This window comes from Hordeum vulgare, chromosome 5H, assembly GCF_904849725.1.
Source record: "Hordeum vulgare subsp. vulgare chromosome 5H, MorexV3_pseudomolecules_assembly, whole genome shotgun sequence".
Taxonomy (NCBI): domain Eukaryota; kingdom Viridiplantae; phylum Streptophyta; class Magnoliopsida; order Poales; family Poaceae; genus Hordeum; species Hordeum vulgare.
In genome coordinates, this window is record NC_058522.1 from 567,832,196 (window position 1) to 567,904,284 (window position 72,089).

The following is a 72,089-nucleotide window of genomic DNA, read 5'->3' on the forward strand; positions in this document are numbered from 1 at the left end:
GAAGAGGAGAAGAAATAGGCAAAATGAAAAGAAAGAAGAAGAAGAAGAAGAAGAGAAGAAGGAGAAGGAGGAGGAGGAGGAGGAGGAGAAGACCTCCTCCTCCTCCTCCTCCTTCTTCTTGATTTCTTCTTCTTCTCCTCCTCCTCCTCTTTCTTCTCCTCTTTCATATTATCCTTGCTTTTATTAACCCAACAATGACATAATTATCCCATTTAGCTCCAAAATACCATAATAAGCTCAAAATGGCATAAGAACCTTGGTTAGCTCATTAATATTATATACTTAGCTTGTTTTCCTCTAAAATGGGATAATTAGCCCATTTAGCTCAAAAAAGACATAATTAGGTAATTTAGCTCCAACAAGAGGAGAAGAGGACAAGAAATAGGCAAAATGAAAAGAAAGAAGAAGAAGAAGAAGAAGAAGAAGAAGAAGAAGAGAAGAAGGAGAAGGAGGAGGAGGAGGAGGAGGAGGAGGAGAAGGCCAAGGACCTTCTAGTCCTTCTCCTCCTCCTCCTTCTCCTCCTTCTCCTCCTTTTTCTTGATTTCTTCTTCTTCTCCTCCTCCTCCTCTTTCTTCTCCTCTTTCATATTATCCTTGCTTTAATTTCCGCAACAATGACATAATTAGCCCATTTAGCTCCAAAATACTATAATAAGCTCAAAATGGCATAAGAACCTTGGTTAGCTCAGTAATATTATATACTTAGCTTGTTTTCCTCTAAAATGACATAATTGGAATATTTGTGTTGATCGGGTGGATTTACATGTGATAGTTGTCTCGTCGCTGTGAGGTCTGCTGTGCGAAGACCTGCCCGTGCGTTGTACGAGCTCCGCCCCTGCATTCGTGGGTCAGTACAAATTTCATCTCCTACCCGCCCCTTCATTTACTGTGGCTCGGTTTCCGGATGAAACTTTCTAGATTTAGGTAATTCAATTAATTTATCAGTATGCGTGACCAGTATGCGTCTCCCGTTCGAAAGGGCGACATCTATAAATATGCATGTCTTTGCATATTTATAACCGCCATCCTTTCGAATTGTCCAACATTATCCATGGACAGCCCGAGTATGTGTAGATTGGGTTCATTTTCCCGTATGCTGTGCTCTGGATCCGATGCGGAATTTCGTCAGTGCCTCCCTGTTGTTCTCCGTATGCACATCCTCTCTGTTTATTGCGGAGACGTGTATCAGGAGAACAGCGGGGAGGTGCTGCCGAAATTTTGTGTTGGATCCGGAGCAGAGCATGGGAAAACAAACCCAATCTACACATACTCGGGTGGGATTAGGACCTATCTTTACCTATTAGCGTGTAGGTTGCCTGGACGTAATAAAAATGGCGAACCTGATTAACCGATGAATATAAATGCTAAATTATGTATAAATATATTTCTTCTGTCTTTAGTAGCTACGCAAGATGAGTGATCGTGCGTGGATGTATACCGGTCACCCTAGTCAGAAAGAGATGACGAAAGAATGGTTTTTAAAAACAAAGGAATTTGTGAAAGCCGCATTCGCAAATGGCCAGGAAAGAAACTATTGCCCCTGTCCTGGATGCGACAACTATAAAAAGACGACAGAGGCTGTAATGATTAAACACCTGCAGAGGAGGGGTTTTAAGCCTAATTATACGGTGTGGACATTTCATGGTGAGTCTATACAACGCACAAGAGCTGAGGTGGTCCGTCGTCTCACGAACGAGCATGGTACCGGGATCGAAGACATGGTGCAAGACTTTGATGATGCTCGGGATTCGGAAGATGAGATGGAGGAATCTGCAAAGGCCTTTTATGAAATGTTGGAGTCTTCAAAACGTCCTCTCCATGAGCACACTGAGCTCTGTCAGCTGGATGCAATTGCACAAGTAATGGCTCTGAAGGCTCAGTTCAACTTGGGAAGAGAATGCTACGACGCGATGATGACACTATTTGGACGTTTCCTACCCAAAGGCCATGTCATGCCTGCAAACCTGTACCAGTCGGACAAAATACTTCGTGTACTTAAGATGCCCTATGAGAAGATAGATGCATGTGAGAAAGGATGTGTCTTATTTAGGAAGGAGTATGTACACTTGGACTATTGTCCCAACTGCGAGTCTTGCAGGTATCTTGTGGTAGACAACGGTATGGGTGAGAAGAGGCAGACCAAAATCGCAGTTAGTGTTCTTCGGTATATGCCAATCGTACCAAGACTTCAACGTCTTTTCATGGTCAAAGAGACAACCAGACAGATGACATGGCACAAATTGGGCAAGAGAACCGAACTAGATGCGGATGGGAATAAGATGATGTTACACACATCGGATGGGTAAGCGTGGAAACATTTCGATGGATTGCATCAGGATAAAGCGGCAGATCCAAGGAATCCTCGAGTCTGCGCCGCCACGGATGGTTTTAATCCCTTCGGCATGACGGCAACCCAATACAGTTGTTGGCCTGTATTTGTCATTCCACTCAATCTCCCCCCCCCCCCCCCCGGGCAGATTATGCAAAGAAATAACATATTTCTGACGTTGATAATTCCAGGGCCCAATTATCCGGGGAAGAATATGAATGTGTACCTCCAACCGCTTAAGGATGAATTGGAAGAAGCTTGGGAAAATGGGGTCAAGACATACGATGCCGCTAGAAAAGAAAACTTCAAAATGCATGTGTGGTACATGTACTCTATGCATGACTTGCCAGCGTATGCGCTATTCTCTGGATGGTGTGTGCATGGAAGGTTCCCATGCCCCCAATGCAAGGCAGCTCTTCAGTTTCATTGGTTGCAGGAGGGTTGGAAGTATTCTTCCTTTGACTTGCATAGACAGTTCCTGGATCCTGACCATCAGTTCAGGAAAGACAAGAAGAACTTTACCAAAGGTAAAGTTGTCAAAAACTTGGCACCACCTGCGTTCACAGGCCAACAGATCCTGGATCAGTTAAACGCCCTCGAGCCTGATGCAGAGCATCCAGGGTATTTCAAGGGGTATAATTCAAAACACGCTTGGACTCACAAGCCATGCTTCTGGGATCTGCCTTACTTCAAAGACCTCCTTCTTCCACACAATATCGACATGATGCACACTGAAAAGAATATCGGAGAGGCCATTTTTGGTACATTGTTCGACATAGATGGGAAGACAAAGGATAATATTAAGGCTAGAGTCGATCAAGAGACACTATGTCATAGACCGTTACAAAACATGCTAGAAGGCAAAGGAAAGCAGAAGTGGTCGAAGCCAAAGGCCTGGTTCAATCTTGGAAGGCCAGCTATGAGGGAAATTATCTTGTGGGTCAAAATGCACTTGATGTTCCCCGATGGTATGCAGCGAAACTAAAGAGGGGAGCGAGTCTTGAAAAATTAAAAATCTTTGGTCTCAAGAGTCATGATTGGCACATATGGCTAGAGCGGGTAATGCCGGTGATGTTACGTGGCTTTATTCCTGAGGATGAATGGCTAGTACTGGCGGAGCTAAGCTATTTCTTCCGTGTTCTTTGTGCGAAAGAATTGTCGCCTGGCGTGGTAGAAGACATGGAGGAGTTTGCACCGGAGTTGTTGTGCAAGTTAGAGAAGATCTTTCCACCGGGCTTCTTTAATCCAATGCAGCATTTGATTTTACATCTACCGACCGAGGCAAGATTGGATGGGCCCGTGCAAGATCGTTGGTGCTATGCAACTGAGAGGATGCAGAAGACCCTTCGAGCTAAATGTAAAAATAAGCGTAGAATTAAAGCATCGATGGCTGAGGCATTCATTACTCAGGAGGTGGCAAACTTTGTGACAGCACACTACGAAGCCAAAAATCATCATTTGCATAATCCAAAGTCTCGGCGCAATGATGGAGACCCTAAAAAAGGTGGGTCCAACCTCAGCCTATTCAAAGGGAAGCTCGCACCAGCCGGTGCTTTGAAACCAATAACGTTGGATATCGAAGAATGGCGGAACATTTCGTTGTATATCTTCAACAACCTAACAGAAGTGCAGCCGTACATCGAGTGAGTTCTCGGCACATTTTCCCGTAACTTTTAATTCATTTGAACTACTCTTATTCCCGGATATTTCAAACAGCCGTTACGTCGTTAAATTCTCGGATGGAGCGGTGATCGAAAATGATTACGTCGAAGAGTATGAGCTTTTGTCAAAGACAGGAGGCGGCTATCCCGGTTTCATCTCTTGGTTCAAACAAATGGTAATTATCAATAATGGACCATTTCATTCTTGGTCTAACTTGCGGCTAATGCAACAATCGTTTCGTATTAAACTTGTAGGCTAATTCAGAGTCTATGGACGCCGAATTGAGACAAGTCGCTAATGGTTTTGACTATAAGGTCCGTTCATTTGAGAAATACAACATCAACGGGTATCTCTTTCGTACATTTGGCAAAGAGCTATCTATGCCCGACCGGAAATCTACAAATTGTGGTGTCTCTGCTATCGGCGAAGGTGTTATCGAGTATTATGGAAGAGTTGAAGCAATTTATGAACTTCAATTCTATGGTGAAAACCCACCGAACGTCGTAGTCTTCAAATGTTATTGGTTCCAGCCGAAAAAGACTAGAAGGACTCATGAACATATAGGACTAGTCGAAATCAATCCAAACACCCATTTAGATGTTCCCGATGTCTATATTACGGCTCAACAGGCGACCCAAGTTTTCTATCTACCGTGGGCATGCCAAACGGATAAGAATCTGGAAGGTTGGTATGTTGTTTATGAAGTGCCGCCACATGTCAGACCACCTCTCCCAAATGAACAGGATTATGAACCTCACATTAACCCAGACACATATGATGGAGAATTCTTCCAAGAAACACGTCTTTCCAAGAAACGTTTCAAGAACCGCCGTGCTTCATCCAAGAACATGGAAGTAGACAGCGACAATGAATCCGACTCCAGCCCTGAGCCAGAACCAGAAGACCTGGAACTCGTAGAGGTTACTGATGCGGATAACCTGTCAATGCTTCAACGATTAAAGGAAGGCCTTTCACAACTTCACGCCGTTGAACCCGATGAGCACGTCATTCATGAAGACATGCGTGATAGTGATGATGATGATGCATTTATTGATGATGATTATTAGTTTGTAAGATTCACAACTTAAATTATATATATTTTAATCTTTATTATTCATGTACATATTATTATTCATGTCAGTCATTCAATTTTTTTATGTTGTACTAATTTATTTTAATCTTTATCATGGCAGGTATTGAAAGATGGTGGGCGCGGGTCCAGAGCGCTCGACGGGTTCTTCCCAGGTGCCCCGCACGAGGGGTGGTACTTCCCTTCCACCCCTATCTCTCCGTAGAGCCTTGGCAGACAGTCTTTCGACACCAGCCGGGGGATCTTCTTCGTCGGCGGCATTGCCCACTGGGAGAGGTGCTGGTCGGGTAGGGAGGAAGGGGAAGGGTACAGGGAGAGGTGGTGGCCGCGGAAGATCCAGGAGGACTGTTGAGCCGTCCTCGCCACCACCACCAGCTCATTCACCCGAGCATAGGACTAGTATGGTCGACGTGTTTGCGGAGGAGGCTACGGGGACTCCGGTCCAGGAGCCTGGTGTTCACGGGCATTCGTCCCATGAGACTCCGGTCCAGGAGCAGCCTCGGGTCGAGGTGCATTCGGCCCAGGAGCAGCCGGAGGAGACTACTGTTCCAGAGGCTTCACCCGACGTGGAGAGATCCGGATGGGAGCCTTGGCCGGATCGTACTGAGTTGCCGGATTGGACCAGGGTCCGGGTGGCTTAGGGGGCAGGAATGGCGGGAATGAGCTTACGGATAGTGAGGGCGATGTGTAGGTGGACGGGGCCACCGTGTACAAGCGTGGTAGTACACGTCTCCCGGTCGCCCCGGCTACCCGCGAGCAGAGGCCGGTGATTAAACCTGAAGGAGATAGGTAAGTACATTTACCCTTTTTTTAGCTTTTGCCTTCAAGTTTGTTCAAATATCTAATGCGCTGACCATATCATACTGCAGGGGATGGGTACACCCTCTTGGAGTCCGCAGGCCGAACTCCGTCCTTGGTGTGCTTTGCCAGACAAATTTCCCGAGGTTTGTCACGTTGCCTGGTGAGGGTCAGGTTCCTACACTAGGATTTACCTGGGAGCACTACCAGGCTGCGCAGGCCCCGCCAGAGGAGATTATAGATGGTGTCTTGTGCCACACGAGGGCCGAGATGGTGATCAAGAGCTTTTGGGTAAATTATCCTTTTACAGAATCTAAAATTAACAATATAGCTAATTATTGTACTAATCGGTGTTTTCACGTTTGATTGCAGACCTTCTATAGGTGTGAGGATGGATATGAGGAGGAGGCAGCCAGGGTTCTCGAGGTCGAGTGTAGGCGGTTACTACAGAACTTGTGCCACGAGGCTCGGCCGCAGGCTATTCGAGATTACTACGCCACGCGTGGTATTAAGAAGGAGAAGAAGGATTGCCACGCAAAGTTTCTAAAGAAGGAGCAATACATGAAGGTAATTACCTATTCTTAAGTCCTTCTACGTAGTTTTCTTGATTTCATTCATAGGCGTAGCGCTGAAAATTCTTTCTAATAACTTACAGGTGCCCCCGAGATGGTGTGCGGATAAGATGGATTGTTGGGAGGCGTTGGTTGATGAGTGGTGCACAGGCAGCTGGCGAGCCGTCCACGAGAATGCGAAGGATCAGCGTAGCCAAATGGTTGGTGTGCCACACCATCAAGGCAGCGCCAACTTACTTCAGTTTGGACGAAACTGGGTATGTGATTTGCTTCATGATTCATGCAATTCATTCTTGATGCTAATATTTTGTTCCTCTCTTTTAGGCGCATCACAATAAGACTGAGATGCCACACTTGTACGACCTTTATGGCATGGCCCATACTGCCTCGTACAAGAAGGCGAAGGCATTCTCTGAGTCTGACCTGGATGATCCCAATAACTTCACCAACATATCATCCCACCAGAAGCTCGTGGCATACAGGGACGCGGGGAAGGCTACGAAAGGGGATGACTTTAACCCTAGCCAGGAACCTTTGGATCCAGAGCTGGTGATGATATCTGGTGGCGGGAGGCCCCATGGCTCGATAGCCATTGGAGATGGGATAATACGTTGTCCACTCACTCTTCCGGAGATCAAGGCGCGCCAGTCGAGCAGATGTCCTGAGATAACGTCTCGTCCATGGCCAGTCGAACTTGCCATCGAGGTTAGTTGTACGGACTAAGAACACTTTCATCCATTTCATTATGTGTGTCACCATAGATTATTACTGTGGTATAGATCATTACTGTGGTAACAAGGAATGGTGTTTCAGGCTGCTCTTCAAAAAGAGAGAGCGGCAAACCAGGCTGCTCTTGAGAAAGAGAGATTGGCAAGCCAGGCTGCTCTTCAGGCTGCTCTTGATGAGAGGGACCAGACCATGACACGATTGCTTGAGGAGGAGAGGGCCCGGAATGAGGCGGGTCAACGGGCCCTGTACGAGCTTTTTGTGGTATGTGTTTTTTCACATTAGCCAAATCATGTGTGTAATGTCTGTTTCAATACTAACTAATATGACCCACTCTTCAAGGTCTGTGCGAGAAGAGCGGTCAAGTCCCTCCGCCGATGCCCGTCTTCTCTTCGATTGGCACGGTGAGTTTCATTATAAACTAGTATTAATAATTGAGTGTCATCATGCTAACTGAGACATTGCAAAATATCTTTTCTGCAGAATAACTCCCGAGCGGCATCGCACGACCCTTCTCCAGGGCAACCGTCTCCAAACGAAGCCGGCGCGAGCAACCGTGGTGTTTCTCCTCCTTGATGACCACTACGGTAAGTTTCTCCTCCAAACTTAGCTTGTTTTCCTCTAAAATGAGATAATTAGCCCATTTAGCTCCAAGAAGACATAATTAGGTAATTTAGCTCCAACAAGAGGAGAAGAAATAGGAAAAATGAAAAGAAAGAAGAAGAAGAAGAAGAGAAGAAGGAGAAGGAGGAGGAGGAGGAGGAGGAGGAGAAGGAGGAGAAGGCCAAGGACCTTCTAGTCCTTCTCCTCCTCCTCCTTCTCCTCCTTCTCCTCCTTGATTTCTTCTTCTTCTCCTCCTCCTCCTCTTTCTTCTCCTCTTTCATATTATCCTTGCTTTAATTTCCCCAACAATGACATAATTAGTCCATTTAGCTCCAAAATACCATAATAAGCTCAAAATGGCATAAGAACCTTGGTTAGCTCAAAAAAGACATAATTAGGTAATTTAGCTCCAACAAGAGGAGAAGAGGAGAAGAAATAGGCAAAATGAAAAGAAAGAAGAAGAAGAAGAATAAGAGAAGAAGGAGGAGGAGGAGGAGGAGGAGGAGGAGGAGAAGGCCAAGGACCTTCTATCCTTCTCCTCCTCCTCCTTCTTCTTGATTTCTTCTTCTTCTCCTCCTCCTCCTCATTCTTCTCCTATTTCATATTATCCTTGCTTTAATTAACCCAACAATGACATAATTAGCCCATTTAGCTCCAAAATACTATAATAAGCTCAAAATGGCATAAGAACCTTGGTTAGCTCAGTAATATTATATACTTAGCTAGTCTTCCTCTAAAATGAGATAATTAGCCCATTTAGCTCAAAAAAGACATAATTAGGTAATTTAGCTCCAACAAGAGGAGAAGAGGACAAGAAATAGGCAAAATGAAAAGAAAGAAGAAGAAGAAGAAGAAGAGAAGAAGGAGAAGGAGGAGGAGGAGGAGGAGAAGGCCAAGGACCTTCTATCCTTCTCCTCCTCCTCCTTCTCCTCCTTCTTCTTGATTTCTTCTTCTTCTCCTCCTCCTCCTCTTTCTTCTCCTCTTTCATATTATCCTTGCTTTAATTAATCCAACAATGACATAATTAGCCCATTTAGCTCCAAAATACCATAATAAGCTCAAAATGGCATAAGAACCTTGGTTAGCTCATTAATATTATATACTTAGCTTGTTTTCCTCTAAAATGGGATAATTAGCCCATTTAGCTCAAAAAAGACATAATTAGGTAATTTAGCTCCAACAAGAGGAGAAGAGGATAAGAAATAGGCAAAATGAAAAGAAAGAAAGAAGAAGAAGAAGAAGAAGAAGAAGAAGAGAAGAAGGAGAAGGAGGAGGAGGAAGAGAAGGCCAAGGACCTTCTATCCTTCTCCTCCTCCTCCTTCTCCTCCTCCTCCTCCTTCTTCTTGATTTCTTCTTCTTCTCCTCGTCCTCCTCTTTCTTCTCCTCTTTCATATTATCCTTGCTTTAATTAACCCAACAATGACATAATTAGCCCATTTAGCTCCAAAATACCATAATAAGCTCAAAATGGCATAAGAACCTTGGTTAGCTCATTAATATTATATACTTAGCTTGTTTTCCTCTAAAATGGGATAATTAGCCCATTTAGCTAAAAAAGACATAATTGGGTAATTTAGCTCCAACAAGAGGAGAAGAGGAGAAGAAATAGGCAAAATGAAAAGAAAGAAGAAGAAGAAGAAGAAGAAGAAGAAGAAGAAGAGAAGAAGGAGAAGGAGGAGGAGGAGGAGAAGGCCAAGGACCTTCTAGTCCTTCTCCTCCTCCTCCTTCTCCTCCTTCTTCTTGATTTCTTCTTCTTCTCCTCCTCCTCCTCTTTCTTCTCCTCTTTCATATTATCCTTGCTTTAATTTCCGCAACAATGACATAATTAGCCCATTTAGCTCCAAAATACCATAATAAGCTCAAAATGGCATAAGAACCTTGGTTAGCTCAGTAATATTATATACTTAGCTTGTTTTCCTCTAAAATGACATAATTGGAACATTTCGCTCAAAAAAGACATAATTAGGTAATTTAGCTCCAACAAATGATATATAGTTCACCACACATATACTTAGCTTGTTTTCCGCTAAAAATGACATAATTAGCTGGAAAAACATCATATTTTGTTCTTCTTCTAACTTTCTTATTCACATTTTTGCAGATTGGCTATACTACATGCATGGAAGCTGGCATTCATGGAGTTGAACAATGTCGATGGATGAACTTTATATGTATATCATCTAGTTTTCATTTGAGTTGATGAACAATGTCGAACTATATGTATATGTATATATGGATAAACAGTGCAATACTTGGTATGTTGGTTCTTTGGATATATGGGGATGTACATTGGTGAATCATATATGTGTGGTGAATTATATATATGTGTTGGCAAATATATGTGTGGTGAACTATATATCATATATGTGTGGTGAATTATATAAATGTGTTGTCAAATATATATATATATATATATATATATATATATATATATATATGCTGTGAAATAATATAAAACAAAAAAACAGGAACTATATGGTCTCTTTGCCGTCTGTCAGCTGATGGCACAGGTTTGTGCCATCAGCTGGCAGACGGCAAAGGTGCCACATGGCACCCAGCTGTGCATTCTGGGGTGTCTATGTAGTCTCTTTGCCGTCAGCCTCCAGGGTGGGCAGACGGCAAAGAAGAGGGGAGGGGAAGAGAAGGCAGACGGCAAAGATGGACGGGGAAGCAGACGGCAAAGATGGAGGGGGAGGGGAGGGGAAGAGAAGGCAGACGGCAAAGATGGACGGGGAGGCAGACGGCAAAGCCTCCGTTAACCCCTAATGGAGGCAACGCCTGTCGGCTGCCGTCTCGAGCACTTTGTCGACTGCTCCTAAGGAAACCTGACGGCAAAGAGCTTTGCCGTCCGCTTTGGTGGGGCAGACGGCAAAGAAGGTCCTATGCCGTCGTAGGCTGATGCAGAAATTTTGCCGGCCGTGAGAATCTTTGCCGTCTGTGATATTGTCATTGCCGTCCGGGGTATTGTCTTTGCCGTCTGTGATGGCAGACGGCAAAGAAGCTGATTCCTGTAGTGGATGGTTCAGACCAACAAATGGAACAAACGGAAGCTTGTACATGTTAGACCGATATGTACTGTCGAACACCACGACACCACCAAAGGCAACATAGTCAATCCGGGATTGTGAATCAGCCCAGAATATGTTCCTCAAATGGCCTTCATTGTCTTTTGTTTATTTGAAAAAGAATTTCGGGTCTGATTTTTCTGTGCAATCATGTAGGTGAGAAAATATCTAGTGTCACTACCTTATATCTTGTGCTTCTTCTGGATTGAAACATGGTTGTATAGGTCTAGATCTATAAATCCAAGCTTGTCGGGACCTCCGGCATTCTTCTCCATTACATTCATAATCTGATGTGTTCGAAGTCCACCGATAGCATACTCGATGACATCGGCCTTTTGTGCGTCAGTCATTCTACGATGAGCCGATAAGTAGGGAGTCAGGTCAGCAGGAACAAACAGAAGGTTATGCTTGTCCACAAAATTCTTGACGAACCAGAGGCCACTTCTATCTTGTAGCTCAACCTGAAAAAGAGCGGGACACCCACACCGAGAAAGATCCCTCAGTGTTCTTTTTCTTTCAGCTCTGTTAAAGTGCTTATGGGCCCGCCATCCTTGTTTGCAGCACTTGTATGCCCTTGTGTATGCATTTTGTTTCGGACCCGGACCCCTATACTTCAGATCATCCTTTCTAACACCAAATCCTTTTTTTCTCGCATAGCCTACGTAAAACATGTAGGCTTCTTCCTCAGTCCTGAAAGTCTTATTCACAATCTCTAAGTATTCCATATACTCGTTCAGGTCTGAACCAGCCATGCCTTTATTATCAATTCATTTACCTTGCAAGTGTACATCATCCATGTCTATGCCATCCTTGCATGCATCCTCGTCATTATCATCCGTGCACGTACCATCCATTTCTTTGGGTCCATGGCTACGAAATCATTATCCTTATCATCCATGCCTTTGCCTTCGTTTCCTCTATCACCCATGTCCTTGTCATTCTTGCCTGTATCATCCAAATTTTCGTATCATTGCCTTTATCATCCATGTCGTTATGCTGCCAACGAAAACAGATAGTCAATGTTACAGATGGATAGCATAAGTAATAATTATGCACTACTCTGCTTAAATAATTGATTTAATTTTTCATATTCATGTATCTAACTCAGTCCTTCAAAATCTATAAGTAAGTATAAAATATGTCCTGACTGAACCCATAAATATTTAATTGATTGTACTTGTTGTAACTGATGATCTCCTAAATAAATCCAAAGTCCACGAATCCTTCAAGTCCCCTGATAGATCCACCCAAATAGATCAATTATCTCCAAACTCCATTCAAAATTGTCTCCTAACTAAATCCAAAATTATGACCTAACTAAATCCAAATTATCTCCTAACTAAATCCAAAATAACTCCAAACTCCCTACAAATATAATTATCTCCTAACTAAATCCAAAATATCTCGAAACTCAATTCAAAAGTATCTCCTAACTAAGTCCAAAATAACTTTCTTTGAATCCAAATCTGCTCACAACTTTCTCATGCCACATAACCCTAACTAACTCCGTCAATATGTCCTAGCTAAATCCGACTTACACATCCTTTCAATCAAAATCTCGTCACAACTTTCTGAAACCATAAACCCTAAACCTCACATGACATATCCTAAACCCTAATCAAATCCGACCCCCTTAAACCCTATCTCCTAACTAAATACAAAATAACTTTATTTGAATCCAAATCTGCTGACAACTTTGTCATGCCACATAACCCTAACTAACTACATCAATATGTCCTAGTTAAATCTGATTTACACTTTCTTTCAATCAAAATCTCATCACAACTTTATGAAACCATAAACCCTAATCAAATCCGATCCTATTGGTACTATGCAGAAGGGACCACACAAGATGAGAGATCGCAGCAGCACTTACATCTCAGAGGTGGTTGCGAAGATCCGGCGCGATGGACGGCGATGACGATGATATGGCCTCGCGTCAGGGAAGCGACGTCCAATCGGGGAAGGAGGGGATTAGGCGGCTCCTCAGAAGATCTGGCGTCACATAACCCGAGGGGGGTCACCTGCGAGCGAGGGGGTGAAGGAGGAGAAGGAGAAGGAGGGACTGGTGCGAGGGAGGGGGTGAAGGAGGAGAAGGAGGAGGAGGGGGTGGCACGATGAGTGCGCGTGGTGCACGACAGTGATCGAGGGCGGCGATGTGTCCGCGAGAGGCTAGGGTTCGAGATGAGCTGACGAATCGCTCTAACGGCAATTCAAATGTCCATGCATGATGATGAAGATGATGTTTAGTTATAATTAAGTGCTATGTTAATGCAATTATTAATTCGAAATTTTAGGACAATAATACCCCTAGACTTAATTGGGCCACCCTAATCTTTAATATTTTTAGGTCGAAAATGCCTTTGGGCTATAATAAGGCCCAATTAATATCATTCGTTGGATTGCTTATATAATACACGTGTTGTCGTGTATTATAATACACATGTTGGCGTGCCTCTGTCTCAAAATAAGTGTCTCAACTTTGTATATACTGGAGCTAGTACAAAGTTGAGACACTTATTTTAAGATGAAAGGAGTATTATAATGTACGGCAAAATCTCCCTACTTGCTTATCATAAATAGATGTGAAACCGGAGGTGCTTCGGAATGTAACCGCGCGCGCAATCGTCATTTGCTTAGAGCATCTCCAACAGGCGCTGAACGCGCCGTGTGCAAAAAACTGGTTTGCCGCATGCCCATCGCCTGAATTGGCGCGGCGCGCAGCGCTGGCTCCAGCAGCAGCGCTAAAATGTAACGCGCGCGCCGCTCCAACAGCGCGCAAAAAATGCAGCTGCGCGCTCACAACATTTTTTTATTTTAGATAAATCGGAAGCATAGATAAATAAAAACTAGATAGATTGCATATAAAAAACGATACAAAGGTATTTTACATCGGTGCAACTAGATAGATAGTTCAAAAGCATAGATAAAACTACGGTGCAACTAGATAGAAACTACTCCAAGTCGCTACCATCATCACCATCATCATCCTCGTCGGTGTCGTCCGAGGTTGAGAGCCATATGTCCAACCAACGATCATCGTTTTTCGTGAAGAACGACCTCCCGCCTGCTGCAACGATATCCGTCTGCGCATTCGCCAATGCCTTCCGTCGAGGCATGTCCAACCGCTCCTCGCGGCGCCTTCGCGTGTCCTCCTCGCGGCGTCTTGCCCAGTAGACTTGCTCGTAGGCGACGTCCTCCGGGTGGCGCCGGCGCCACTCCGCCATGACCCGCTCGTCCTCCTGGGCGACGAGGAGGCGGCGCTGCCGCGCAGCGTGCTCCGCACGGTCTTGTGCCGTGTTAAGACGAGGCGGCGGGGCGACGTCTAGCGCCTGCTGGAGCGTGTAGACGTCCTGGAAATTCATCTGCCCGCGCGGCCTGCCTAGGCGCCACGCCGCCGCGTCGTACGCGCGGGCGGCCTCATGCGCCGTCCCGTAGGTGCCGAGGCCGAGCCGGAGATCGCCGGAGCGTATCTCGGAGTAGTACCCGCCGTTGGGGCGCAGGCGGACGCCGCGGTAGCCCGACGCTCCTCGGCGGTGCGGCGTCATGGTGGCGCGTCGGTGGTGGGGCGCTGGAGCGATGGAGGCGCGCGTGGCAGAGGAAGAGGAAGAGGAGTCGTGGAAAAGGCGCGTGGCGAGCGCCGCATTTTATAGACGCGCTGCAAGCGGTGCGGCAAAAATGACGCGCGAGCTGCCGCCTTTTCGCGCGCGCAAGCGGTTCCCGCGCGCGGGGGTTTCCCGCTACCGCTAGAGCACGGCAAAACGTTCCGCGCGCGCTAAAAGGTGGGTTTACCGCGCTCGCGCGTCTTTTGGCGCGGTCGTTGGAGATGCTCTTAACGGTCAAGCTAGTTTTTCAACGTCGTTGGAAACGAAGGTGTTTCGGACACGGAAATCCGAGCTCGTGACAGTGTGACATGCATGTACGTATTTTGCCAATATACAGTAGGAGGGGTAGCTAGTTAGCTCTACATCGATCCGATCGAACAAGGAAAGTCGCTCGCCTCGCCGGGACTCCATTAATCTAGACGATCGATGACGACGTATCTCGAGGTTGTGGCACTAGGCTTCACCTTCTGCCCGTGGCAGAAAGACCTCACCGACGTGTACCTGCGCCGCAAGATCGCCGGCGATCCCCTCCCCGGCGCCACCGCCCGCTTCATCCATGAGGTCGACGTCTACTCCCCCAAGCCGGAGCAGCTGACCCGCGCGTAAGAAAAGGCTCCTGGCACCGGCAAAGGCGACAAGCCGCCGGTGTGGTACTTCTTCTCCCCCGTGCGCCTCCAGAATAACGCGCGCGGCAGGGCGGCCAGGAAGTCGCGCACCATAGAAAACGCGGTCGGCAAGCACTGGCACTCGGAGTCTTATGCCAAGCCGGTGGAGGGAGGAAGCGCCGTCGGCGGCTACAGACGCTACTTCTCCTACAAGGTGAAGGTGTTAAATGTATAGTTGTATATCCGGTGTATAGAGATAAACCGGTATGAGTTTGAAAGTACTTTGGGTTGTTGGAGTATTACTTGTAGATCAATCCAACAACCTAACTACCTTGTAGATCCTCTTGTAACCCTAGCCGGTTCGGCATATAAAAGGAACACGAAAGCGTCCCTGCAAGGTAAGATCTATTTTCACAGAAGGAAGAGTCGGGCAAGGACGTGAAGACGGAGGACTTGGGTGCTGCTGCGATGATGAAGACAGAGGACTGCCATCGCCACACCAGCGCAGATGAAACTCTTGTCGACGCAAACAACCTCCGGCAGCACATGGCCTTCGTGAAAGGCCGAGAGTACTGGTACGAAGGTGACCCAGACAGGGCAGCAGCTCAAGTGCAAGAGATGGACGACAACTTCTTGGACAACGTGAACAACGTCTTCATGGTTCAGCCAGGAGGCTATCTGGCCGCGCTGCCGGCAGCTCAGCCAGAAGTGCAAGAGATGGACTGCAACTTCTTGGATAACGTGAACAACGTCTTCATGGTTCAGCCAGGAGGCTATCTGGCCACGCCGCCCGCAGCTCAGCCGGAAGTGCAAGAGATGGACGTCAACTTCTTGGATAACGTGAACAACGTCTTCATGGTTCAGCCAGGAGGCTATCTGGCCGCGCCGCCGGCAGCTCAGCCGGAAGTGCAAGAGATGGACGGCAACTTCTTGGATAACGTGAACAACGTCTTCATGGTTCAGCCAGGAGGCTATCTGGCCGCGCTGCCGGCAGCTCAGCCGGAAGTGCAAGAGATGGACTGCAACTTCTTGGATAACGTGAACAACGCCTTCATGGTTCAGCCAGGAGGCTATCTGGCCGCGCCGCCCGCAGCTCAGCCGGAAGTGCAAGAGATGGACGTCAACTTCTTGGATAACGTGAACAACGTCTTCATGGTTCAGCCAGGAGGCTATCTGGCCGCGCCGCCGACAGCTCAGCCGGAAGTGCAAGAGATGGACAACATGGATGGCTTATACTAGAACAACGTCTTCATGGCTGGGCCAGGAGGCTATCTGGCCGCGCCGCCGGTAGCTCAGCCGGAGGGGAGAGAGATGGACGGCAACTTCTTCGACAACGTGAATGGCACATACCAGAACAACGTTGTCATGGCTGGGCCAGGAGGTGATCCGGCCATGGCGCCGGCAGCTCAGCCGAAGGGGAAAGAGATGGACGACGATGGTCCGTCGCCTAGCAACTTCTTGCACAATCTGAGGCAACTACTCGGATGAACACCTACAGCTGCTGGATGCGGCTCCAGCACAAGACAACACCGACTACCACCACAACATGGAACAAGATATCCCTAGCTGGATGTTACATCACAACGATGACGGTCCGGCTGCGCCCCCAGAAGCTCAGCCGGAGGTGGAGGAGGAAGCCACCGGGAACGACCAACACCACCAGATAGAGGAGGGAAGGCAGCCAAAGCCGCCAGAGCCTGACGAGCCCATCTACGGCTTGCCATGTCCAGCCTTCTCACCTGAGATGATCCGGTTGTGCAGCAGGATGCCATGGCCCTCACCTACATCCCTGGCCGCCATGTTGTCCGGCCTCTAGTACTACTAGATCCCATCAGCTTAATTCATTCCAACTTTGCTGTGCATCTGTTTGCTCGGTCAGAGATCTGAGCTCGTTTGCAACAAATGTAATGTGTAGTCTGTAAACGTATGGTTCATCTGTAAATGTATTTGTTGTAAAATCCAATGTTTTATTCCAACCGATGCAACATGTAGACCATATATAATGTTTCTCAAATGATCACTGACTTGCACATTATTAGCAGCAGATTGATATGCCAACTCCTCTAAGAGGCATATAATGCTATCTGATCAATTAAGTAAGGCAAAAAATAATAAAATAATATGAGTTTTGATTAAGAAGTATTACCTCCGTCCCAAATTATTTTTCTTAGATATGAATGTATGATGTATCTAACACTAAATTCGGGGCGGAGGCCATACATATGCAGACAGTAAGGAGCAAACAATGGAAGGTTTATCAAAGCAGGGCAAAAATTGCAGTCGGATATACAATGAAAGGTGATGGACGGCGAACCACTGCAAAACAGCTACTCCCTCCGTTCCTAAATATAAGTCTTTTAAGAGATTTCAATAGATGACTACGTACGGATGTATATAGTCATAGTTTAGTGTATAGATTCACCCATTTTGCTTTGAATATAGACATCTAGTGAAATCTCTTAAAAGACTTATATTTAGGAACGGAGGGAGTAGAAAACAATGGATGACTATAGCACTGCAGAGAGCCACTGATAATCCATCGGTTATTGTGTGCTAATGCTAGGAATATCTAGTGACCAGATCAAATACTGAATGACAGAAACTTGTATCTCCCTACTTGCATACAGTTCAACAGAATAAGCATTGATCATGAACAGACTAGTAAACATCTTGGGAGGACATTCCAGGCATATCTTGGCAGTTTCAGATCTTCTAACTAGCTGCTATCACGTTTCATTCACGGATGGTGAATCATCTGCTGCAAGTCTCTTTGGAGAAGGTTCGTCCGAGATCGGCTTGTCATCATTAGCTCGTTTCATGTCTCTGCCAACAATCACAAGCTCAGTTACACTACCTCCAGTGCTTCCTGTTGCTGCTGCTGCCGTAGACATAGTTGGGGAATGAAAGCTGTTGTTTGATCCAGACGTCTGTGAACAAGTCAAAGATGCAGCTCCTGCCACACCACGGCTAACATTCTGCTCATGACTTGTCACTGAGACCACCCGCTTCTTATTATGATCTATGCCATCGCTTGGGGTTGACACTGCTTGCTCCAGTTCTTCAAGCTGAACCAAAACAATTAAGAGAGATGTTATTATTGTTCCTTATAAGCACGGAAAACGTTCTTCTTCGATCATAGAGCACTACTAGATTCATGAGCAGAACCAAATTGGTAACATGAGTAGAATTTAGTCTGTTCACCTTCTTCTGGAGACGAGGCAACATTCTAGCAAGGTAAGATATCTCATCTTCTAGAGTCAACTTCCCTGAGCGTCCTTCAGCAGACAACAAAGCTTCCTTGGCATTTATCAGATTATGCATACGCGACTTGCCTACTGAAATAGCCTTTGCACAATATGGGATTGCATTCCCAACCTTGGATGCTAACTCGAAGGCCAAACTTATGCGGACGTTTCTAGAACTGAATTAAGGTAATCAACAAAGGATGAATCGAACTCAAAGACGAAAGTATTAGAACAGACCAGCATTATCTACCTGAGATTTCTCTCTGGTGATTACAGTTCGTCCCCAAATGTACACTTACATGTGGATTTCAGCAGGTGAAGGCACCCGTGCAATATTTGGGTTAACTCAAATTATTTAAAACCATACACTAACATGCTGATTTATACGTCAGAGTGATTCACAATATTATCACCACAAGGAGGATACTGCTCGAAAATTCGAAAATTGTCAGGCCTAACCAGATGCTCCAAGATCGCTAAAGCTTCGATGTAGTAACCGATTGCGCTGTCTCGGTCGCCTGTCATTAAATGTGAGACCTTAAATGACCATTCACCAGTCTTACACACTAGTAACTGAGATAGTTGAGGTTACCTCTTCTCATGGAGATTTCAGCAAGAAGATTCAATATATTAACCTTCTCCATTGTCTTGTCTGGACTCTTGGCAACTATTACCCTTGCAGTATTCAACATTTTCCAGGCCAAATCCAAATCAGAATCATCTTCGTCGCCTGTCATTTTCCCATCCTTATGATCTTTGCCATGCCAGTTTGCCCCTAACCAGCAACTATATCAGCATTTACCATTGAAAGAAGAAAAACATTTCTTTCTTTAGAAAATGGAAGAGTTCTATTATTTCCGGCCTCTGAATCGAAGATGCACACAGTCCAAGAAGAAACAAACAGCAATGAGATGCATACAAATGCATATAAGATCCAACTTAAACAGTATACTGTGATCATATAAGACATCAGTGCATGTAAAAACAAATAGTTGGAATTTTGATGGAAATGTAAGAAACCAATTATTCACATCACTGCTTAGCTTTTGTAACATACTGCTGCTAAAAAGGGCTCTTATGAAGTAAAAATACACTTGCTAAGCAAAAAATTGCAAAATAAGTAGAACGAAGCCAGTATTCCTAGATCCATACCTACTTAATTTGGCACTGCCATTCCAAATGTACAAGCAAGAAACAAAAAAAATAAAAAATGTAGAAGGCAAATAACTGACATACAGCACCAGACACAAATTCAAAATATGGTCAACTGATAACAAGCTTTTTTTAATTTTTTATCGACAAAAGTACTTTCGTGTTTTCTGCAACATCATCTGGTAATTGGATCTGCACCTTCAGATCTATTAGCAAAAAAATATTCATTAAATGGTCTCATGTGGATTGTGGAACGATGATGAGGATTCGAGATACAAAGCTGGATGGCAAACAGTTCAAGTCCCAAACTATTACTCTGCATTAGCATTGACAAATTACAGATTAGAAGTTATTAGGTGTACTCTTAATTAGGCATGAACAGATGATGACAACTGATTGCAACCAGTAGTGTATCGACTAGAGTATATAGATTAAAAATGGTAATAATGTCTTTCAGTGTATGTCAGTGTCTAAGGCAGTAGCAATGCCACGTTAAAGTTGTGGGGTCAACTGATCCTGCAGCTTTCTCTAAGAGATCATTCCATACAAGAGGATTTCTATAAAAAACCTGAAGAACAATGCAATTTTAACCCATAGTAAAAGCTATATAAACGACATTCTTCATAATCACTATAGGGATGCAGGCGGACGCGTCCGCGTTGATCAATTTTGCATTAGCACGGATATTAAAGTAGAAGTGATTAGCTTAGTTTCGGCTTCGCGGACGTTGCAAACGCGTCGGCTTGCATGCCTAGTAATCACCTTTCCTTGAAGGTGGAGCATGCTCAAAACTGCTACCAGAGGCCACCAAGCTCCCAGCATCATCTTTGCTGGCTGTAGGTGTGATTGATTCTTGATTTGGTGCATGATTTGAAACATTACCTGAAGGATTGGTCGCTTCCCGATCTTTGAAAAACAAGGCATGTCCATAACTGTAAAATGTGCTAGCACACTCCGGAGCAAGTCCTCCATAATGCCGAACCCTACATGAGAAGAATAATGCGTAAATTCGCCGATGCATCATGATTAATGTTATAACATAAACATGTAATCTGAGGTAGAACAAAACAACCACTGTAATGACACAAGGCGCTAACTATGTTTTGTCGACTGTCTTTTATACTAGTTACTAGTGCTTGCACAGATTATGAAGTACAATTCTGAGGAACCATATAAATGAACTGCACAGCGATCAAATAGGATAATACCTATCCCTCAAGCACTTGGACTTTATTTGATGCTCATTGGAATACATACATCGCAATAAAATATGTCAGGCCCATCTACGTCAGGACTAGCTGCAGGAGAACAAGTGGAGTTTGGGAGTAGAACCCAAACCTGATCTCAAGAGCATGCCTGAAGCAGTTAGCCGCGACGGCAAAGTCCTTCTCATTGATAGCCTTGCACCCCTTATGAAACATCACCTGCGCCCATTCTAGTGATTTCTCCTCCCAAACCACTTGCTGACCACCCCTCCTCAGTAGGTTCAGCCGCGGCGCTGGGCCGTGGTCTTCACCCACTGGCATTTGGAGTCTAGAATGTGGAGTGTAGAAGTTGACAACTGGAATCAAATTACAGAAGCCATGATTACGACACACCCTTTTCACCTGCTCCGACTGCAGCTCGATCATGAAGAGACTGGCACCAGTTATCACGAAAATAGCATTCGCTCCCTCTGCAAAGCCCAACGCTGGATAAAGTTTGCCTGGACCGCAACTGTTCAGGTAGACGATCCGGTCCAGCACCCATGGTGCATCAGTGTCGTCATTCGCCTCCCATTTCCACAATATGAGCTCCTGATCAATGACTTCCGCAATCCCCAGCCCACCGTCCTCCGCCAGCAGGATGCTAAATCTCCGGCCGTCACTGCCGTAATCGTCAGGTGGTGGGTCAAACACAGCCAGTTCACCAGTGTCCAAATTGTACTCCAGGGTCATATCACCGTCGGACAAGAAGTAGAGCAGAGATCTCCCAACCAACACGCTGGAATGGTACTCAAATTCCATGGCGAACTCGTCTTGCCTCGTGCTCAGCTTGCCCCACGTGCCAGTCTCCGACGAGTACAGGCACGCCGATGTGACAGCGTCTGAGTCGCAAGAGATGACGAGGACGAAGACGAAGACCACGCCGAAGGGACCTCCCGCACAGTCGAGGTGGTCGCACCCGTCGGCTGCGCAGAACACGGCCGCGGTCGGCCACTGGGACCTGAACACCGAGGGCAGCGGTATGCTCTGCTGGGCACCCGTGATTGGCTCCCACAGGAGGAGTTCCTGTGTATCACCCTTGGACAGGAAGAGGGCGCGGCCGTGGCGGCAGTCGAGGGGGCGCCAGAGCCGGCGGTCTGGAGCGGAGAGGGAGAAGGGCGAGTTGGTGGTGGGGACGAAGTCTGGGATGCGCTCTTTTTTGCAGTCGTGGAGGAAGCCGAGCACCGGGGGTGCCCGGTGGCGGTGGAGCCCGATGAAGCGGCGGCGGAAGTGGGGATGGGTGGCGACGCTCCTCCAGGCCTTGCAGACGAGGGAGGCGCGGAGGAGGGAGCCTGGGTCGTCCGACGGGAGGAGGAGGAGGATCTCTTCGACGACGTCGCCCGGGAGCGCCGCCGGCGGCGGCGGCGGCGGCGGTGCTGCCATGGTGGCCGTTGGCTGGGGTTGGGTGCGGGTGCGGGTGGGGAACGGTGGAATGGTTCGGCTCAACCAGGTCGGACTCTTTTTTTTCAAGGAGCCAGCAGGAGGTTTGCCTTTTCATATAGAACTAGAAAATTGGTCAGTTAATAAGAAAAAATGTCTAAAAATCGATACAACAACAACCCACGCACCGATCTTGAGGCCGCGTATCCGACGAGCCGCCAACTCCGTTGCCCGAGCAACCAAAATCGACATCCTATAACCCTATTCCGGAGCCACCGCTCTGACTTACAACCAACAAAAACACACGCCGACCCCAAAGTCTCGCTCTGGACGAGCCGTCCACTTCGTCACCCAAGCAACCGAAGCCGACACCCAACAACCATCCCCTAAGCCGCTGCTCCGACATCCACACTGGCACCGAGGCCACGTTACAGCCGAGTCGATGGCTTTGCCGCCCAAGCAACCAAAGGCAACACCAGACGCAAAGGAAATCTCTGGAGCCGCCGCTCCGACTTTCACACCGGCCCCGAGGCCATGCAGACACCTGGCCGACGACAAAACTCCAAAGCCACCAGAGCTGACAAGGGACCGGACCTCCAAAGGCATCGCCCCCGAGGAGGAAGCGACCGAACGCGTCGATGCCCGCTACGGCCAAGGCCGGAGCTAAGGTTTTTATTCGGAATTTGACTGAGGCGATAAGGGAGGTGAAGGGGGCTCCATACGACAACGCCTCCAAGGAGGAAAACGACGTCCAAAGACATCGTCGCCGCCCGCATCAACCATGGTCATGCTAGGCTTTCGCCCGGAACTCACCAAACCCATTGCCATCGCAGACCGTCGACGTCCCTCGCAAGAATCCATGATGCACCCGAGAGCCTGCCGCCAACAATCACCAGTCACACACGGCCAACAAAAACCACACCGGCACCTCACGCGGTCGTACCCGCCCCGCTCCAGCCACCACTTGCAGCGCCGCCGCGCTGCCATCCTCCACATCTCCAGGAGCAGCAAAGCAGCACCACTCCCCATCGCCAGGAGCGGCAAAGCACTGCCATCCTAGGACGAGCATGCCAGCTAAGCCTAGATCTGGCCCAAACAGGCCCAGATGTGCCGCCGCGTCCAGATCCAGGGCGCCGTCGGCCTGGTGCTGCCGCCCGCTCGCGCCGCAGCCGCTCCGCCTGCTCGCGCCGCCCCACCATCCGCGCAACGGCCGCGTACCGCCCAGCCACCCACGCGCATCGAAACCCGGTCGGACTCTGACTACCACAATTACCTTTCTTTTTTTTAATCCATTTACTACATTCAAGACTTGTTCGCTACTGAGTGGGCGGATTCAACGTAGAAGCAATGGGGGTAGCTGCCCCCACACAATTTCAATTTTTAGTATCTTTGTAATGTGCCAAGCTAAATAGTGATTTGTTCCTATTTAATAAAGATTTTTTTCCTATTTGACACATCTTTGCCCCCTTTAAAATTTGATCCTCGGTTCGCATTTGTTGCTAGAACAGCTGTTTTTTGTGTGTGTTGCTAGAACAGCAACACAAATTCTAGAGTTGCTAAAAATTTGTTGCTAGAACATCAATTTGTTGCTATAACGGCTGTTTTTTTTGCTAGAATCAAATTTGTGGAGTTTTGTTGTTATGGGATTTTTGCTGGAACTAGATTAAATTATTGCTGGAATCGGCTGTGGTTTTTGCTACAATCGATTTTGACAGAGAGTTGTTGTTTGTGGGACTTTTGCTGAAACCAGAGTAAATTGTTGTTGGAACCAACTTTATTTTTTGCAATAATCGATTTTGACACACTTGTTGTTTGTGGGATTTTTGCTGGAACCATAGTAAATTGTTGCTGGAATCGATGGCCCCAGTGACCGAGGGCGACGTTGTTAGAGCATATATCTTCATATGTGGTTTTGGTAATTGATGACAATTCATATGGACTAATGGTTGCCTTAAGTTATATTTATAGGATTTGTCCATAGACACTTCTTGAAGTTCATCTGTTGGGTTCAAGGAGTTTATATGATGACCAAGATGGTATTCAAGGTATTATCCAAAGAATGGTCATAGAAACATAAGGTTGATCAAGATCTCAGACAAAAAATAAATCAAGATGATCAACACACAAAGCGTACAAGATGTATCGAGATGGATCAAGTGATCTCATGATATGGTAAGCATTGTCCATTACGTGTTTGTATACTAACACATGATGTTCGTGAGAGTTTTATATGAAGTTAAGTATGTCTCCGTAGATGGAGTTATGCGGACGGCTTGAGAGAAACCGTTGGCATGGATCAGCAAAACCTATCGGCATAGATTAGGTAGACATACCATGTTATTCTGGTAGAGGATCGTCTCTTTGTTAGCGCTGAGCCGACGCAACGAATGATCGCTGGTTCGATCCACCATGCGTGCACCTTTTGAATTGCTAAAATCTGTAAGAAAAAACTCAATAATGTTGCATGAATTTTAAAGACAAACAAAGATCAACGGTCTTAAAATTAGACGTGAGATAAGTAGTATATTACATGTAGATGTGAAATAGTAAATCTGTTTCATAAATAATCAAAAATGACAAGTGCTTACGCCTTTCACCGCGATCATCGCTCGATTTTGATTCTGAACACACCAGATGCTGAATATATATGTAGTGAACGAATGATGAGCAACAACGGTGGCAACGTTACCACTCACCCCGTGCTCCAAGCCGTGGACACCTACCAGTGTGGTTGCAGTTGCATCGGTGTTGGTGGGTGGCTATCGCCGTCCGCCGTCCGTCGTTTGTGAACGAACAATGCCTGTCTGTGACCTGGCGCGCCTCATCGCCGGCCGCGGCGGCGCGCGCGTCACCGTGGTCTTGACGCCCGTCACCGCCGCGCGAAACAGGGCCGTGATGGAGCATGCTGTCCGCGAGGGGCTCGCCGTCGACGTGGCCGAGCTCCAGTTCCCTGGGCCGGCGCTGGGGTTGCCCGAGGGGTGCGAGAGCCACGACATGGTCACCCACATGTCCCACTTCACGCTCTTCTATGAAGCCGTCTGGCTGCTCGCCGGCCCGCTGGAGACGTACCTCCGAGCGCTCCCACGCCCGGAAGGTGTGGTCGGTCGGACCGCTCTGCCTCCTGGACGCCGACGCCGAGACGACGGCCGGAAGAGGCAACCGCGCGGCCATGGACGCCGGCCTGGATGCCTCTTGGCTCGACGGGCGGCTGCACCAGTCCGTGCTCTACGTCAGCTTCGGCAGCTTGGCCCGCCTCTTGCCGCCGCAGCTCGCCGCCGGCCTGGAATCGTCGAACCGGCCGTTCATCTGGGTGATCAGGGACTGGGAGACCGGCGACCTCGATGCCGAGTTCGACGAGCGCGTGGACGGCCGCGGCCTCGTCATCCTGTCGCACTCGGCGGTGGGCGGCTTCCTGACGCACTGCGGGTGGAACTCCACGCTGGAGTCCCTCTCCCACGGCGTATATCCGGTGTATAGAGATAAACCGGTATAAGTTTGAAAGTACTTTGGGTTGTTGGAGTATTACTTGTAGATCAATCCAACAACCTAACTACCTTGTAGATCCTCTTGTAACCTAGCCGGTTTGGCATATAAAAGTAACACGAAAGCGCCCCTGCAAGGCAAGCGTTGTCTCATAGTTTTTTACATAGTATCAGAGCCTAAAACTCTTCCATCGCATCTAATGTCTTCCTCCTCCGCCGCCGTCGCCATGGCTCTCCCCTCCATCGCTTCTCTCGGCCACACCATCGCTGAGAAACTCAACAGGGAAAACTTTTTTGTTTGGAGGGCGCAGGTGCTCCCTCATGTCCGGGCTGCCGACATGATGGGTTACCTTGATGGTGTTGGAAATATGCCCTAGAGGCAATAATAAATTAGTTATTATTATATTTCTTAGTTCATGATAATCGTTTATTATCCATGCTATAATTGTATTGATTGGAAACACAATACTTGTGTGGATACATAGACAAAACACTGTCCCTAGTAAGCCTCTAGTTGACTAGCTCGTTGATCAAAGATGGTCAAGGTTTCCTGGCCATAGGCAAGTGTTGTCACTTGATAACGGGATCACATCATTAGGAGAATCATGTGATGGACTAGACCCAAACTAATAGACGTAGCATGTTGATCGTGTCATTTTGTTGCTACTGTTTTCTGCGTGTCAAGTATTTGTTTCTATGACCATGAGATCATATAACTCACGGACACCGGAGGAATGCTTTGTGTGTATCAAACGTCGCAACGTAACTGGATGACTATAAAGATGCTCTACAGGTATCTCCGAAGGTGTTCGTTGAGTTAGTATAGATCGAGACTGGGATTTGTCACTCCGCGTGACGGAGAGGTATCTCGGGGCCCACTCGGTAATACAACATCACACACAAGCCTTGCAAGCAATGTAACTTAATGTAAGTTGCGGGATCTTGTATTACGGAACGAGTAAAGAGACTTGCCGGTAAACGAGATTGAGATAGGTATGCGGATACTAACGATCGAATCTCGGGCAAGTAACATACCGAAGGACAAAGGAAATGACATACGGGATTATATGAATCCTTGGCACTGAGGTTCAAACGATAAGATCTTCGTAGAATATGTAGGATCCAATATGGGCATCCAGGTCCCGCTATTGGATATTGACCGAGGAGTCTCTCGGGTCATGTCTACATAGTTCTCGAACCCGCAGGGTCTGCACACTTAAGGTTCGACGTTGTTTTATGCGTATTTGAGTTATATGGTTGGTTACCGAATGTTGTTTGGAGTCCCGTATGAGATCACGGACGTCACGAGGGTTTCCGGAATGGTCCGGAAACGAAGATTGATATATAGGATGACCTCATTTGGTTACCGGAAGGTTTTCGTGCATTACCGGAAAAGTTTCGGGCTCATCGGTAGTGTACCGGGAGTGCCGGGGACCATCGGGAGGGGTGTCACGCCCCAAGGGGTCTCATGGGCTATGGGAAGAGATAAACCAGCCCCTAGTGGGCTGGAATAAGTTCCCACTAAGGCCCATAAGGTTTGAGAAGGAAAAAACACAAGGTGGAAAGAGTTTCCAAGTGGGAAGGTGGAATCCTACTCCAAGTAGGATTGGAGTAGGACTCCTCCACCTCCAATTTCGGCCAAACCTTTAGGTTTTGAGGCTGCCTCCTCCCCTCCCTCCCACCTATATATACGGAGGTTTTAGGGCTGATTTGAGACGACTTTTCCACGGCAGCCCGACCACATACCTCCACGGTTTTTCCTCTAGATCGCGTTTCTGCGGAGCTCGGGCGGAGCCCTGCTGAGACAAGGTCATCACCAACCAACGGAGCGCCGTCACGCTGCCGGGGAACTCTTATACCTCTCCGTCTCTCTTGCTGGATCAAGAAGGCCGAGATCATCGTCGAGCTGTACGTGTGCTGAACGCGGAGGTGCCGTCCGTTCGGTACTAGATCGTGGGACTGATCGCGGGATTGTTCGCGGGGCGGATCGAGGGACGTGAGGACGTTCCACTACATCAACCGCGTTCACTAATGCTTCTGCTGTACGATCTACAAGGGTACGTAGATCACTCATCCCCTCTCGTAAATGGACATCACCATGATAGGTCTTCGTGCGCGTAGGAAAATTTTTGTTTCCCATGCGACGTTCCCCAACAGATGGTTCCCTCAAGGCCCCTCCCGCCGAGCTCATCTTGGAGAAAGATGTCGCCGGGAAAAAGGAGCTTTTCGCCACGCCGAACCCCGAATATACGGTTTGGGTAACGCAGGACCAGCAGGTGATCACGTTTCTGCTTGCGTCCCTCTCCCGTGACATCCTTCTCCAGGTTAGCAGCTGTGAGACAGCTGCGGCAGCATGGAAGGAGATCCTCCAGAGCTTCTCCTCGCAGTCACGGGCGCGCATCATCCAGCTACGATCTCTGATCGGGAGTACCCGAAAGGGTGACTCCTCCGCCGCGGCCTACTTCACCAAGATGAAGGGCCTTGAGGATGAACTCGCAGCAGCCGGGAAGCCCCTGGACGAAAATGATGTCGTCTCCCATATCCTCCAGGGGCTGATGCACGAGCCTGAGTACAATGGGTTCGTCTCTGCCATCACCACCCGCACCGTCACCGATCAGCCCATCGGTCTCGGTGAGCTTTTCTCTCTGCTCCTTGCAGCCGAAGCCCGGATCGCCTCCCAAACCAGCGCCTACACCGCCAACTTAGCTGCTCGGGGAGGTGGCCGCGGCCGTGGAAACAACAGCGGCAACAATGGCTCCCGTGGTGGCTACAACAACAACAACACGGGAGCACGCTTCTCCGACAACAGCAACAACACATCACGCCAAGGAGGGCACCGTGGTGATCGCGGTGATCGCAAGTTTGAGAACTATCAAATTTGCAAGGAGAGTGGACATGGAGCATGGCGCTGCAGGAAGCGCCTCGACCGCAACTACAACAACAACGTCCGCAATCCGGCAGGAGGTGGAGGCGCCGGTGGAAGTGGACAAAAATCCGCTAACGCCGCCCACTCCTATGGGATAGATACCAACTGGTATCTCGACACCGGCGCAACCGATCATGTCACTCGGGAACTTGAGAAGCTGGCTGTCCATGATCGCTACACCGGCACCGAGCAGATCCACACCGCCAATGGTCAAGGTATGAGCATTGCCCATGTTGGTCATTCAGTTCTGTCTACCCCGCATGGTTCACTCAACCTTAACAACATCCTCCACTCTCCCCAAGCCGAAAAAAGTCTCCTTTCTGCCTCACAACTCATGCTTGATAATCATGCTTTTCTCAAAGTTTACCCTGAAATTGTTTTTGTTAAGGATCGGGACACTCGGAGAACCATTCTTCAAAGCAAGAGTAAGGGTCACTTGTTTCCAGTATCTGGTCATCATGAAGCTCCTCATCCACAAGCTCTTGGCGCTGTCAAACCGTCTACCTCACGATGGCACAAGCGCTTAGGGCATCTAGCTTTACCGGTGGTCCAGAAAGTTCTTAGTAATTTTTGTCTTCCAGTATCAAATAAAAAGGATCATTTGTTAGTATGTGATTCTTGTCAAAAGGCCAAGAGCCATCAGCTTCCATACTCTCGGTCTAGTAGTGTGTCAAAGTTTCCTTTAGAACTTGTTTTCTCGGATGTGTGGGGTCCTGGACCCGTCTCTGTAGGCAAACAAAAGTATTATGTGAGTTTTATCGATGATTTCAGTAAGTTAACCTGGATCTATTTACTCAAAAACAAGTGATGTCTTTGAGAAATTTCATCTCTTTCAACAACTTGTTGAGCGCCAGTTTGACCGCAAAATTCTTGCTATGCAAACCGACTGGGGCGGAGAGTATCAACACCTAAACACCTTCTTTGAGCGCATTGGTATTATCCACCATGTTTTGTGTCCCCACGCTCACCAGCAAAATGGATCCGCTGAACGGAAACATCGCCACATCGTGGAAGTTGGTCTCTCTCTTCTTGCTCATGCTTTCATGCCCTTGAAATTTTGGGATGAAGCCTTTGCCACTGCCGTGTATCTTATTAACCGTGTCCCAAGCAAAGTGATTAATGATCAAACACCTCTTGAACGCCTCTTCGATATCAAACCCAACTACAATTTCCTTCGTATTTTTGGTTGTGCGGTTTGGCCAAACTTACGTCCTTTCAATAAACACAAGCTTGAATTTCGGTCTAAGCAATGTGTTTTTATAGGGTATAGCTCTTTGCATAAAGGTTACAAATGCCTTGATGTAGCCTCTGGTAGGGTCTATGTGTCTCGTGATGTGGTGTTTGATGAGCAAATATTTCCTTTTTCGCAACTACATCCAAATGCTGGTGCTCAACTACGCAAAGAGCTTATTGTGTTGCCACCTCACCTCCTCCCTTCATCACATCCATCTCTCGGCGGCGGGGACAATACTGATGCTACATGTCAATGACTCATACTACTACATTTGATCATGTTTCGGATGAAAGTGTGCAGGAAAACAGTGCAGGAACCGGTGCAAACACGCCTGAAAACGTGCATGATTTCATGCCTCCCAACAGTGCAGAAAATCCGGCGGGATCTCCCTCGGGATTTGGTGCAGCAGGCGCATCCACCTCGGGATTTGACGCGTCAGGAGATCGCGTGTCAGGCACTGCACCAGGCGGGCCAGCGGTCGGAGAATCTGGCGCCGTTGTCGGGCGCTATCTGGTACGTGGCACGCCCACCGCTACGCCAGGCGGGCTGGCGGTTGGCTCCTTGGGCGCGGGGCTGGGTGCGGGGACAGGCGGGTCCCCGCACGTGGTGCTGCGCGGTCTTCGGTGTCTCGGGCGCGATCGCTGTCGGCCGAGCCGTCTGGCGATGCATGCACTGGCGCTGACTCCCATGCAGGTGCGCATGCAGATGCCGACGACGAATCTCCACAGGAGTTCTCCTCGGGATCGGATCCTGGCTCTGCCTCGTCAAATCGTCTCCAGCTACAGCTCTCGCGTCCTGCCCCACCTCCACCTGCGCGTGCCCACACCAGGTCCCAGGGTGGAGTCATCAAACCGAAGGTATATCACGATGGTTGCATTCGTTGGGGCTCTTTTTGTGCCACAGGTGAACCACAGAATGTGACAGAAGCACTTACCTCACCTCGGTGGAAAGAGGCCATGGATGAGGAGTATAGTGCTCTTATGCAAAATAAGACTTGGCGTTTAGTTCCTCCAGCTCGAGGCAGAAACATCATTGATTGCAAATGGGTGTACAAGGTAAAAAAGGAAAGCTGATGGCATTGTGGACAGGTATAAAGCACGACTGGTTGCAAAGGGATTCAAGCAGAGGTATGGGATTGACTATGAGGACACGTTTAGTCCTGTGGTTAAAGCTGCTACAATTAGGTTGATTCTTTCTGTTGCAGTATCTCGCAATTGGTGCATGAGACAATTAGATGTGAAGAATGCGTTTTTGCATGGTGTTCTGGAAGAGGAAGTGTTCATGAGGCAACCTCCTGGGTATGAGAATTCTAAATCACCTCGTCATGTGTGTAAGCTTGAGAAGGCACTATATGGGCTCAAACAAGCACCTAGATCTTGGTACTCTCGGTTGTCTTCAAAACTTCAATCTCTTGGTTTTGCTCCATCCAAAGGAGATACCTCACTTTTCTTCTACCATAAGCATGGTGTCACTATTTTTATGCTTATTTATGTTGATGACATATTAGTTGCAAGCTCCTCTCCAAGCGGTTGAGGCTCTTTTGAAGGATCTCGGCAAGGAATTTGCACTCAAGGACCTTGGAGATTTGCACTTCTTTCTTGGCATTGAGGTAAAACAAGTACATACTGGAATTCTTTTGTCACAAGAAAAGTATGTGCAGGAAATACTTCAGCGTATAGGGATGAAGGGTTGCAAACCCTCTTCCACACCCTTGTCTACCTCGGAAAAACTGTCTCTTTATGATGGGGAAGTATTAGGAGCAGAGGATTCGACAAAGTATAGAAGTATTGTAGGAGCATTACAATACTTGACTCTAACTAGGCCTGATATTTCATATTCAGTTAATAAAGTGTGCCAGTTTTTGCATGCTCCTACTAGTGTGCATTGGACTGCAGTAAAAAGAATACTGAGATATCTTCAGGGAACAAAGAGTCATGGACTTAAGATCAGCAAAACTGATTCTATGCTTGTGAGTGCATTCTCAGATGCAGATTGGGCTGGGTGTCCTGATGATAGGAGATCCACTGGAGGCTTTGATGTGTTTCTTGGAGGCAACCTAGTTTCATGGAGTGCTCGCAAGCAACCTACAGTTTCCAGGTCAAGCACTGAAGCTGAGTATAAAGCCTTAGCAAATGCAACTGCTGAAATTATTTGGGTTCATAATTTGTTGACTGAACTAGGCGTACGCCATCCAAAGGCAGCCTCGCTATGGTGTGATAATATTGGTGCTACCTATATGTCTGCTAACCCTGTTTTTCATGCTAGGACGAAGGACATCGAAATCGATTATCATTTTGTTCGTGAACGAGTGGCAGACAAGTTGTTGAACATCAGATTTGTACCAACTGGTGATCAAGTTGCAGATGGCTTCACTAAGCCACTCACCACTCGGCAGCTAGAAGCATTCAGGAACAATCTCAACTTAGATAGTTGTGATTGAGGGGGAGCGTTAAATGTAAAGTTGTATATCCGGTGTATAGAGATAAACCGGTATAAGTTTGAAAGTACTTTGGGTTGTTGGAGTATTACTTGTAGATCAATCCAACAACCTAACTACCTTGTAGATCCTCTTGTAACCTAGCCGGTTTGGCATATAAAAGTAACACGAAAGCGCTCCTGCAAGGCAAGCGTTGTCTCATAGTTTTTTACACCGACCAGTTCTTGAACGAGACGCTGGCCGTGGACGTGCTCGGCGCCGGCGCCCGCGTCGGCGTCAAGGTGCCGGGCATGCACGTGTTCCGGAACCCCAGCTGTATGCGAAACAGGTCTGATGGATGAGAGGGGCGGGAATACGGACGACGGCAAAGAAGCTCGCGACGATGGCAAGGGAGGCGATGGCGGATGGTGGGTCGTCGGACCGGGATGTGGCCGATATGGTTCGCCGTGTCGGGGACCTCGCGCGCGCGCCTAGGAAGGAGAAGGACATGCTGGTTACCTGACGTGCCCGACCTTGGAACGGCAACAACGAGACGAGCGGTCGAGCCAAACATTCCGCTGTAGCATCCCTCTCTTAATTATTTTATCTTTAGAAAAGCATCTTTAGGCTTTGTTTGATAGGAGTGGATTCAAGAGGTTTGGGGAGTAGGGGATTTGAGAGGATTTGGTGAATCCCTTTCTTCCACCCAATCCTCTTAAATCCTCGGGGTTTTGCTTTCGCCAGTCCCTCGAGGAGGATCCTAAAACACATGGATATGAAGGGATTGAAGGGGAATGGAGGGGATTCGACTAAGCAAACCTCTCTTACCAAATAGACGCGCGAGGTTCTGTGGGGTTTCAGACCCTTCCGGGGATTTTCCTCTCGAAACCTCCTGAATCCCTCTGTGCCAAACGAGGCCTTAGGAGATCCCGCAAACCGAGCAATCCGACAAAATAACCGCCGGTTTACGGGACGGAGGCCATTTTGTCGGTGTGAATAGATCCCTTAAATTCAGCCGACTCAGGAATAGTTTTGTGTGATCCCTGGTCCGCCGGCTTATTACATTGGTATCTACGCGATTTTTCTATTTGGAACACTAGTAACATAGATTTCAAGTTTTTTCCCCCTTTTGTGATCGATTTTGCTGATTGCACTACCTTGTCCTTTTGAAAAACTGAAGGCATGGAACACTTTAGAGGAGTGCGATGTTGCTGAAGACGAATGCTGTCAACATCATGTGGATTTGCGATGTGGGCAGGATCAGATTGGATGTTGTTTGATGGATTGGAGTTGTCGAACCTGGATATGTTTTTCTTTTCTTCGGTGTTTGTTTTCCTGGGGCCTGTTTTACTTGGATATAATGTTGTTAACGTTGTTATGCAAGGATAGTTATTTTGCTCCTATCAGATTTTACGTACGTGGATTGCGAGAACATGTTATGGGTTTCCTGATAGTGCGTTGAATTCTCTCTACCCCTTTCCTGCTTTTTGTAATCTCTGTCCTGGTGTGAGACAAGTAGTGTTTCTGTTAATTAAGATTTATAATAGTAGGGGTCAAAGGGCATGCAGTGGTGGAGCTAACTAATTGCATAGCATGAGCACGTCGTAACTAAAATTTACTTTGAGTATCAAATTTCACAATTGTTTGGGTTGGACCCTTTCATACATATGATAATCATCAATTAATGGATGGGACTATGGCGTACTAGGGTCCTGGTTTGGCGTGGTTAAGCCCAGAAAGAAACAAAGACGTCTAAACTAACTCAATCCGTGAAGTTGATGCATTTTCTAGTGTATTCATGTACGCTTTCAGCAATCGTGGCGACTGCGACAGCTCGACAGGAAATCGGCAGGGTCTAGCCCGGGCTCGTGCCCAAGGTGCCCTACGGTAAAACCCCTCTTGGGTTTATGTCTGGTTAAAAAAAGTCAAATACCATTAGATTCAACATGAATTATATTTGTATGGTGTCAGCACAAGTTTGACAAATGCTGTTAATCAATAAGTTTCTATCCATCCAGAAGCAACGAACACCATAATTTCATACTATCCATGATCGACTCGCTGATTTTGACTTACCGCAGATAGATCACCGAACGGAGGAACACACTGAGCCTAGGCATGCGTACCCACATGATTTTAGCCGTAGCAGGCTAGCACCACCCACACGTTGCCTCTTGCGTTCATGTGTGATGAGTGCACTGCCCCTTAACCAGCAGCAGCAGTGACTTCCCACTTTTCTTGCAACACACCCACACGGCACACGAGCTACGGCAGCTCATTTGTTTGTGACGTATGTACGTGTCTGTCCGTTCTAGTTATTGGGTTACATTTCCACGCAGGGACATAACACCCGTAGTACATGACAAAACATATCACTGATTAAATTTATAGGTCGAATGACAAACAAACCATAGAAATTACATGATATAGTGATAAGGGATTTTCCTCTCAGCGGAATGAAAGCAAAAAAAAAAACGCAAAAAAAAGAAGAAGAATGAAGGCAAAATAAAGACATTCACCACCAATAAGTACTACGACTTCAGCTGACCTGCTTTTTCTTAGAACAACAATGACAGACACTGAATAGTAGAACAAGTAAATCATTCGGTAAATGTAATATTTTCTCGGTTGTACTGCCCAATGTCATCACCTCTCATGTGGCACTCGGGCATGTTATTAGGACGAGGCCTCATTTTAGATTCAGGAGTGTTGCCTTCCTTCACGATGAACACAGTGTTCATCCCCCACACTGTATGGCGGTCAAAGTGGCAATGCATGAACCAGACACCTAACCAGTCAAAATAAAAGAAGAAATTAAGCTTGGTTAAAAGGCATGTTCCAAAATAAAAATCATGTATAGTATAATTCACAGCCTGATTTTAAAATGGCTTATTACGTACCAGGGTTTGTAGCACGGAAGCGCATGGCAGTCCACCCAAGCTTAGGCACCGTGACTGTATTCTGGTATGGTGGGTCGACCAAGTTGTACTTGGATGGGTCCTTGGTCTTGTCAAAGTTCCCAATACCCCTCCCTACAACATAGAAGGCGAAGCCATGCAGGTGCATTGGGTGGGTCTCGTTGCTCATGGTTGTGTCCTGGAACACCACCTCCACGACGGAACCATAATTTAGCATTTTCACCTTGGTGCCGGCCTTTGTGAGCTTGAACTCCTTGGAATAGTTGCTGTTTGTGAAGTTGAAGAAGAAGGGTGGTTTGTTGGGAAAGTCTTTCTCGAAGACGCCTTTGATGGTGTAATAGTAGGCGTTGAGGATATCGGTTTGCGGCTTGTCGAAACTTACATTGTTGAGGCTTGCTGCGAGGCGGGTGCCATTTTCACATGATTGACATGGGAGAATGTTTGTGGCTAAGGTGATGAGCATGTACTCGTCGACGTGTGTCGGCACGTCTACCGGGTGGTCCTTGCTGGCTAGAGATCGAAGCTGGGATGTGTACTCTGTTGCCGCAGTTATGTTATCACTTGCTGGAAGGTTGGGGAAGTATGGTTCTGGCTGTGCAATAGGTGGCGCATCAATGTATTCCAGGATGTGGCCGTGGCAGTGCTATTGTTGTACACCTGGTTGGTTCTTGATGCGAATGTCTGTGACGCCATGTAGTAGCTGCCATTGGATGAATGGTCAGCTTGGAGAAGTGCGTCCATAGTTTGTCCAGGCGAGATCATGATGTGCTTGACAGTGAATGGCAATGGCTTTAAGTAGCGGCCGTCGGTGCCGACGATAGTGAGAAGGTGCTCGGCGACGCCGAAGAAAAGATCGTGGGTGAGTCCGGCGTTGATGATCCGTAGCAGGTACGTTTTGCCGCTCTGCACGGACACCTTCAAAGTGTTGTCCTTGGAGCACGGAAACAGATCTCCAGGTTGACCGTTAATAGTTGTGGCATCCGAGATATTAATACCACTGCCGGTACGTAGGGCCTCCTCCAAAATATGACTCACGTTGGCCTTCCACCACTCACCTGCATGCACGGCCGGATATGAGAATCAGATTCCTGTGCGCGCCATATATATTTTGCGTGTGTCATATGTTGGCACAGGCCCGACCTCAATGCTGCGATCCGTCGTGTACTTTCCGACAGGACACGTACAAGACTAGCTCGAGTAATTCCGAGCTTACCGAGCTAACCAGTTATAGAGATGGACGATGAGGTAGCAAGCAGGCTAGGAGGTGGATGGATTTCCACGTACTAGCACATGCATGCACAAAAGAACCAGCCGGCGACGTTCGATCGATACACACACGAGAACACGAGATTAATGGCTAATAGGACCGTGTCGGTCCTATGTGTTTGTATTACTTTTTCTTCTTGGTACAAAGTACAGGGGTATACATGAGTATATATATTAGCTAGTTAGGCTGTCAACTAATCCTAATTCTACTCGGTGATTGACGTGGAAACTTACACGGACTCGTAAACGGAAACTAATCCTAGGACGCCGTGGTTATTCCTAACAATCACCCCCCCCTAAACACGATGTCCTCACTTCACAGCTTCGACATCAATCCTTCGTCGTATCTTCATGAACTTCTGTCGTCCCAAAGATCTGGTTAGGATATCTGCAAGCTGATCGTCGGTGCAAACATAGTTGACATCAATCTTGCTTTTTCCACGCATTCCCGTAGGTACCGATACCTCGTATCGATGTCTTTGCGTCTATCATGACACACTCGATTCTTCCACAGAGAGATTGTAGACTTGTCGTCAACATTGAGCACCACTGGTTTCCGTTCCTTACTTGTGAGGTCACCGAGTAGTCTTCCTAGGCACACACCTTGACACACCGCGATTGCAGCTGCAATATACTCTTCTTCACGGCAGGATAATGCGACCACTTTCTGCTTTTGTGATAGCGAACTCACTATATTTCCTCCCAAGAAATATACCACGCCCGAGGTACTTTTACGGTCGTCCACATCTCCTGACATGTCACTATCACTGTAGCCCAGTAGCTCCATCATCTCCTTCTTCTTCTCTTTCAAATAGACACAACCGAAGTTTGTTGTCTCTTTGATGTACCTAAGTATATTTTCCACAGCTGCCCATTGTTTCGTCGTGGGTGCTTCCATGAAGCGACTTATGCCAACAGAATAGGCCAAGTCCGGTCTTGTATTTGTGAGATACCTTAACTTTCGGACCACACTTCTATACTCCGTTGCATCAATCGCAAGTGCTTTACTTTTCTTGCTTAGTATAAGACGAGGCTTCACTAGAACATAACTTGGGTTGCAATCTTCCATGCTACAGCTTTCAAGTATCTTCTTTGCATATGCCTCCTGGCATAGTGTGATCTCGTCCGGCTTTTGTTGTACCTCGATCCCAAGGTAGTAACTTAAGAGCCCTAGATTAGTCATCTTGAATAGCTCCTTCATTTGTAGCTTGAAGTTTGCAATCACCTCTTCATCAGCTCCAGTTATCAAGAGATCATCCACATAGATGCCCACTAAGAGACGATCCTTGCCTTTACCTCGCTTATACATCGTATGCTCCAGTGGACTCTTCTCAAATCCAAGAAAAAACAATGTACTGTCAAGCTTGATGTTCCATGCCCAAGGAGCTTGTCGTAGCCCGTACAACGCCTTGTGTAGCTTCAATACCTTGTGTTTCTCTCCTTGTTTGATGTATCCCGGTGGTTGCTTCACATACAATTCTTCTTCTAACTCCCCAGTCAAAAACGCGGAGTTCACATCCATGTGATGTATCCTCCAAGATTCTTGAGCCGCGAGAGCAATAAGTAGCCTCATCAAATACATCCTTGCAACTGGAGAAAACACTTCTTTGATTTCCACACCATGCTCTTGCACGTTTTCTTTAGCCACGAGTCTTGCTTTATGCTTCACCAAGTTCTCTTCGGCATCCTTCTTGACTTTGTACACCCACTTGAGCTCTATGGCACTATGTCCGTTGGGAAGATCCACGAGCTCCCATACTTTGTTGTCTCGGATCAATCTCAACTCTTCATCCATAGCATAACTCCAACACTCTTCCATATTTGCGTCTTCAAAATTTTCCGGTTTCTTGATGTGCAAACATAGTTGCCCTTTACTTTTCATCTTCACCGAATTTATTGGGAACGCTTTCCCTGGTTCATGTGGCCTTTTTTCTGTGTCCAGTGCTTTCGAAAGAAACGACACATCTTCTGAATTTGCCAAACTTCTCGTTTCTGGCATTTCAGACTCTCTCGAGCTGGTTGCATTTTCATCAGATGAGCCATCCACGTAGTCATGCATTTCTTCACGTGCATGTACTTCTCGAGATGTCCCACCAGCGCCTTTCAAAGCAGCACAAGGCCATGCAAAGGCTGAGCCGTTGCTACTTCCATCGATTGTGGTGGCTGCCACTACCGTCGGCCTTGCTTGCGTTATTTCCAGGATGCCTTCCTCTAGCCGGTTTGTTGCATGGCGCTCGAACTTTGTGTTATCCACCTGCATGCATGAATTCGTTGACGCGTCGGTCGCCTCCTTGCTCGCAAGGTCACTTGTAGAGACTGGTACGAGCATTCTTGGCACGTCTTGCATAGCGCCTCGTTCCCTCGACTCAGTGCGCGTGGCTGACATATCAAGCATCGCCCGACGTTCTTCTTGCTCAGGTTCGACATGATCCTTCGATTGCTTTCCGAAGATCACGCCAATAAACCAAGCTCTAGATACCAATTGTTGGCACAGGCCCGACCTCGACGCTGCGATCCGTCGTGTACTTTCCGGCGGGACACGCGTACAAGACTAGCTCTGAGTAATTCCGAGCTTACCGAGCTAACCAGCTATAGAGATGGACGATGAGCTAGCAAGCAGGCTAGGAGGTGGATGGATTTCCACGTACTAGCACATGCATGCACAAAAGAACCAGCCGGCAACGTTCGATCGATACACACACGAGAACACGAGATTGATGGCTAATAGGACCGTGTCGGTCCTATGTGTTTGTATTACTTTTTCTTCTTGGTACAAAGTACAGGGGTATACATAAGTATATATATTAGCTAGCTAGGCTGCCAACTAATCCTAGTTCTACTCGGTGATTGACGTGGAAACTTACACGGACTTGTAAACGGAAACTAATCCTAGGACGCCGTGGTTATTCCTAACATCATAAACATATATATATATACACACCGAGGATGATGGGTATGTCCTTGTGCGGCTTCTTGAAGGGGTAGTCAGTGTCGTGCTTGGGGTGGATGATAATGGCGTCATGGACACTAGCACGATCAAACTCAGTGTGTGCATGCCACCAGAGTGTGCCCTCCTCCTCAGATAGGAAGATGGTGTAGGTGAAGTTGGCACCGGGCTTGATGGGACACTGCGTTATGTGTTGGGGAACGTCGCATGGGAAACAAAAAAAATTCCTACGTGCACGAAGACCTATTATGATGATGTCCATCTACGAGAGGGGATGTTCGATCTACGTACCCTTGTAGATCGCACAGCAGAAGCGTTAAGAAACGCGGTTGATGTAGTGGAACGTCCTCACGTCCCTGGATCCGCCCCGCGAACCGTCCCGCAATCAGTCCCATGATCTAGTGCCGAACGGACGGCACCTCCGCGTTCAGCACACGTACAGCTCGACGATGATCTCGGCCTTCTTGATCCAGCAAGAGAGACGGAGAGGTAGATGAGTTCTCCGGCAGCGTGACGGCGCTCCGGAGGTTGGTGGTGATCTTATCTCAGCAGGGCTCCGCCCGAGCTCCGCAGAAACGCGATCTAGAGGAAAAACCGTGGAGGTATGTGGTCGGGCTGCCGTGGAAAAGTCGTCTCAAATCAGCCCTAAAACCTCTGTATATATAGGGGGAAGAGGGGGAGCCTTGCCTTGGGGTCCAAGGACCCCTAAGGGCTTCGGCCGAGCCAAGGGGGGCAGCCCTCCCCTTCCAAACCGAGTCCAACTAGGTTTGGAAGGAGGAGTCATTCCCCCATTTCCCACCTCCTCTTTTTTTTTCTCTTTGATTTTCTTCCTATGGCGCATAGGGCCTTCTTGGGCTGTCCCACCAGCCCACTAAGGGCTGGTGTGCCACCCCCAAGGCCTATGGGCTTCCCCGGGGTGGGTTGCCCCCCCGGTGAACTCCCGGAACCCATTCGTCATTCCCGGTACATTCCCGGTAACTCCGAAAACCTTCCGGTAATCAAATGAGGTCATCCTATATATCAATCTTCGTTTCCGGACCATTCAGGAAACCCTCATGACGTCCATGATATCATCCAGGACTCCGAACAACATTCGGTAACCAACCATATAACTCAAATACGCATAAAACAACGTCGAACCTTAAGTGTGCAGACCCTGCGGGTTCGAGAACTATGTAGACATGACCCGAGTGACTCCTCGGTCAATATCCAAGAGCGGGACCTGGATGCCCATATTGGATCCTACATATTCTATGAAGATCTTATCGTTTGAACCTCAGTGCCAAGGATTCATATAATCCCGTATGTCATTCCCTTTGTCCTTCGGTATGTTACTTGCCCGAGATTCGATCGTCAGTATCCGCATACCTATTTCAATCTCGTTTACCGGCAAGTCTCTTTACCCGTTCCGTAATACAAGATCTCGCAACTTACACTAAGTCACATTGTTTGCAAGGCTTGTGTGTGATGTTGTATTACCGAGTGGGCCCCGAGATACCTCTCCGTCACACGGAGTGACAAATCCCAGTCTCGATCCATACTAACTCAACTAGCACCTTCGGAGATACCTGTAGAGCATCTTTATAGTCACCCAGTTACGTTGCGACGTTTGATACACACAAAGCATTCCTCCGGTGTCAGTGAGTTATATGATCTCATGGTCATAGGAACAAATACTTGACACGCAGAAAACAGTAGCAACAAAATGACACGATCAACATGCTACGTCTATTAGTTTGGGTCTAGTCCATCACATGATTCTCCTAATGATGTGATCCCGTTATCAAGTGACAACACTTGCCTATGGTCAGGAAACCTTGACCATCTGTGATCAACGAGCTAGTCAACTAGAGGCTTACTAGGGACAGTGTTTTGTCTATATATCCACACATGCACTGTGTTTCCACTCAATGCAATTATAGCATGGATAATAAACGATTATCATGAACAAAGAAATATAATAATAACTAATTTATTATTGCCTCTAGGGCATATTTCCAACAGTCTCCCACTTGCACTAGAGTCAATAATCTAGTTCACATCACCATGTGATTCCAACGAATCCAACACCCATATAGTTATGGGGTCTGATCACGTTTTGCTCGTGAGAGAGGTTTTAGTCAACGGTTCTGAAACTTTCAGATCTGTGTGTTCTTTACAAATCTTTATGTCATCTTATAGATGCTGCTACTATGTGCTATTCGGAAATACTCCAAATATCTATTCTACTATACGAATCCGTTTCACTACTCATAGTTATTCGGATTAGTGTCAAAGCTTGCATCGACGTAACCCTTTACGACGAACTCTTTAACCACCTCCATAATCGAGAAAAATTCCTTAGTCCATCAGTTACTAAGGATAAATTTTGACCGCTGCTAGTGATTCAATCATGGATCACTCTCTGTACCCCTCAACAGACTTTGAGTCAAGGCACTCATCAGGTGCGGTACCCAGCATGGCATACTTCAGATACTACGGCCAAGGCATAGAAGACGACCTACGTCTACTCTCTTTATTCTGCCGGGGTCGGGTTTTGAGTATTACTCAAATTCACACCTCACAACGCAACCAAGAACTCCTTCTTTGCTGATCTATTTTGAACTCCTTGAAAAACTTGTCAAGGCATGCATCTTGTTGAAACTTCTATTAAGCGCTTTCGATCTATCTTCATAGAACTTTGATGCTCAACGTTCAAGTACCGCAATCCAGGTATTCCTTTGAAAACTCCTTTCAAACAACCTTGTATGCTTTACAGAAATTCTACATTACTTCTGATCCACAATATGTCAACCACATATACTTATCAGAAAATCTATAGTGCTCCCACTCACTTCTTTGGAAATACAAGTTTCTCATAAACCTTGTACAAACCCAAAATCTTTGATCATCTCATCAAAGTGTATATTCCAACTACGAGATGCTTGCACCAGTCCATTGAAGGATCACTGGAGCTTGCATACTTGCTAGTATATTTAGGATCGACAAAACCTCCTGGTTGTATCACATACAATGTTTGCTCAAGGAAACCGTCGAGGAAACAATGTTTTGACATCCTATGTGCAATATTTCATAAATAATGCAGCAACTACTAACATAATTCTAACAGACTTTTAGCATCGCTACGAGTAAGAAAGTATCATCATAGTCAACTGTTTGATCTTGTCGGAAACATCTTTGCGACAAGTCGAGCTTTTCTTAATAGTGACTTATCACCATCATCGTCTGTCTTCCTTTTAAAGATCCATCTTTACTCAATAGTCTTACTACCATCAAGTAGTTCTTCCAAAGTCTACACTTTGTTTTCATACATGGATCCTCTCTCGGATTTCATGGCTTCCAGCCATTTGTCGGAATCCGGGCCCACCATTGCTTTCTTCATAACTCGTAGGTTCACTGTTGCTCAACAACATGAATTCCAAGACAGGGTTACCGTACCACTCTGCAATAGTACGTGACCTTGTCAACCTACGAGGCTTGTAGTAACTTGATCCGATGCTCAATGATCACCATCATCAGCTTCCACTTCAATTGGTGTAGGCGTCACAGGAACAACTTCCTGCACCCTGCTACACACTGGTTGAAGTGATGGTTCAGTAACCTCATCAAGTTCTACCACCCTCCCACTCAATTCTTTCGAGAGAAACCTTTCCTCGAGAAAGGATCCGTTTCTAGAAACAAACACTTTGCTTTTGGATCTGAGATAGGAGATGTACCCAACTGTTTTGGATATCCTATGAAGATGCATTTATCCGCTTTGGGTTCGAGCTTATCAGACTGAAACTTTTTCACATAAGTGTCGAAGCCCCAAACTTTCAAGAAACGACAGTTTAGATTTCTCTAAACCTCAGTCTATATTGTGTCATCTCAACGGAAATACGTGGTGCCCTATTTAAAGTGAATGCGGTTGTCTCTAATGCATAACCCATAAACGATAGTGGTAACTCGATAAGAGACATCATAGCATGCACCATACCAAATAGTGCGTGGCTATGACGTTCAGACACATCATCACACTATGATGTTCCAGGTGGCATGAACTGCGAAACAATTTCCACATTGTCTTAACTGCATACCAAAACTCGTAACTTAGATATTCATTTCTATGATCATATCGTAGACAGTTTATCCTCTCGTTACGACGAACTTCACTCTGAAACAGAATTGAACCTTTCAATATTTCAGACTTGTGATTCATTAAGTAAATACTCTTGTATCTACTCAAATCGTCATTGAAGTAAGAACATAATGATATTCACTGCGTGCCTCAGCACCCATTGGACTGCATACATCAAAATGTATCACTTCCAACAAGTTACTATATTGTTTCATCTCAATGAAAACAAGGCCTTGCTCATGTGGTATGATTTGCATGTCACTAGTGATTCAAAATCAAGTGAGTACAAAGATCCATCAGCATGGAGCCTCTTCATGCAATTTATAACAACATGACTCAAGCGGCAGTGCCACAAGTAAGTGGTACTATCATCATTACCTCGTGTCTTTTGGCACCAATATTATGAACATGTGTAACACTACGATCGAGATTCAATAAACCATTGAAGGTGATTATTCAAGCAAACAGAGTAACCACTATTCTATTTAAATGAATAATCGTATTGCAATAAACACGATCCAATCATGTTCATGCTTAACGCAAGCACCAAATAACAATTATTTAGGTTTAACACCAATCCCGATGGTAGAGGGAGCGTGCGACGTTTGATCATATCAACCTTGGAAACACTTCCAACACGTATCGTCACCTCGCCTTTAGCTAGTCTCCGTTTATGCCGTAGCTATCATTCCGTGTTACTAATCACTTAGCAACCGAACCGGTATCCAATACCCTCATGCTACTAGGAGTACTAGTAAAGTAGACATCAACATCATGTATATCAAATATACTTCTTTCGACTTTTGCCAGCCTTCTTATCTACCAAGTATCTAGAGTTGCTCCGCCTCAGTGACTGTTACCCTCATTACAGAAGCACTTAGTCTCGGGTTTGGGTTTAATCTTGGGTCTCTTCATCAGTGCAGCAACTGTTTTGCCGTTTCACGAAGTATCCCTTCTAGCCCTTGCCTTTCTTGAAACTTAGTGGTTTTACTAACCATCAACTATTGATGCTCCTTCTTGATTTCTACTTTCGCAGAGTTAAACATCACGAATCACTCAAAGATCATTGTATCTATCCTTGATATGTTATAGTTCATCACAAAGCTCTCACAGCTTGGTGGCAGTGACTTTGGAGAACTATCACTATCTCATCTGGAAGATTAACTCCCACTTGATTCAAGTGATTGTCGTACTCAGACAATCTGAGCACACGCTCAACGATTGAGCTTTTCTCCTTTACTTTGTGGACAAAGAATCTTGTCGGAGGTCTCGTACCTCTCAACAAGGGCACGAGCATGAAATCACAATTTCATCTCTTTAGAACATCACTTATGTTCCGTGACGTTTCAAAACGTTTTCGGCGCCTTGCTTCTAAGCCATTAAGTATTTTGCACTGACATATCGTGTAGTCATGAGAAACGTGTATGTCGGATGTTCACAGCATCCACAAACGACGCTCGAGGTGCAGCACACCGAGTGGTGCATTAAGGACATAAGACTTCTGCGCAGCAACGAGGACAATCCTCGGTTTTACAGACTTAGTCTGCAAAGTTTGCTACTATCAACTTTCAACTAAATTTTCTCTAGGAACATATAAAAAACAGTAGAGCTATAGCGCAAGCTACATCGTAATTCGCAAAGACCATTAGACTATGTTCATGACAATTAGTTCAATTAATCATATTACTTAAGAACTCCCACTCAAAAAATACATTTCTCTAGTCATTTGAGTGGTACATGATCCAAATCCACTATCTCAAGTCCGATCATCACGTGTGTCGAGAATAGTTTCAGTGGTAAGCATCTCTATGCTAATCATATCAACTATACGATTCATGCTCGACCTTTCGGTCTCATGTGTTCCGAGGCCATGTCTGTACATGCTAGGCTCGTCAAGCTTAACCCGAGTATTCTGCGTGTGCAACTGTTTTGCACCCGTTGTATGTGAACGTTGAGTCTATCACACCCGATCATCACGTGGTGTCTCGAAACGAAGAACTGTCGCAACGGTGCACAGTCGGGGAGAACACAATTTCGTCTTGAAATTTTAGTGAGAGATCACCTCATAATGCTACTGTCATTCTAAGCAAGATAAGGTGCATAAAGGATTAACATCACATGCAATTCATAAGTGACATGATATGGCCATCATCATGCACTTCTTGATCTCCATCACCAAAGCTCCGGCACGATCTTCTTGTCACCGGCGTCACACCATGATCTCCATCATCATGATCTCCATCAACGTGTCGCCATCGGGGTTGTCGTGCTACTCATGCTATTACTACTAAAGCTACGTCCTAGCAATATAGTAAACGCATCTGCAAGCACAAGCGTTAGTTTAAAGACAACCCTATGGCTCCTGCCGGTTGCCGTACCATCGACGTGCAAGTCGATATTAACTATTACAACATGATCATCTCATACATCCAATATATCACATCACATCGTTGGCCATATCACATCACAAGCATACCCTGCAAAAACAAGTTAAACGTCCTCTAATTTTGTTGTTGCATGTTTTACGTGGTGACCATGGGTATCTAGTAGGATCGCATCTTACTTACGCAAAAACCACAACGGAGATATATGAATTGCTATTTAACCTCATCCAAGGACCTCCTTGGTCAATTCCGATTCAACTAAAGTTGGAGAAACTGACACCCGCCAGTCATCTTTGAGCAACGGAGTTACTCGTAGCGATGAAACCAGTCTCTCGTAAGCGTACGAGTAATGTCGGTCCGAGCTGCTTCGATCCAACAATACCGCGGAATCAAGAAAAGACTAAGGAGGGCAACAAAACGCACATAACCGCCCACAAAAACTTTTGTGTTCTACTCGAGAAGACATCTACGCATGAACCTAGCTCATGATGCCACTGTTGGGGAACGTCGCATGGGAAACAAACAAAATCCTACGCGCACGAACACCTATCATGGTGATGTCCATCTACGAGAGGGGATGTTCGATCTACGTACCCTTGCAGATCGCACAGCAGAAGCGTTAAGAAATGCGGTTGATGTAGTGGAACGTCCTCACGTCCCTGGATCCGCCCCGCGAACCGTCCCGCGATCAGTCCCACGATCTAGTGCCGAACGGACGGCACCTCCGCGTTCAGCACACGTACAGCTCGATGATGATCTCGGCCTTCTTGATCCAGCAAGAGAGACGGAGAGGTAGATGAGTTCTCCGGCAGCGTGACGGCGCTCCGGAGGTTGGTGGTGATCTTATCTCAGCAGGGCTCCGCCCGAGCTCCGCAGAAACGCGATCTAGAGGAAAAACCGTGGAGGTATGTGGTCGGGCTGCCGTGGAAAAGTCGTCTCAAATCAGCCCTAAAACCTCCGTATATATAGGGGGAAGAGGGGGAGCCTTGCCTTGCGGTCCGAGGACCCCTAAGGGCTTCGGCCGAGCCAAGGGGGGCAGCCCTCCCCTTCCAAACCGAGTCCAACTAGGTTTGGAAGGAGGAGTCCTTGCCGCTTTTCCCACCTCCTCTTTTTTTTCTCTCTTTTATTTTCTTCCTATGGCGCATACGGCCTTCTTGGGCTGTCCCACCAGCCCACTAAGGGTTGGTGTGCCACCCCCAAGGCCTATGGGCTTCCCCGGGGTGGGTTGCCCTCCCCCCCCCCCCCGGTGAACTCCCGGAACCCATTCGTCATTCCCGTACATTCCCGGTAACTCCGAAAACCTTCCGGTAAGCAAATGAGGTCATCCTATATATCAATCTTCGTTTCCGGACCATTTCGGAAACCCTCGTGACGTCCGTGATCTCATCCGGCACTCCGAACAACATTCGGTAACCAACCATATAACTCAAATACGCATAAAACAACGTCGAACCTTAAGTGTGCAGACCCTGCGGGTTCGAGAACTATGTAGACAAGACCCGAGTGACTCCTCGGTCAATATCCAATAGCGGGACCTGGATGCCCATATTGGATCCTACATATTCTACGAAGATCTTATCGTTTGAACCTCGGTGCCAAGGATTCATATAATCCCGTATGTCATTCCCTTTGTCCTTCGGTATGTTACTTGCCCGAGATTCGATCGTCAGTATCCGCATACCTATTTCAATCTCGTTTACCGGCAAGTCTCTTTACTCGTTCCGTAATACAAGATCTCGCAACTTACACTAAGTCACATTGCTTGCAAGGCTTGTGTGTGATGTTGTATTACCGAGTGGGCCCCGAGATACCTCTCCGTCACACGGAGTGACAAATCCCAGTCTCGATCCATACTAACTCAACTAACACCTTCAGAGATACCTGTAGAGCATCTTTATAGTCACCCAGTTACGTTGCGACGTTTGATACACACAAAGCATTCCTCCGGTGTCAGTGAGTTATATGATCTCATGGTCATAGGAACAAATACTTGACACGCAGAAAACAGTAGCAACAAAATGACACGATTTACATGCTACGTCTATTAGTTTGGGTCTAGTCCATCACATGATTCTCCTAATGATGTGATCCCGTTATCAAGTGACAACACTTGCCTATGGTCAGGAAACCTTGACCATCTTTGATCAACGAGCTAGTCAACTAGAGGCTTACTAGGGACAGTGTTTTGTCTATGTATCCACACATGCACTGTGTTTCCAATCAATACAATTATAGCATGGATAATAAACGATTATCATAAACAAAAAAATATAATAATAACTAATTTATTATTGCCTCTAGGGCATATTTCCAACATTATGAACTCTGGGCCGTCGTGCCAGGGGTTTCGTGGTTGGTCCACGCCATGCCTGCACATCATTTGAACGTAATTAACTATTGGTTACATGCATGTCAATGTGTGGATGAACGCAATGTACTCCCTCCGTTTGGGTTTACTAGCCCCCTTGTATTTTGTGTCTTACGTTGGTCACAAAAATAAATAAAAAATATGTAGTAAAAATAATATCATTTGAAACTTCTTTCAAATTTGAATCCATTGATTACAAAAATGGTGATATTTAATTTAAAATTTTCTAGTTAAATCTATACTCAAAATTTGAACAAAATACAAAAGAGACTTGTAAACCCACCTGGATGAAGTAGATGAATGTAATTAGATGATACCTCATGTGTGGCTGCTTAAATTGGTTGCAGGGTCATTCAATAGGATGTGATTGTATATAACATGAATATTTGGATTAATTAAGTTTCGACTTAAAATAAAGGATTTATTATAGTTGATTATATTACAGTTATAAAATCATTTACTGTATATATAGTGGCATGTTGGGAGGAAAATTTCCACCTGCAGCATGCTTCCAAGTTCAGGTGACATGTGCTTCCATATGTTGATGTGACATATGTATAGTATATACGCGTTAAGAAAAACTAGTTTGTGAGGATCACCAGTTTAATTGTATTTATATGATTAATTACCAGTGGATGGTGATGGGTTTATTGCCCTGGTTGTAGACGTTGACAATGAAGACCTCCCCCTTTCGTGCGGTGATGGTCGGGCCGGGGAACTGGCCGTTCACAGTGAGCATGCTTTTCTGCTCGCAGATCCTTGTGTAGTTGTTCTCCTTGACCTGCAAAATGTGTGTATGTCCCTCATTATGTAGCACATTCCTAATTAAAATACATATGGTGGACAAAGGTGCTAATACATATACTCCAATGAAACTGCATGCATGGGAACTAGACTTACGTAGAAATCGTAGACGTTAATATGCTTGGAGTTGCTGGTGCTCCAAATGTAAGCCGATGCTCCAAGTGTAAGCACCACTGCAAGTGACCACAACACCGCCGGCAAAACCTTAGCCACTGCCGGCCGGCCACAAATCCCGTCAAGCCGTGTACGCAGGTGATGAACCAGGGACCGGAGCTGGAGCTGGCTAGGGAGGTAACTCATGCTGGCTTATCGTTGGAAGTGACGACTAGACTGCGGGAGATGGCTTATTCGCTGGGGTATTTATAGCAGCCGAGCTAGCTAGCTAGGAAGAGATCCAACAGATTGTGCGCCGAGTGGCCAGCCTACCAACCGACGACGTCATGGTCTCGACGTCATGAGCTAGGTGCACATGCATGTTAGAGCAAGTAGAATAGAGTTGAATTAGCTAGCTATAAGGAATAAACTAATATATTTTTGTTTAGTTAGAGGAAAGAGAAGAGGAGAGAAAAGGTAAGCGGACTCTTAGCTAAGAGTCAGCTCTAGCACGTGCTCCTAGGCATTTTGTGACTATGAAAGATGGACCATATAATAAAAAAGTAGTACACTTTTGCAATGAACTATTATACATATTGGCTACAAGATGGGCTATAGATGACATGACAATGTCTTATAGCCAGCAGCTGACTATACTATTGTACTTCCTTTTATGGACTCCTGGTTTTATGGTACTATGCGAAGTTTGGTGCCACATTATTTTATGTGGCCAGGACTTGAAGAAACAAGCAAGACGTGCATTGTACAAGAAGAAACCAAAAGGCATGTCCTATTGATGGAATGTGATCGCAAAGCTGATCAAATCATTACTATTTACTTATATTTGCCAATGGCGGATCAAATTAATTGGGACGTTAAGAGGAGACCACAACAGAGTCTAGTGGCTATCTGACATATACGGTAAATGTACGTACCACATTGTACTATTGAAGTGAGGGTGCTCATATGGTTAGGTTCTTTTTTGCTGGAGCCAGCTCATCAGGATTCAAGTGCTCATAGGGAGGTAACTCATGCTTGCTTATCGTTGGGAGATGGTTTAGAGCAAAATAATAGAGCTGAATCAGCGGGTTATAAGAAATAAATTAGTATATTTTTGCTTAGTTGGTGGAAAGAGAAGTTAAGAGCCAACTCTAGTACGTGTTTCTAGGCACTTTGTGAGAGTAAAAGATGGGTCATATAATAAAAAAAGTAGTACACTCTTTTAATCAACTATTGTATATGTTGGTTATAAGATGAACTATAAATGACACGGCAATTCCTTATAGCCAACAGTTCCAACCGACGACGTCATGGTCTCGACGTCATGAGCTACTTACACATGCATGTTATGGAGTCATGGTTTTATGGTACTATGCCAAGTTTGGTGCCACATTATTTTATGTGGCCAGGACTGAAGAAACAAGCAAAACTTGCATTGTACAAGAAGAAACCAAAGGCAGCTCCTATTGATGGAATGTAACTGCAAAGTTGATCATGTCATTACTATTTACTTATTTTTCCAAATGGCGGCTCAAATTAGTTGGGAGGTTAAGAGGAGACCACAACAGAATCTAGTGTCATTCTAACATATACGGTAAATGTACCACATTGTACTATTGATGTGAGGGAGCTTATATGGTTAGCGAGACTTGGAACTAGTGCTGAAATTTTCCTGAATTTATTTCAGGTTTTTCAGTAATGTCCGTTCTTCAGTAATGTCCGTTCGGTGGGAGACCACATTCATGTTGGCTACGAGGCGTATTTGATGACTTGATCAATCGCAATATTTGACAGCTCAGTCTTTTAAAGGTGTTCATAAGGGTAGTATGTGAGTGCCTATGTATGCACCATTTTTCTAAAAGAAAACTAGGATTAGATGTGGAACCAAACTTCCACACGCATCGGTGTGATTTCTTTTCTTGTTAGGTCAATATTAATTAGAGATTGGTTTGAGTACGTACTTTCTGTTGATTTCACACATGTTATTATTAGCATTTAGAAGTCAAGAGTGCTTTAGGATGGGAAGAGCAAATTAGTTATGTTTTGATCGTGGGGCTACATTAAGGTGACACCTAGACTGATGTTGAGCTATTTTTTATTAAGCTGGATTTCATTGACTTAAAATGAGGCATTATGAAGCCACAAAACAAAAAATAGTACATACAGACTGTGGTTTTCCCTCTTTTTCGGTGAAGCACAATCTGTGTTTTTTCTTTTCTGGAAGCGCAATTGTGCTGCTCGTGGAAAAGCACTCCTTCGTGGAAAAAAACATGTAAAATTTTTGCCAAAATCTAGGGATACCAAGCAAAGAACTGAGAAGCCCAAACAACAAATAAAACATAAAAGTGCGTGATAAAATGAAATCTCAAGGATATGTCAAAGCGCAACACGTAGCGGCAGTTGGACACACCACTTGACACGCTCTCATGCCAAATAAATGACCTTTGCTGAAGCTCTCCAAGAGGTACCCCTTGATTAGTTGCTTTTCTTTGTTCCTTGACCTACATTTTTTTTACAAATACAAAAGATGTTCACGAATTTGAAAATCATTGTACAATTTCAGAAAATGTTCTTTAGCTTGGAAAATGTTGCCATATTTAAAAAATCATGAATTTGAAAACTTTTTGTGGATTTTTGAAAATAAAATATGATTTTCAAATATGTGCACAAATTTGAAAATATTCACGTGTTCAATAAGGTTTTGATTAAATAGAAAATAAAAATAATAAGATAAAATAAAAATAAAAAATAAAAACTAGAAGAAAAAGAGAAAAACACTTTAGGAAAGGTTCTAGAACATTCTGATACAGGTGGGCGAGAAAAGTCAGAATGTGCTGGCCGATAGAGTGGACTGGCGTGCAGCAAGGTACATGCTATGTTGCTATCCAGCGAGAAGCACGTGAAATAGGAAGGACCCGATTGCATGAGTGTCCACAATATCCATTGAGATTAGATGATACCCTGACGCGTTGCTACAAAAAACTTGCTAAGAGAATCATGAAAGTTATTAAAAAAATATCTATAACTTATGAGTAGCGATGTAAGCTTACAAATGAAAATAAAATATAAAGAGTGTAAAAAAAATACAGTAAAAATGTTATTTTAAACAAAAATGTGAATATAAACTACATATGTATGATACATGCGACAAACACATATATTGTCTATATAAAATCTAATGCAAAAAAACAACTTCAGAATAACATGCATGAATTAATGACGTGATGCTTGCATGCATAAAGTAATAAAAAACAATGTAATTTATGACTTGCATGCATGAGTTGTTCATGTGATATATTTAAATGTCTAGACAAATAGTTAATGGATTGTACCTATTTAGAAAATACTCCCTCCGTTTCAAAATATAAGACCTTTTAAAGATTCATTAGAAGACTATATACGAAGTTAAATGAGTGAATCTATACTCTAAAATTAGTTTATGTAATTCATAGTGCAATTTCTAAAAGGTTTTATATTTAGGAACGGAGGAAGTAGAAAATTAGCTGGTAGGCCATTTGTGTTTGTATTGTACCATGGTCTACAGCCGGCTAGCAGGTGTAAGATGTGTCTGTACTCTCCAACAGTGCAATCAAAATCAGGAAAGAGGGTATCCGCACCCAAAAAAATGCATTTTAATTTTTTCAAAAAAATTTGAAATAACATATACTTATAGACTAGATAATGTACCTGCAATATTAGTGCGTATGATTGAATAAATAAAAACATTAGTAAAATATCCCACGGCCACACAAAAATAATCTTGATGACAAATGGATGTATGCAAGGAGCCACTTACGACTCGTGCCTTTGGAAACCTACGACTCAGCACCAGCCTCGTGCACTCCGCTGCCGCCAGATCGAGGTCGGAGCACGACAACTCCTCTCCTCGCGCGTCCTCGCGGGCGGCCGGGGGGAGTCTAGATCTTCCGCCCCTCGCCCCTCCTCTCTTCTCCGCCACTCCTCGCCGCTACCGGCGCAGGTCGCGAGGCAAAGCCCGCTTGGCCTAGGCGGTGACGGGGACTTCTACTCCTCCTGTCCGAGGATGGCAGCATGGGACGCTTTCTTCTAGTGGCGGGGAGGTGCAGTCGTGGGCGCGACGGCACGTCCTGGCGGTGGTGGCTATTCGGCGTACGTGGCGTCGTCCTCTCCTAGGCCGGTGGCAGGGTGTGGTGTAGGGTTCTCCGGTGGGCTGCACTGCTGCTCGCGCGGCACGGCTGCTGGCTAGTCAGGCGTCGGTGGCGTGGAGCCTACATCTAGTCCCCGTTGGATATGGCGGCGATCCATTCACAAGAATTGATAGAGGTTCTTCAAACAAATCTGGGTGAAAACCTTGCGCTCGCCTAGATGCCAAGGTCGGCGATGGCGGCATTCTTCTGTATCATTCTCATCTTGAAGACAACACCGTGTAGAAGTTCCACACTTCTATCTGTTACCTCGGGGGAAACCCAGGATCGGTAGATCGGATGACGGCGACGCTCTCGCGTCGTTTCCTCCTTGGGGACGTCAATCTTGGAGGTGTGCATAGGCTCGAGGGACCAGAGGACAACATCTTTGGTGGAGCGGTGTTTCATCTTACGCATCGATGATTGTGGATCTCGACGGCGGGGCGCAGTGGAGTCTCGGCGTTCGATGTGTGTAGACGGACTCGCGGCGCAGGAGGATGGCACTGTCTGTCCTCGTGGTGGCGTCGATGGCAGAACTGGCAAGGTCATGGAGTCAGTATCTTCTCCGAGGATGGATCGGTGGAAGACGACGGCGGCGGCCTCTAAGAGTGCATCGGACTGGTGTGTGCTCCGAATCAGGTATATGGCTTAGGTGGGGCCTTCGATTTTAGATGTTAGGTTTAGATGTGAGGTCTGTTTAATATTAGGCTTAAACTATCGGACCCCTTGTCGGACAGCTGCTGCGCTTGATCTACCGTTTTCTCCTCCCTGGCACCTGCTTCCTCACTAGGCTTCAATGCCAGAAGATTCTGGTGCTCACCTCTGGGCACAGGAGTGTAGAAACCGACAATTGGAATCACATCATTGGAGACACGGTAATTGCAGACCTTCCTCACATGCTCTGACTGTAGGTCAATTGTGAAGAGGCCAGCAACCGTGCGAACGAGAATGACATTTGCTCCCTCAACAAACCTCCGCACCACTACACTGTATGACTGTATCCATCACTACGAGCAGCAATTGGGAGCAAATTGTTCAGGTCGATGACCTGGCTCAGCACCCATCGTGCATCAGTGCCGTCACTCGCCTCCCTAGTCCACAATTTGACATGCTGATCGAACAAGCCCTCGATAACTCCCAATCCACCGTCCTCTGTCAGCATGATGTTACATCCTGTTCTGGAACACGGTTAGGGCGTGCCTTGCCAGGTCATACTCCATGATTGACGTAGTTTCGGTCTTGCTCCTGAAGTAGAGCAAAGAGCTGCCAACGAGCAGGCTGGAATAATATTGGTAGTTAATAGTTAATGAGGAACTCGCCGTGCACCGAGGTCAGCTCTCCCCATGTGCCAGTCTCCGACGAGTATACCGTCGCCGAGCTAACCCACTCCTCGCCCTCTGGGTCAAAATCCTCGGTGAAGACGTTGAGGCTTCGTTTGGCACGGAGGAATTTCAGGAGGTTTTGAGAGTAAAATTTTCGGAAGGATCAAAAACCCCATAGAACCTCATGCGTCCATTTGGTAAAAGGGGTTTGCTTAACCGAATCCCCTTGGTTCTCCTTCAATCCATTTCTATCCATGTTCTACCAAACAAAACCTGAACGAGAAGACCATGCGGAAAGGACCTTTGAGGCAATCGCAATGGTCGCACCCGTCCGCTGCGCACAACACAGCCGCCATTGAGAAGTCCTTCCAGCCCTCGGGCACCGGCACGCGCTGCTGGGCACACAAGGAGTTCCATAGCACCCTTGCCCGTGGAGAAAAGAGGGCGCGGCCATGGCGGCAGTCCTGAGCCCGCCAGGAGTGTCCGTCCGGGGCGGCGGGAGAGAAAGACGAGGCGGCGGTGGGGATGAAGTCGGGGATGCGCTCGATGAGCCCGTCGCGGAGGAAGCCGAGCACCGGGGGTGTCCGGTGGAGCTCGTGGAGGCGGCGGCGGAATGCCGGGCGAGAGACGATGGCGCCCCAGTCCTAGCAGACGATGGAGGCGCGGAGGAGGCAGGCGGGGTCGTCGGCCGGGAGGCGGAGGATGATCTCTTCGTCGAGCTCGTCCGGGATCACCGGCTTCGCTGTTCACGCGCGCCGTGGCGGTCGGCTCCAGACTCCAGTCGCATTCGCAGCAGTACAGGGACGCGAGAACAGGACATGTGCGTGCAACACTACGCGAGAGATGTGGATGAGAGATACGAGTATACTAGATCAATGATGGCGCGCGTTGCTGCGCCCGTCTAATTTTTCGATATAATGATAGTAATTTTCACACACATACATATATAGGCATGAAATATGTAGGTTTAATTTATTCATACTAAAAGAATAAGTCATCAGGTATTTAGGAAAACGCTAAAATCCAAAATAGATTGGAATTCAAGAATATTTCAGGTCATAATAAATAAATAACATAATCTCGCATGGTAACCAATAGGTGAATTGAAGAAACAAACTCAACTTAGTTTTGATCACAAGCCCGATGTACAGATGTCATGCAACTAAACCTAATTGAAAAACTTGAATCATTATATAAAAGAAAATGAACATGTATGGAAAATATACAATGTTGAAAAAACTCTTGTGAATAAACGGTTGAATATATTTGAGAAAAGAGAATAAAGGGTACTACTATATCATGAATGTCCAAAGGAAGATGCTAGATTACAGGAGTGCAACATCACATTTTTCAAAAGTAGATATATCTTGTGGGTAGCAAGTAGAAACACATGAATTGTTAGTTTCCTAATTAAACGATGATGAGTGGCACCACGGGCTGCACGGTGTGCCGGTTCGTAGTTATCCTTTTATGACAACATCTGCATTTCTGATTTTCAAAATGGTTACTTTATCATACAAAATAATTGGCAGCATGACAAAGAGAAAATACTTTGAGAGCTATATCTGTATTCTGCATGTAGTCATAAGCTCCTTTGCAATCTTAAGAGGAAGTATGAAACCACTGAAAATAATAAGCATCTCCAAGATAAGACAATCAACAAAACATGCAAAAACTGACCAAGACCTTGTCAGCCGGCGACAGCAATATGAATTCAGATAGAGAGAGAGAGAGAGGTGATTTGCGTTGCGAAAAACTTGCAACTTTTTTGTTCTTCTTCTTCGTTATTTAAGCTGCTGAATACAGGGAAAACGGCGTAGCGATCCGAGCTTCTCGGCGTGCCATCCCACGCCCGCTCGCCACTTCCCACGACGCCGCCATGCTCGCTTGAACTCGTGTCATCCCACGATGCGCACACGGCGGCTGGCCTATCTAACTAACTTGGCAAACAAGCTGACTAACAACTAACTAACCTAGCGAAAGCAACGGACCGGCCAGTACACGAACAAGCTCATGCAGCAGCCGTTTTATTTGCTTTAACTGAAATCTAACCTGACGACTAAACAGGTGCAGGTTTACAGAGACAACAAATCCCCCCTTAAACCTGACGCCCTGATGAGAAATTCATGACTCCAAGCTTGAGCCTCATCTCCACGAATCTTGTGCGGCCCAGTGCCTTGGTAAGAACGTCGGCGAGCTGGTCGTTGGTTCCGATGTGCTCAACGTCCACCTTGCCTTCACCCACCTTCTCGCGAATGTAGTGATAGCGAGTGTCGATGTGTTTGCTCCGCTCGTGATGAATTGGGTTCTTGCAGAGCTCGATCGCAGACATATTGTCTATCCGCAGCTTCACCGTTGTCGGAGGTTTGCGATCAGCTAGCCGAGGAGTCGACTCAGCCATACCCCCTGACACGCCGCTGTCGCCGCTGCAATGTACTCTGCCTCGCAGGACGAGAGCGCGACGACCTTCTGCTTCTGCGACGTCCATGTGATGATGCCTGAATTGAGAAAGAACACGTATCTAGTTGTGCTCTTGCGATCGTCGAGGTCACCGGCGTGATCGCTGTCACTGAACCCTGTCAGGACAGGATCTGGTGTCCTCCCCTTCAGATAGCAGCATCCGAATCCTGTCGTTCCACTAATGTAGCGCAGGAGATGTTTCACGGCAGCCCAGTGTGCCGTTGTAGGAGCCTCCATGTACCTGCTCACCATCACAACGGCGTGAGTAATGTCGGGCCTAGTGTTGCAGAGGTACCGGAGACTTCCGACGATGCTCCAGTAGTGCGTGGCGTCGACAGCGTCAGCAGGATTCCCTTTGCACAACTTCAGTCGTGATTCCATCGGTGTGTGACAAGGATTGCAGCCAGCCATCCCTGCTGCTTCTAGGATCTTCACTGCATAGGAACCTTGACAAATGGTGATCTCACCTGCCTCCTGCTTCACTTCCAGCCCGAGGTAGTAGCTCAGCAGGCCGAGATCGCTCATGTCGAACAGGTGGTGCATCTGTTCCTTGAACGCTGCGATCTCCTCCTCACAGGTGCCCGTGATGATCAGGTCGTCGACGTAGACGCCGACGATGAGCGTTGCCTTGCCATTGCTCCTCTTGTACACGGCATGCTCGAGCGGGCTCCACTCGAAACCAAGCGAGACGAGGGAGTCGTCCAGCTTTGCGTTCCATTCCCGCGGTGCCTCACGAAGACCATAGAGTGCCTTGCGCAGCCGCAGTACCTTGTTTTCGTTGCCGATGCTGACGTAACCAGGTGGCTGGTGCATGTAGACCTCCTCCGCGAGCTCGCCGTTGAGGAACGCGGACTTCATGTCCATGTGGTGCACCCACCACTGGCAGTGGGCGACCACCGCGAGCAGCAGCCGCACGGTCTCCATCCTTGCTACCGGCGCGAAGACCTCGTCGAAGTCCACCCCCTGTCGTTGGACGTAGCCCTTGGCGACGAGGCGCGCCTTGTGCTTGATCACATTGCCGTCTGGGTCCTTCTTGACCTTGAAAACCCATTTGAGGCCTATCGCACGGTGACCGTGCGGGAGTGTGGCGAACTCCCATGTGCCGTTACCGCGAATTGACCCCAGCTCGTCGTCCATGGCCCTGCTCCAGCACTCTTATGAGAGCGCCGCGTCCACGCTGACAGCCTCCTCTGCAGCGGCGAGACACAGCTCGCTTAGATCGTATGCGTCCACTTCCACTGCCAAGATGAAGTCATCATACAGTTTGTTGGGCTGTACAATGCCGTCGCGTGCCCGCGTGAGCATGGGGTGCAATGGGAGCGGTGCAGTAGGAGCCATCGCTGGGTGTGGTGTAGGGGTGTCTGTCGCTCCCGTGATGGTGCTGGCGCTTGGCGGTGGCGAGGGCCATCCTGCTGACCCGCCGCCGTCAGCGAAGGTGTTCGGTGTTGCTGCAGGCGTAGCTGGTTCAGAGGCAGGGACTTCATCCGTCGTGGCCGATCCTGCAGGAAGGGTGTTCGTGACCGGGTAGGAGAGAAGCTCGACGTGGAACGGGGCAGCCTCCTGTGCCCCCGACGTGTCCTCCTAGTCCCAACGGGTTCCTTCATCGAAGACGGCATCGCGTGTAACGTGCACGCGATTTCCGACAGGATCGAAGACACGGTACGCTGCCGTCCCGGGCTCGTAGCCGAAGAACACCATTGGCTTGCTCCTGTCTTCAAGCTTCGACAGGTGCGGCTTCGTGGTCTTGACGTGCACCACACAGCCGAATACACGCAGGTAGCTCACATCGGGCTTGTATCCCAGCCATACCTCAAACGGAGTCCTGCCACCCACGCTCCTCGTGGGCGAGCAGTTGAGGAGGTAGACGGCGGTGGACACCGCCTCCCCCCAGAATCTGGCCGGCACCGCCATCGCTTTCATCATGCTTCGTGCGGTGGCGATGATCGTCTGATTGTGGCGCTCCACGACGCCGTTTTGCTGGGGTGAGTACGGCGTCGTGAGCTGCCGTCTCACGCCCTCATCTGCGCAGTACGCAGCGAACGTGGCCACCGTGAACTCTCTGTTGGGGAACGTCGCATGGGAAACAAAAATTTTCCTACGCGCACGAAGACCTATCATGGTGATGTCCATCTACGAGAGGGGATGAGTGATCTACGTACCCTTGTAGACCGTACAGCAGAAGCTTAGAGAACGCGGTTGATGTAGTGGAACGTCCTCACGTCCCTCGATCCGCCCCGCGAACAATCCCGCGATCAGTCCCACGATCTAGTACCGAACGGACGGCACCTCCGCGTTCAGCACACGTACAGCTCGACGATGATCTCGGCCTTCTTGATCCAGCAAGAGAGACGGAGAGGTAGAAGAGTTCTCCGGCAGCGTGACGGTGCTCCGGAGGTTGGTGATGACCTTGTCTCAGCAGGGCTCCGCCCGAGCTCCGCAAAAACGCGATCTAGAGGAAAAACCGTGGAGGTATGTGGTCGGGCTGCCGTGGAAAAGTCGTCTCAAATCAGCCCTAAAACCTCCGTATATATAGGTGGGAGGGAGGGGGCCTTGCCTTGGGGTCCAAGGACCCTCAAGGGGGTCGGCCGAGCCAAGGGGGAGGACTCTCCCCCCCCCCCCAAACCGAGTTGGACTAGGTTTGGTGGGAGGGAGTCCTCCTCCCTTCCCACCTCCTCCTTTTTTTTTTCCTCTTGATTTTTCTTCTCTTGGCGCATAGACCACTTGTGGGCTGTCCCACCAGCCCACTAAGGGCTGGTGTGTCTCCCCCAAAGCATATGGGCTTCCCCGGGGTGGGTTGCCCCCCCCCCCCCCCCCCGGTGAACTCCCGGAACCCATTCGTCATTCCCGGTACATTCCCGGTAACTCCGAAAACCTTCCGGTAACCAAATGAGGTCATCCTATATATCAATCTTCGTTTCTAGACCATTCCGGAAACCCTCGTGACGTCCGTGATCTCATCCGGGACTCCGAACAACATTCGGTAACCAACCATATAACTCAAATACACATAAAACAACGTCGAACCTTAAGTGTGCAGACCCTGCGGGTTCGAGAACTATGTAGACATGACCCGAGAGACTCCTCGGTCAATATCCAATAGCGGGACATGGATGCGCATATTGGATCCTACATATTCCACGAAGGTCTTATCATTTGAACCTCAGTGCCAAGGATTCGTAGAATCCCGTATGTCATTCCCTTTGTCCTTCGGTATGTTACTTGCCCGAGATTCGATCGTCAGTATCCGCATACCTATTTCAATCTCGCTTACCGGCAAGTCTCTTTACTCGTTCCGTAATACAAGATCCCGCAACTTACACTAAGTTACATTGCTTGCAAGGCTTGTGTGTGATGTTGTATTACCGAGTGGGCCCCGAGATACCTCTCCGTCACACGGAGTGACAAATCCTAGTCTTGATCCATACTAACTCAACTAACACCTTCGGAGATACCTGTAGAGCATCTTTATAGTCACCCAGTTACGTTGCGACGTTTGATACACACAAAGCATTCCTCCGGTGTCAGTGAGTTATATGATCTCATGGTCATAGGAATAAATACTTGACACGCAGAAAACAGTAGCAACAAAATGACACGATCAACATGCTACGTCTATTATTTTGGGTCTAGTCCATCACGTGATTCTCCTAATGACGTGATCCAGTTATCAAGCAACAACACCTTGTTCATAATCAGAAGACACTGACTATCATCGATCAACTGGCTAGCCAACTAGAGGCATGCTAGGGACGGTGTTTTGTCTATGTATCCACACATGTAAATGAGTCTTCATTCAATACAATTATAGCATGGATAATAAACTATTATCTTCATACAGGAATTATAATAATAACTATATTTATTATTGCCTCTAGGGCATAATTCCAACAGTCTCCCACTTGCACTAGAGTCAATAATCCAGCCCTCACATCACCATGTGAATTACATTGTAATAAATCTAACACCCATACAGTTCTGGTGTCGATCATGTTTTGGCCATGGAAGAGGTTTAGTCAGCGGGTCTGCTACATTCAGATCCGTGTGCACTTTGCATATATTTACGTCCTCTTCCTCGACGTAGTCGCGGATGAGGTTGAAGCGTCGTTTGATGTGTGTGGTCTTCTTGTGAAACCGTGGTTCCTTTGCTAAGGCAATGGCACCAGTGTTGTCACAGAACAAGGTTATTGGATTCAGTGCGCTTGGCACCACTCCAAGATCCGTCATGAACTGCTTCATCCAGACACCCTCCTTAGCCGCCTCCGAGGCAGCCATGTACTCCGCTTCACATGTAGAATCTGCTATGACGCTTTGCTTGGAACTGCACCAGCTTACTGCACCCCCATTAAGAATAAATACGTATCCGGTTTGCGACTTAGAGTCATCCGGATCTGTGTCAAAGCTTGCATCGACGTAACCTTTTACGGCGAGCTCTTCGTCACCTCCATACACGAGAAACATCTCCATAGTCCTTTTCAGGTACTTCAGGATATTCTTGACCGCTGTCCAGTGATCCACTCCTGGATTACTCTGGAACCTACCTGCCATACTTATGGCCAGGCTAACATCCGGTCTAGTGCACAGCATCGCATACATGATAGAACCTATGGCTGAAGCATAGGGGACGGAGCGCATATGCTCTCTATCTTCATCAGTTGCTGGGCACTGAGTCTTACTCAATCGTGTACCTTGTAGAACTGGCAAGAACCCTTTCTTGGACTGTTCCATTTTGAACCTCTTCAAAACTTTATCAAGGTATGTGCGTTGTGAAAGTCCTATCAGGCGTTTTGATCTATCCCTATAGATCTTAATGCCTAGAATGTAAGCAGCTTCTCCTAGGTCCTTCATAGAGAAACTTTTATTCAAGTAACCTTTTATGCTCTCCAAAAACTCTACGTTGTTTCCAATCAGTAATATGTCATCCACATATAATATTAGAAACGCCACAGAGCTCCCACTCACTTTCTTGTAAATACAAGATTCTCCAACCACTTGTATAAACCCAAATGCCTTGATCACCTCATCAAAGCGTTTGTTCCAACTCCGAGATGCTTGCACCAGTCCATAAATGGATCGCTGGAGCTTGCACACCTTGTTAGCATTCTTAGGATCGACAAAACCTTTGGGTTGCATCATATACAACTCTTCCTTAAGGAAACCGTTAAGGAACGCCATTTTGACATCCATCTGCCAGATTTCATAATCGAAAAATGCAGCTATTGCTAACATGATTCTGACGGACTTAAGCATCGCTACGGGTGAGAAAGTCTCATCGTAGTCAATGCCTGGAACTTGTGAAAAACCCTTTGCCACAAGTCGAGCTTTATAAACGGTCACATTACCGTCAGCATCCGTCTTCTTCTTAAAGATCCATTTGTTCTGAATAGCCTTGCGGCCCTCAGGTAGTATCTCCAAAGTCCACACTTTGTTCTCATATATGGATCCTATCTCGGATTTCATGGCTTCTAGCCATTTGTTGGAATCTGGGCCCACCATTTCTTCTTCATAACTTGCAGGTTCATTGTTATCTAACAACATGATTGATAAGACGGGATTACCGTACCACTCTGGAGCAGCACGTGATCTCGTCGACCTACGTGGTTCAACAGAAACTTGAACTGGAGTTTCATGATCATCATCATTAACTTCCTCCTCAACCAGCGTCGCAATGACAGAGGTTTCCCCTTGCCCTGCCCCACCATCCAGAGGGATGAGAGGTTCGACAACCTCGTCAAGTTCTATCTTCCCCCCACTCAATTCTCTCGAGAGAAACTCCTTCTCGAGAAAAGTTCCGTTCTTAGCAACAAACACTTTGCCCTCGGATTTGAGATAGAAGGTGTACCCAACTGTCTCTTTTGGGTAACCTATGAAGACGCACCTTTCCGCTTTGGGTTTCAGCTTTTCAGGCTGAGGCTTTTTGACATAAGCATCACATCCCCAAACTTTAAGAAACGACAACTTTGGCCTTTTGCCATACCACAGTTCGTATGGTGTTGTCTCAACGGATTTTGATGGTGCCCTATTTAAAGTGAATGCAGCTGTTTCTAATGCATAACCCCAAAATGATAACGGCAAATCAGTAAGAGACATCATAGATCGCACCATCTCTAACAAAGTACGATTACGACGTTCGGACACACCATTACGCTGTGGTGTTCCAGGCGGTGTTAACTGCGAAACAATTCCACATTGTCTTAAGTGAGCACCAAACTCGAAACTCAGATATTCACCCCCACGATCAGACCGTAGGAACTTGATCTTCTTGTTACGATGATTTTCCACTTCACTCTGAAATTGCTTGAACTTTTCAAATGTTTCAGACTTGTGCTTCATCAAGTAGACATAACCATATCTACTTAAATCGTCAGTGAAGGTGAGAAAATAACGATATCCGCCGCGTGCCTCTACGCTCATTGGACCACACACATCGGTATGTACGATTTCCAACAAGTCACTTGCACGCTCCATTGTTCCGGAGAACGGAGTCTTAGTCATCTTGCCCATGAGGCATGGTTCGCACGTGTCAAGTGAATCAAAGTCAAGTGACTCCAAAAGTCCATCAACATGGAGTTTCTTCATGCGCTTTACACCAATATGACCCAAGCGGCAGTGCCACAAAAATATGGCGCTATCATTGTTTACTCTAACTCTTTTGGTCTCAATGTTATGTATATGCGTATCGCTATCAAGATTCAATATGAACAATCCTCTCACATTCGGTGCATGACCATAAAATATGTTACTCATAGAAATAGAACAACCATTATTCTCTGACATAAAAGAGTAACCGTCTCGCAATAAACAAGATCCAGATATAATGTTCATGCTCAACGCAGGCACTAAATAACAATGATTTAAGTTCATCACTAATCCTGATGGTAGCTGAAGTGACACTGTGCCGACGGCGATTGCATCAACCTTGGACCATTTCCTACGCGCATCGTCACTTCGTCTTTCGCCAGCCTTCGTCTATTCCGCAGTTCCTGCTTCGAGTTGCAAATGTGAGCAACAGAACCGGTATCGAATACCCAGGCACTACTACGAGAGCCGGTCAAGTACACATCAATAACATGTATATCAAATATACCTGATTTTTCTTTGCCCGCCTTCTTATCTGCCAGATACTTGGGGCAATTGCGCTTCCAGTGACCCATACCCTTGCAATAGAAGCACTCTGTTTCAGGCTTAGGTCCAGCCTTGGGTTTCTTCGGTGGATTGGCAACAGGCTTGCCGCTCTTCTTCGAATTCCCCTTCTTGCCTTTGCAATTTCTCTTGAAACTAGTGGTCTTGCTCACCATCAACACTTGATGCTCTTTACGGAGTTCAGACTCTGCGACTTTCAGCATCGCAAACAACTCGCCGGGAGACTTGTTCATCCCTTGCATGTTGTAGTTCAACACAAAGCCTTTATAGCTTGGCGGCAGTGATTGAAGGATTCTGTCAGTGATAGCTTCTTGCGGGAGTTCAATCCCCAGCTCAGCTAGACGGTTTGAGTACCCAGACATTTTGAGCACATGTTCACTGACAAACGAATTTTCCTCCATCTTGCAAGCATAGAATTTATCGAAGGTCTCATACCTCTCGATCCGGGCGTTCTTCTGAAAGATAAACTCCAACTCCTGGAACATCTCAAATGCTCCATGACGCTCAAAGCGACGTTGAAGTCCCGGTTCTAAGCCATACAAGACTGCACATTGAACTAGTGAGTAGTCCTCCTTACGTGCTAACCAAGCGTTCTTAACATCCTGATCAGCCGTAGCGGGTGGTTCATCTCCTAGCGCAGCATTAAGGACATAATCCTTCTTTCCAGCTTGTAAGATTAGCTTAAGATTACGAGCCCAGTCTACAAAGTTGCTTCCATCATCTTTCAACTTAGCTTTCTCTAGGAACGTATTGAAATTCAGGATGACTGTCGCGTGAGCCATGATCTACAACACAAATATATTCAAAGTGGACTTAGACTATGTTCAAGATAATTAGAGTTCAACTTAATCAAATTATATGCTAAACTCCCACTCAAAAAGTACATCTCTCTAGTCATTTGAGTGGTTCATGATCCACTTACACTATCCCAAGTCCGATCATCACGTGAGTTGAGTATAGTTTCAGTGGTAAGCATCGCTATGCTAATCATATCAACTATATGATTCATGATCGACCTTTCGGTCTCATGTGCTCCGAGGCCATGTCTGCACATGCTAGGCTCGTCAAGCTTAACCCGAGTGTTCCGCGTGCGCAACTGTTTTGCACCCGTTGTATGTGAACGTTGAGTCTATCACACCCGATCATCACGTGGTGTCTCGAAACAACGAACTGTAGCAACGGTGCACAGTCGGGGAGAACACAATTTCGTCTTGAAATTTTAGTGAGAGATCACCTCATAATGCTACCGTCGTTCTAAGCAAAATAAGGTGCATAAAAGGATTAACATCACATGCAATTCATAAGTGACATGATATGGCCATCATCACGTGCTTCTTGATCTCCATCACCAAAGCACCGGCACGATCTTCTTGTCACCGGCGCCACACCATGAACATCCATCAACGTGTTGCCATCGGGGTTGTCGTGCTACTTATGCTATTACTACTGAAGCTACATCCTAGCAAAATAGTAAACGCATCTGCAAGCACAAACGTTAGTATAAAGACAACCCTATGGCTCCTGCCGGTTGCCGTATCATCGACGTGCAAGTCGATATTTCTATTACAACATGATCATCTCCTACATCCAATATATCACATCACATCGTTGGCCATATCACATCACAATCATACCCTGCAAAAACAAGTTAGACGTCCTCTAATTTTGTTGTTGCATGTTTTACGTGGTGACCAAGGGTATCTAGTAGGATCGCATCTTACTTACGCAAACACCACAACGGAGATATATGAGTTGCTATTTAACCTCATCCAAGGACCTCCTCGGTCAAATCCGATTCAACTAAAGTTGGAGAAACCGACACTTGCCAGTCATCTTTGAGCAAAGGGGGTTACTCGTAACGATGAAATCAGTCTCTCGTAAGCGTACGAGTAATGTCGGTCCAAGCCGCTTCAATCCAACAATACCGCGGAATCAAGAAAAGACTAAGGAGGGCAGCAAAACTCACATCACCGCCCACAAAAACTTGTGTGTTCTACTCGAGAAGACATCTACGCATGAACCTAGCTCATGATGCCACTGTTGGGGAACGTCGCATGGGAAACAAAAATTTTCCTACGCGCACGAAGACCTATCATGGTGATGTCCATCTACGAGAGGGGATGAGTGATCTACGTACCCTTGTAGACCGTACAGCAGAAGCGTTAGAGAATGCGGTTGATGTAGTGGAACGTCCTCACGTCCCTCGATCCGCCCCGCGAACAATCCCGCGATCAGTCCCACGATCTAGTACGGAACGGACGGCACCTCCGCGTTCAGCACACGTACAGCTCGACGATGATCTCGGCCTTCTTGATCCAGCAAGAGAGACGGAGAGGTAGAAGAGTTCTCCGGCAGCGTGACGGCGCTCCGGTGGTTGGTGATGACCTTGTCTCAGCAGGGCTCCGCCCGAGCTCCGCAGAAACGCGATCTAGAGGAAAAACCGTGGAGGTATGTGGTCGGGCTGCCGTGGAAAAGTCGTCTCAAATCAGCCCTAAAACCTCCGTATATATAGGTGGGAGGGAGGGGGCCTTGCCTTGGGGTCCAAGGACCCTCAAGGGGGTCGTCCGAGCCAAGGGGGAGGACTCTCCCCCCAAACCGAGTTGGACTAGGTTTGGTGGGAGGGAGTCCTCCTCCCTTCCCACCTCCTCCTTTTTTTTTCTTTTCCTCTTGATTTTTCTTCTCTTGGCGCATAGACCACTTGTGGGCTGTCCCACCAGCCCACTAAGGGCTGGTGTGTCTCCCCCAAAGCGTATGGGCTTCCCCGGGGTGGGTTACCCCCCCCCCCCCGGTGAACTCCCGGAACCCATTCGTCATTCCCGGTACATTCCCGGTAACTCCGAAAACCTTCTGGTAACCAAATGAGGTCATCCTATATATCAATCTTCGTTTCCGGACCATTCCGGAAACCCTCGTGACGTCCGTGATCTCATCCGGGACTCCGAACAACATTCGGTAACCAACCATATAACTCAAATACGCATAAAACAACGTCGAACCTTAAGTGTGCAGACCCTGCGGGTTCGAGAACTATGTAGACATGACCCGAGAGACTCCTCGGTCAATATCCAATAGCGGGACCTGGATGCCCATATTGGATCCTACATATTCTACGAAGATCTTATCGTTTGAACCTCAGTGCCAAGGATTCGTATAATCCCGTATGTCATTCCCTTTGTCCTTCGGTATGTTACTTGCCCGAGATTCGATCGTCAGTATCCGCATACCTATTTCAATCTCGTTTACCGGCAAGTCTCTTTACTCGTTCCGTAATACAAGATCCCGCAACTTACACTAAGTTACATTGCTTGCAAGGCTTGTGTGTGATGTTGTATTACCGAGTGGGCCCCGAGATACCTCTCCGTCACACTGAGTGACAAATCCCAGTCTTGATCCATACTAACTCAACTAACACCTTCGGAGATACCTGTAGAGCATCTTTATAGTCACCCAGTTACGTTGCGACGTTTGATACACACAAAGCATTCCTCCGGTGTCAGTGAGTTATATGATCTCATGGTCATAGGAATAAATACTTGACACGCAGAAAACAGTAGCAACAAAATGACACGATCAACATGCTACGTCTATTAGTTTGGGTCTAGTCCATCACGTGATTCTCCTAATGACGTGATCCAGTTATCAAGCAACAACACCTTGTTCATAATCAGAAGACACTGACTATCATCGATCAATTGGCTAGCCAACTAGAGGCATGCTAGGGACGGTGTTTTGTCTATGTATCCACACATGTAAATGAGTCTTCATTCAATACAATTATAGCATGGATAATAAACTATTATCTTGATACAGGAATTATAATAATAACTATATTTATTATTGCCTCTAGGGCATAATTCCAACACTCTCCCCCTTGATCCGTGCGGAGCAGGCGCAGTTTGCGCCCTGTTTCCACCTCTGTGTCGGCCTTGAACTGCTTGATGGCCGTTACCGCCTGATCTTTCGTCGTCAGAAGCGTGAGCCACATATGGCGGCTTAGGTCGTCGACCAGCAAGAGGAAATAACGACGCCCCCCTAGCGTCGCTGGCGTGATCGGCCCGCACAGGTCGCCGTGCACTAGGTCAAGAAGGCCCGTGGCGTGCTTCTTCGCCTATCGTGGGAACGAGGCGTGGTGTTGCTTCCCAGCGAGACAGCCGTTGCAGAGCTGCCCTACGTGGTCGATCGTGGGCAGGCCGCGCACCATGTCACGGCGCGCGAGTCTCTGGAGTGCGTCGAAGTTGAGGTGGACGTAGCGCTCGTGCCACCTCCAGGATTCGTCACCGTGAAATGCTGCGAGGCAGACCAGCTTGGCGATGACAAGCGTGACGATGTACAACCGATTCCGCGCCCCGGGCACCGTAGTGAGAAGGCGCTCGCACCGATCATGGAACTTCAGGTACCTGCCACGGATCGTGATCTGTTGGGGAACGTCGCATGGGAAACAAAAAATTTCCTACGCGCACGAAGACCTATCATGGTGATGTCCATCTACGAGAGGGGATATTCGATCTACGTACCGTTGTAGATTGCACAGCAGAAGCGTTAAGAAACGCGGTTGATGTAGTGGAACGTCCTCACGTCCCTCGATCCGCCCCGTGAAACGTCCCGCGATCAGTCCCACGATCTAGTGCCGAACGGACGGCACCTCCGCGTTCAGCACACGTACAGCTCGACGATGATCTCGGCCTTCTTGATCCAGCAAGAGAGACGGAGAGGTAGATGAGTTCTCCGGCAGCGTGACGGTGCTCCGGAGGTTGGTGGTGATCTAATCTCAGCAGGGCTCCGCCCGAGCTCCGCAGAAACGCGATCTAGAGGTAAAACCGTGGAGATATGTGGTCGGGCTGCCGTGGCAAAGTTGTCTCAAATCAGCCCTAAAACTTCTGTATATATAGGGGGAAGAGGGGGAGCCTTGCCTTGGGGTCCAAGGACCCCCAAGGGGTTCGGCCGAGCCAAGGGGGGGAGTCCTCCCCTTCCAAACCGAATCCAACTAGGTTTGGAAGGCGGAGTCCTTCCCCTTTTTTCCCACCTCCTCTTTTTTTTCTCTTTGATTTTCTTCCTATGGCGCATAGGGCCTTCTTGGGCTGTCCCACCAGCCCACTAAGGGCTGGTGCGCCACCCCCAAGGCCTATGGGATTCCCCAGGGTGGGTTGCCCCCCCCCCCCCGGTGAACACCCGGAACCCATTCGTCATTCCCGGTACATTCCCGGTAACTCCGAAAACCTTCCGGTAATCAAATGAGGTCATCCTATATATCAATCTTCATTTCCGAACCATTCCGGAAACCCTCGTGACGTCCGTGATCTCATCCGGGACTCCGAACAACATTCGGTAACCAACCATATAACTCAAATACGCATAAAACAACGTCGAACCTTAAGTGTGCAGACCCTGCGGGTTCGAGAACTATGTAGACATGACCCGAGTGACTACTCGGTCAATATCCAATAGCGGGACCTGGATGTCCATATTGGATCCTACATATTCTACGAAGATCTTATCGTTTGAACCTCAGTGCCAAGGATTCATATAATCCCGTATGTCATTCCCTTTGTCCTTCGGTATGTTACTTGCCCGAGATTCGATCGTCAGTATCCGCATACCTATTTCAATCTCGTTTACCGGCAAGTCTCTTTACTCGTTCCGTAATACAAGATCCCGTAACTTACACTAAGTCACATTGCTTGCAAGGCTTGTGTGTGATGTTGTATTACCGAGTGGGCCCCGAGATACCTCTCCGTCACACGGAGTGACAAATCCCAGTCTTGATCCATACTAACTCAACGAACACCTTCGGAGATACCTGTAGAGCATTTTTATAGTCACCCAGTTACGTTGCGACGTTTGATACACACAAAGCATTCCTCCGATGTCAGTGAGTTATATGATCTCATGGTCATAGGAACAAATACTTGACACGCAGAAAACAGTAGCAACAAAATGACACGATCAACATGCTACGTCTATTAGTTTGGGTCTAGTCCATCACGTGATTCTCCTAATGACGTGATCCAGTTATCAAGCAACAACACCTTGTTCATAATCAGAAGACAGTGACTATCTTTGATCAACTCGCTAGCCAACTAGAGGCTTGCTAGGGACAGTGTTTTGTCTATGTATCCACACATGTATATAAGTCTTCATTCTATACAATTATAGCATGGATAATAAATGATTATCTTGATATAGGAATTATAATAATAACTATATTTATTATTGCCTCTAGGGCATAATTCCAATAGTCTCTCACTTGCACTAGAGTCAATAATCTAGCCTTCACATCATCATGCGAATTACATTGTAATAAATCTAACACCCATACAGTTCTGGTGTTGATCATGCTTTGCCCGTGGAAGAGGTTTAGTCAGGGGGTCTGCTACATTCAGATCCGTGTGCACTTTGCATATATTTACGTCCTCCCCTTCGACGTAGTCGCGGATGAGGTTGAAGCATCATTTGATGTGTCTGGACTTCTTGTGAAACCGTGGTTCCTTTGCTAGGGCAATGGCACCCGTGTTGTCACAGAACAAGGTTATTGGATTCAGTGCGCTTGGCACCACTCCAAGATCCGTCATGAACTGCTTCATCCAGACACCCTCCTTAGCCGCCTCCGAGGCAGTCATGTACTTCGCTTCACATGTAGAATCTGCTACGACGCTTTGCTTGGAACTGCACCAGCTTACCGCACCCCCATTTAGAATAAATATGTATCCGGTCTGCGACTTAGAGTCGTCCGGATCTGTGTTAAAGCTTGCATCGACGTAACCTTTTACGGCGAGCTCTTCGTCACCTCCATATACGAGAAACATCTCCTTAGTCCTTTTCACGTACTTCAGGATATTCTTGACCGCCGTCCAGTGATCCACTCCTGGATTACTCTAGAACCTGCCTGCCATACTTATGGCCAGGCTAACGTCCGGTCTAGTGCACAACATTGCATACATGATAGAACCTATGGCTGAAGCATAGGGGACGGTGCTCATATGCTCTCTATCCTCATCAGTTGCTGGGCACTGAGTCTTACTCAATCTCGTACCTTGTAAAACTGGCAAGAACCCTTTCTTGGACTGTTCCATTTTGAACCTCTTCAAAACTTTATCAAGGTATGTGCTTTGTGAAAGTCTTATCAGGCGTTTTGATATATCCCTGTAGATCTTAATGCCTAGAATGTAAGCAACTTCTCCTAGGTCCTTCATAGAGAAACTTTTATTCAAGTACTCCTTTATGCTCTCTAAAAACTTATGTTGTTTCCAATCAGCAATATGTCATCCACATATAATATTAGAAACGCCACAGAGCTCCCACTCACTTTCTTGTAAATACAAGATTCTCCAACCACTTGTATAAACCCAAATGCTTTGATCACCTCATCAAAGCGTTTGTTCCAACTCCGAGATGCTTGCACCAATCCATAAATGGATCGCTGGAGCTTGCACACCTTGTTAGTATTCTTAGGATCGACAAAACCTTCGGGTTGCATCATATACAACTCTTCCTTAAGGAAACCGTTAAGGAACGCCGTTTTGACATCCATCTGCCAGATTTCATAATCGAAAAATGCAGCTATTGCTAACATGATTCTGACGGACTTAAGCATCGCTACGGGTGAGAATGTCTCATCGTAGTCAACTCCTTGAACTTGTGAAAAACCCTTTGCCACAAGTCGAGCTTTATAAACGGTCACATTGCCGTCAGCGTTCGTCTTCTTCTTAAAGATCCATTTGTTCTGAATAGCCTTGCGGCCCTCAGGTAGTACTTCCAAAGTCCACACTTTGTTCTCATACATGGATCCTATCTCGGACTTCATGGCCTCTAGCCATTTGTTGGAATCTGGGCCCACCATTGCTTCTTCATAATTTGCAGGTTCATTGTTGTCTAACAACATGATTGACACGACGGGATTACCGTACCACTCAGGAGCAGCACGTGGTCTCGTCGACCTGCATGGTTCGACAGGAACTTGAACCGGAGTTTCATGAT

The 72,089-nt window shown here is 46.8% G+C and overlaps 1 protein-coding gene and 3 pseudogenes across 2 annotated transcripts; 1 reads left to right on the plus strand and 3 right to left on the minus strand.

Moving 5' to 3' along the window:
- Window positions 1-17,544: 17,544 nt before the first annotated feature.
- On the minus strand, window positions 17,545-22,111 carry LOC123453151. Of its 2 annotated transcripts, none has more exons than XM_045129921.1 (6): window positions 20,790-22,111; window positions 20,334-20,434; window positions 18,892-19,074; window positions 18,727-18,817; window positions 18,256-18,469; window positions 17,545-18,119 (listed from the first exon to the last, which is right to left on the minus strand). In XM_045129921.1, exons 1-6 carry the CDS (start codon window positions 22,076-22,078, stop codon window positions 17,781-17,783), a joined length of 2,217 nt encoding a protein of 738 aa, XP_044985856.1. In that variant the 5' UTR covers window positions 22,079-22,111; the 3' UTR covers window positions 17,545-17,780. The 2 variants fall into 2 exon arrangements, with proteins under 2 accessions (XP_044985856.1, XP_044985855.1); XM_045129920.1 differs by having other exon boundaries at window positions 20,214-20,434.
- A 2,760-nt stretch (window positions 22,112-24,871) lies between these two features.
- On the plus strand, window positions 24,872-32,656 carry LOC123397342 (annotated as a pseudogene).
- Window positions 32,657-34,733: 2,077 nt separating this feature from the next.
- LOC123397343 lies at window positions 34,734-49,237 on the minus strand (annotated as a pseudogene).
- A 4,636-nt stretch (window positions 49,238-53,873) lies between these two features.
- Window positions 53,874-56,847, minus strand: LOC123397344 (annotated as a pseudogene).
- Between the last annotated feature and the right edge of the window lie 15,242 nt (window positions 56,848-72,089).

Bases quoted from the DNA above. Each gene is read 5' to 3' on its own strand.
- LOC123453151 (XM_045129920.1), bottom strand. From the start codon at position 22,078: ATGGCAGCACCGCCGCCGCCGCCGCCGCCGGCGGCGCTCCCGGGCGAC. The intron at 18,818-18,891 runs GTAACCTCAACT...ATTTAATGACAG, and splicing joins TGAAATCTCCATGAGAAGAG to GCGACCGAGACAGCGCAATC. The intron at 18,470-18,726 runs GTATCCTCCTTG...ATTCAGTTCTAG, and splicing joins AATTTTCGAATTTTCGAGCA to AAACGTCCGCATAAGTTTGG.